At 45.3% G+C, this 71,224-nt stretch overlaps 2 protein-coding genes and 1 long non-coding RNA gene across 3 annotated transcripts in view; 2 read left to right on the top strand and 1 right to left on the bottom strand.

Annotated features, from left to right (window-relative positions):
• Window positions 1-17,324: 17,324 nt before the first annotated feature.
• LOC106558210 lies at window positions 17,325-24,830 on the bottom strand. Its single transcript, XR_005383875.1, has 2 exons — window positions 24,535-24,830; window positions 17,325-18,550 (listed from the first exon to the last, which is right to left on the bottom strand). It is a non-coding gene; the product is annotated as an uncharacterized LOC106558210 (long non-coding RNA).
• Window positions 24,831-35,891: 11,061 nt separating this feature from the next.
• On the top strand, window positions 35,892-47,256 carry BCL6 (BCL6 transcription repressor). Its single transcript, NM_001195404.1, has 9 exons — window positions 35,892-35,907; window positions 36,740-36,911; window positions 38,426-38,647; window positions 40,463-41,434; window positions 41,970-42,154; window positions 43,635-43,802; window positions 44,892-45,022; window positions 45,146-45,283; window positions 47,060-47,256. The coding sequence occupies exons 2-9, from the start codon at window positions 36,751-36,753 to the stop codon at window positions 47,201-47,203; spliced, it is 2,121 nt and encodes a 706-aa protein (NP_001182333.1). The 5' UTR covers window positions 35,892-35,907; window positions 36,740-36,750; the 3' UTR covers window positions 47,204-47,256.
• A 22,124-nt stretch (window positions 47,257-69,380) lies between these two features.
• The window catches only part of RTP2 (receptor transporter protein 2), a 3,797-nt gene continuing 1,953 nt past the window's right edge, over window positions 69,381-71,224 (top strand). The window contains exon 1 of the mRNA XM_038583283.1: window positions 69,381-69,593. Within this exon, the coding sequence (XP_038439211.1) occupies window positions 69,430-69,593 (164 nt within the window). The 5' untranslated portion in view covers window positions 69,381-69,429. The remainder of the gene's footprint in view (window positions 69,594-71,224) is intronic.

Below are 71,224 nucleotides of genomic sequence, written 5' to 3'. Positions count from 1 at the left end.
TAGGTGGAAGGCATACTCAGCTGGGAATGCCAAGTCTCTGCTTCTCTCCAGGCTCTGTGTGGTCTCAGAAGTATGAACGATTTGACTTTATGGGTTTTAGTATCTCCATTTATCCAATGGAGAGTTGAACTGCATAGTCTTTGATACTTCCAGGCCTGGCATTCTTTGATTTTTCCCTAGAATCTCAGATTCTGGTCTAAACCTGCTTGACCAAGAATGCCAAAAGATGCCCAAGCTTCTTGTCTTTGATTTGCCTCTCTCTTACCAAGATTACCAGGATGAAATGAGCAGGGGAGTGGCCTCTCTTCCTCCATTGTAGTTAGAGGTCTCACTGTGATCACTCAGCATCCCTGCCCAATCCCACCCCACCCCACCCTAGGCCTTCCCTCTGCCAATGACCTTAAGCTATGGCGAATGAAACACCCAGACATAACAGGAAACCCCTGATAGGGACAGCTTTTATTTTAGAGAGGAGAAATGGGAGATGGGGAGTGTAAGACCCAGTTAGTCACAGATGGGCCTGGACTCCAGCCCAGATGCCCCAACATCCCAGTTGAGTGCCTGTTCCACCATAGTGCTGCCATGCTGGATATATGTATGTGTGTGTGTGTGTGTGTGTGTGTGTGTGTGTGTGTATACACACATACATTTTTTTTAAGCTCTCATTTGGATAATATCTTCTGTTCAGGACTCTCAGAGTCCAGAGGAGCAAGTTTACTAACTTAAACCCGGTGATTATCTACTCTCAGTTCCTAGTCTATGTCCATTCTCTTTCTTCCACCTTGTCTCTTTCTCATAATTAGCTTTATGATTGTAAAGGGTTTTTTTAGAGAAAAAAGCTGTTAGGTATAGTAAGAAATAAATTAGCATATTAACAAATAATTTCTGATTTGAATATCAGTGTAATGTACAAGATTAGAAAGCAAATAAATGAAAGTAAAAATAAAGCTTCTTGTGATCCCATCACTTAGAAATATCCACTGGGAACATTTTGGTGAGTTTCCTTCCAGTCCTTTTTTTAATATATATATACATATGCATATATATTTACTTTCAATATTTTGTCATTGGTATTTTAAATGGGTTTTAGGACTTGTCGTCACTACATACCTTTGGTCTTTTATCAGTTGTGTAAGTTCTAATTCGTATAATTCCATATCATTGTGGTGGCTCTCCTTCCTTAATTGAATGCTGATCGATACAGAATATATTGCTAAAACTCCTAAAACCCGTCAGATGTGGATTTTGGTACTTACTTCCCTACCTGGACATACTCCAACAAAGAACTTTGAGGCATTGGGCAGTATGTTTCCAAACAGCTCCAGGGTTTTTTTTTAAAGTCACCCATTGTCTATTACATTTAACATTTATTGAACATCTGCTATACATGTCCAACATTGTGGTAAGTGATTTACATGTATTACGTTACTTAATCCTAACTCCCTGGGGGTAAGTATATCCTGGTTTCCATTTTATAGATGAGGAAACTGGGGCTTAGGGGAGCTACAAAACCCAAAGTTGCAGAGCTAACAAGTGGTAGAGTCGTGCTTCAAACCTAGGCAGTTTGGTTCTAGAGTCCATGCTCTGGGCTCAAAGTTAAGTTACTCACTAACATACCAAGCTGGAGATGCCTCACCTGTTGGTAGGAGGGCAGGGTCTTGGGGGGCAGTCATTTGAACTGTGGGTATACATGACCTTGTGAAATGATCCCTCCTGATGAAGGCAGAAGATGTGCTGGAGTGAGTGCAAAACTAGGAGTCAAACAGACATGGGCTCTAAGCCTACTCTTCCAACATATCAGCCATGTGACCCTGGATATGTCATGGTCCTGTCTGAGCATCAGTGTTCTCTATAAAAGGGAGATAAGAGTAACAGTCTTAAAGGTTGTGGTGAGAATGAAGAATGACAACATGTAAAACCACCTGGCATGTTTCCAGGCATATAGCAAATGCTAATAGAATTTACTTGAATCTGAATCTGAGCAGAAGGTTTCAAGTTGAGACCTGGTTTTTAGTCTTGGATCAAATACCCTTGGTGTGTGTTTTTTAGCAATGATCCTGGGGCCTTTCTAGGTCCAAGTTCCTCATCTTTCTAAGAGGTGGTTGGACTAGAGATCTCCATGACCCTATCTAGAAGCTGGGCCTCTAGAAGTTGGTTTTTAGCAAAAGGAGTGTGGCAGATGGTATCTTCCTTTCTCCTATCAGTCTGAAACAAGGCCAAGGTTCCTTGAGTCCAATATGTTTCTCCTTGGCCCCTCTGCCCTGTGGTTGTTCTTGACTAGAGCCATGCACTTGGAGCTTTCTGAAATGACTGAGGTCTGATGAAATTCACAAATATTTCTAAGAAAGAAGGGGTGAGGTTGTGACTGTGGGACACATTAGCCCTTCTAGGGATGGAGGGTCACAGCTTTATAGTTCTTTCAACGATGAAGGAAAATAGCTCCTTGACTTGCTCCTAAGAATGCTGTTGGGAAATCACAAAGCCAGATGATTCATTGGGTCTCTTGTACTAGATCATTTTATGATTCAGTTGGAAGACAACCCCTTGAATTTTAACTGAAGGGCTCCAAGAAGCTAAGCCCTGTGAGGAGTGGAGATACAGGGGTCTCACTCTAAAGATATCTCTCATATGCTTCCATCAAGGAAACATCAACCAAGACCTGAAGAGCATAGACATGTCTTGTTAGGATCCCACAGAAAGGATAATTAAGGTTTTTTTCCTATTTCCCTGACCATGTCTTATTCGCCTTGGCCAGCACCTCCTCCTCTCCCAAACCACTGAGGAGTGTCTCAAGGCTCAGCTATCGGACTTCTTGTTCTGTGTTCACTTCCCTGGGGACTTTATTCAGTTTCACAGTTTTAATAAAATCTCAACACTGACAACTCCTGGATTTCTATCTCTAGCTTAGATTTCTCTCTGGGACACCAGACTCAGAAATCTAGCTCCCACTCAGGCACCACTTTCTGACTGTCTATTTGGCTGCTCTAACTGAGCCATCCAAATTAGAGTTCCTGATGTGCCCCAAACTCCTTCAAATCTGCTCCACCTGCAGTCTTTCCTTTTTGGGTAAATAACAATTCCATCTGTTATAGTTGCTCAGACCAAAGAAAATGAAGCCGGGCTTGATTCCTGTTTCTCCACAACCCACATCCAGACTACCAGCAACATTATTGGCTCTGCCTTAAAAATTATATACAGAATACTCCTCACCATTTCCTAGTCCAAGCCACCATCATCTCCCTCCAGGATTATTATAACAAATCCTTAAATAGTCGCTATGCTCCTACCTTGCCTATCTGAGCAGAGTGGCTAGAGGGATTCTGTGAAAATAAACTTTGGATCTTGTCCAGGCTGTCAATGGTTTTCCATCTCATCCAGAGGAATAGAAAATGCTTTCAGCGCCCAATGGAGTTTATATAACATACTCTCCTTTCCTCGCTCTCTTACTGCTCTGCCCTCCTTCACTCTGCTCTAGTGCCATTTGCAGGAGTGCCAGCCTCCAGGTGTACAGCCCCCTTGCTAGTCCTCAAACAATGGGCATGCTCTAGCTCGAGGCCTTGATGCTTACAGTACCCTCGTCTGCTACCAAGAGGTAGCAGACATCCAAATGGTTCCCTTCTTCATTTCTTCTCAGTCTTCTGTGTCACCTGCCTAATGGTGCCTTCCCTAACACCCTATCTCATACTGCACCCTGCCCCAACACATGTCCTGCTGCTCTTCCTTGCTTTTTCCCTTTTTAGCATTTATTATCATCAGAACGATTATATATTTGCTCTCGAGTGTATTGTCTGTTTCTCCCTGCTAAAAGGAAACTCCAAAGGGTGGGAGCACTGCACAGTGCCTGGCATTCAGTAAATAATAGTTAAAGAAATGGGTGGGGTGGTTGGCCAAAGGCTTTATGGAGGAACCTGAGTTTGAATGACCCTCTGAATCACAGGAAGATCGGAGGACCAGAGGCTTACAACAAGGTGCTCAGGAGAAAGAGACATTTGGTCAGAGGCCAAGTGGTGTCCCACAGGATAAATAGGGCCAGACTAACTGCCTTATTCTTTATCAGCCTATATCTACCTGGTTTTATTTCTTCCAGAGCACCTAGTGTCTGTCTTTAGGTATGTAGAAAAATCCCATGGCTGCCTGGTATAATAGAAAGTTCATGGATGGAATTCAGAGTTGTAGACCTAAATCTAGAAGTGTGACCTTAGACTAGCCACTTGACCTTTCTCAATCTCTGTTTGCTCATCTGTCAAAGAAGGAAAACAACACTGGCTTGTGTTCTTGTGGCAGGGAGGGGGTCTGTTGTAAAGATCAAATGAGATAACGGATGGAAAATGATTCACACTTTGAAAGCTGGACCATGTAGTAGGGATTAGTGAAATACATGAGCATGTCACTGAAATAGTCACTCAGACTCACATATAGATATCTACCTCAGTGACAAGGAAAGAAGTAAAGGGAGTTCCAAATTGGTGACTAATTCAAGAAATACTTCGTTTGGGTTTTTGAATACGGAAGAGACATGGGAGAAGGGATTGGAAAATGTACCTTCCTGAGGACATGGCTTGTGTCCAAATAAGATGCTATTTGTTCCCTATGCACCAGGCCCTGGAGATTATATCTCTTTTCATCCTTACATACATGTGTGAGTTGGGTATTATTGCCACCTTCTTTAGAGATAAGAAAGCTGAGGTTCAGAGAAGTTAAGTAACTTGCCCAGGGTCACACAGGTATTTGGTATCAGAGTCCAAATAAATCAGCTTTGTTTTAAGAGATTCTGTGTTCTTTTGATAAACTGCCTTTGCAGGGACTTAGATGCTATGAACTGAACAGCTGACAGTGTTGCCTCAGTGGCCTCAATTTGGGCAAGTAAATAACACACAAGTTTAAAACATCAGGGGCCCCCACAGAAAGCAGACTCTAAGCTATTAAACATAATTCAAAAAGTGAAAAGGAAAGTCCATGTGCCAAGTGTGAATCTAAACTCTTTTCTAGGCCACTGTCTTGTGCTGTGAATGGTTTCTCATGGCAGTGCATGGCAACCATTCAGAAGAAACCAAGATTTGGAGGTAGCTTTCAGTAAAAGCATAAGAATGATACAGGGGAAACAATGCCCACTGGTCTTCCTAAGCATCAGAAATTTTTTTTTCCTACAAAAAGCAGCAGCATAAGAAATGACATGACTAGCATCCCAGTCCAGATTTTATTTATTTGTTTGCTTGTTTATTGGAGTATAGTTAACACACCATGTGACATTCCAAACATACAACGTTTCAGGTGTAAGACACAGTGATTGGACAAGTCTACTTATTATTATGCTCACCAAGAGTGTAGCTACCGCTTGCCACCATACAAGACTATCACAGTACCTTTGACTGAATTCCCTATGCTGTACTCTTTCATCCCTGTGATTTATTCATTTTATAGTGGAAGCTTGTACCTCCCATTCCCCTGCACCCACTTTGCCCATCTCCCCTTCCTCCTCCCTTCCAGCAACCATCAGTTTGTTCTCCATATTAATAGGTCTATTTCTGCTTTTTGTTTGTTTGCTTATTCATTTGTTTTGATTTTAGATTTCACATATAAGTGAAATCATATGGTATTTAATTTTCTCTGTCTGACTTATTTCACTTAACATAATACCCTATAGGTCCTTTCATGTTGTCACAATAGCAAGATCTCATTCATTTTCATGGCTGAGTAATATTCATATATATATATATATATGAAAAAAATATATATCTTCTTTATCCATTCATCTCTCAGTGAATACTTGAGTTCTTTCCATATCTTGACTATTGTACATAAAGCTGCAATAAATATAAAAGGGCTTATATCTTTTTGAATTAGTGTTTTTATTTTCTTTGGGCAAATACCCAGTAGTGGAATTACTGTATCATTTGGTAGTTCTATTTTTTTTTTTAATTTTTATAAGTTCAATATAATCAACATACAGTGTTATATTAGTTTCAAGTGTGCAATAGAATGATTCAACAGTTCTCTACATTACTCAGTAATCATCACAATAAGTGTACTCTTAATTCCCTTCCCCTATTTCCCCCATCCTCCCACCCAACTCCCCTCTGGTAACCATCAGTTTTTTCTCTGTATTTAAGTGTCTGTTTTTCTGTTTGTCTCTTTGTTGTTTATTTGTTTTGCTTCTTAAACTCCACATATGCATGAGATCATATGGTATTTGTCTTTCTCTGATTGACTTATTTCTCCTAGCATGATATCCTCTGGATCCATCCATGTTGTTGCAAATGGCAAGATTTCATTCTTTTTATGGCTGAGTAATCTATCTCTCTATCTATCTGTATAGATTACTAATTTGGGGGGGGATCTCCATACCATTTTCCACAGTGGCTGCACCAGTTTGCATTCTCACCGACAGGGCAAGAAGATTCCTTTATCTCCACATCCTTGCCAATACCTGTTATTTTTTTATCTTGTTGAATCTAGCCATTCTGACAGGTGTGATTTCACTGTAGTTTTAATTTGCATTTCCCTGATGATGTAGAGCATCTTTTCATGTGTCTGTGGCCATCTGTATGTCTTCTTTGGAAAGATGTCTATTCAGATCCTCTACCCATTATTTAATTGGATTGTTTGGTTTTTTGGTGTTGAGTTGTGTAAGTTCTTTACATATTTTGAATATTAATCCTGTATCAGATATATCATTTGCAAACATCTTCTCCCCTTCAGTAGGTTGGCTTTTTATTTTGTTGATGGTTTCCTTCACTATTCTAAAGCTTTTTATTTTGCTGTAGTCCCTGCAGTTTATTTTGCTTTTGTTCTCCCTGCCTGAGGAGACATCCAGAAAAATGAAGCTAAGGCTGATGTCAAAGAAATTGCTGCCAGTGTTTTTTTTTTTTTTTTTTTTTTTTTTTTCTAGGAGTTTTAGGGTTTCCTTTTCACACTTAAGTCTTCAATCCATTTTGAGTTTATTTTTGGTTATGGTGTGAGAAAGTGGTCTGGTTTCATTCTTTTGCATGGAGCTGTCCAGTTTTCCAAGCACCATTTGTTAAAGAGACTCTTCCCCACTGTGTATTCTTGCCTCCTGTATTGTAGATTAACTGACTGTATAAGCATGGGTTTATTTCTCCCAGTCTAGATTTTAACTGGTGACACTTGTGCAGCAACACATCTGTCATCTGCCACATAATGGGACTTAACCAATGTTCAGTGAATATACACAGGTATCTCTGTATGTATGCATAATACACATGGTAACAGGTATGGTTTTGGTAACTATGTATGTAAATTTGTTTGGATCAGTGGTGGCTATACAGATGGATGGATACTGGTTCCACAAGTTGGAGAAATGCCAAAAAATAATAAAAATAAAACAGAAAAACCTATAACATGCTGACAGAATATTTGCTTTAAACATTTATGTACCTGGGACGCCTGGGTAGCTCAGTGGTTGAGCATCTGCCTTTGGCTCAGGGCATGATCCTGGATTCCCAGGATCGAGTCCCATATCGGGCTTCTTGCATGGAGCCTGCTTCTCCTTCCCTCTGCCTCTTTTTCTGTGTCTCTCATGAATAAATAAATAAAATCTTTAAAAAATATAAAAAATAAAATAATAAAATAAACATTTATGTACCAGAAAATGTATTGATCACCTACTGGATGCTAGTGGGAGCAAATGAGAGGCATATCTCTCCACTGGCCTCAGACAGTCATAAGAAAAGTAAACAGATGATTTTAAATATGTGATTTTTGTAAGAACTACTTGGATTTGGAGGCAAAGGAGAGCCATTTTCCCCTTGGTGTAACACACCAATATATTGTTAGGGGTGAAAGAGGCCTAGGTCATCCTGCGCACTTAGCCATTTTAGATTGCAAGACAGCTTCCTAAAGGAGGTTACACAGTGATTCTTAAACATATTTTTTTTTAAAATAAAAATATAAACAAACCCTTTCTCTAGCCACACTGTTCTCGGTAGGTGCTACACAGAAAAATGGGTCTTTGCAAGGAAGCAGAGAGTTTGATGGGATGGTGTAAGGCCAACAGCATGGGCTTTAGATTTGACTTAATCAGGATCTCTCATCTACGAATTAACTCTTTGATCTCAGAAGGCTATTTCCATTTGGAACCTAGGGCTCTTGTCTTAGGAGATGAAGACACCTGTCTGTGTCTCCCATCAGTATGAAATAAGGTTACCTTGTAGGGGGCTCAGCAGAGTAGCTGGTTCACAGAAGATCTCAGTATCTCCTTTCTCCCCACACTGGCAAACACTCCATCAGCCTCGAACTCCCTCAACACCCTTGAGCAAGGCACTTACTGCCTTCTTCCTTTCCCTCATCTACCATATTCGGTGTTGGGCCAGATGATCTCTAAGGTTTTGTTCAATGATACAGTCTAGTTCTCTTTTTTACCATAGGGCTGGGCTAGCTGGACAGTACATCAAACAGCCTACTTTCTACACATTTTATATTAATGAGCCATTGACTATGCTTCATGGCATTTAATCCTCAAAAGGATACCTTGCGGTAGCTTTTTACAAATGAGCAAACCAGGGCAAGAGGCATTGAGAGAAATCATACTAGGCCTCCGGTTTGGCATCCAGCTCGCAGCAAGACTCTTTTGAAAGGGTTGACAACAGTGTTAAAAAACAAAGCCCTTTATTATAACCCCATCCTTGAAAATCAAGTGGAAACTTCCCAATTTTCACTCCATCCATTCCTCCTCTTGCACAGAAAGCTTTAGTCATCTTATCTTTCCTTTTCACTGTCCCTTTTAAATTGTTCCTGTTGCCATTCTAGGCTAAGATCGTGACCCTCCAAGAGACTTAAACAAATCCAGAAGGCAACAGGACTGAACACAGAGTCTTCCATATCTGGTTCTCGGACTGAACATGCACAAACAAAGCAGATGCCCTAGAATTCAGCCTTTGTGCCTGAGGCTGTGGCAAAGGCTGTGATTTTTAACCATCACTTGCTTGATTGTCTTTCTCTGGCATTTGACATACTTGTCACTAGATCCCTGGTAAAGCTGATCTCCTTCTCTAGCCACTGATTTATCCTCCCCCCAGAGGGGCTAGAATTATGCCCTACACAGCAAGTGTGCACTGAGCTGGTGATGCAGCCAGTGCAGTCCCGATTACATCGAGCCTTGCAGCAATTGCACCGAATTGCTGGCCAGTCTGGAGTGTCTGGTCAGCCTTATTCCCCACCTTTCCCTCATAGATTCACAAAGTCCAGTTTCAACCAATTCCTAATAATGCAATTAAATTTTTGGAAACCATGCAGAGTTTCATATTTAAATGTTGACTTTCAGCATACAGGAGAGGTTGGCCAAAAACAGGAGTGACTGAAGATTTTGGCAAAGAGATTAATTGGGATTTTCCATTCTCAGTAAAGCTGCATGTGTTAATGCACAGGTAATACTCTGTCCTCAGGGGTTCCCAGGGACCAAAGACTAGGCAAAGCATGAAACTGAAAACCAACATGCCTCATAGGAAATCAGTAGTGTTCTCAAAAAAAAAAAAAAAAAAAAAAAAAAAAAAAAAAAGTCAAGTAGAGGCAGACTTGAACTATTTCCTCTTTTGAAATGTAACAACACCTTCCTCTCAGGGCTGTTGTGGGGCCAGAATTAGAACATACATGAACACGCTAACACAGGACCTCGCTCAGAGTAGGAGCAATGAATGTACTTACTTGCTAATACTTCAATCTGGGAAAAGACACTTGTCTGTAGTTAAATGACCAGGTTTTGAACCTCAAGCTATAGCTACCAGCCCAGCTGGTGCCTTCTCATTCTGGGTCCCAATTTACTCATCTTTCTAATTAGAATAATAATCATGGCTTCACAGGGTCATGAGGAGAAGCACATTAAGGAATGGCTGAAAAAGTTCCTTGCAAACTAGACAGCTTTCTAGATAAAATAAAGTACTGTTAAGTGTATACCTAATCTCTGTGCCATTCTTTCAACTCTTCTCTGTCTGGAATATGCTCCTTCCCCACACACCCTCTAATACTAATTTGCTCCTCTCTTCCTTATTGAAAAAGAAGATGCAGTCATCCCAAATGGATGCTCTAAGGCTTAGATTTCCTCAATATAAAATTGCACAGGTAGGTCCATTTGGGATGGCTGCACCTTCTTTTTCAGTAAGTAGGGAACCAGGAGAAAAGGTTCTATGTTGACTAAAGGAAGAGAGGAGTAAATTAGTAATGAGAGTGAGGTGGATTATATGCAGCAGGTGAGACTATAACACCATGAGAGACATCTAGAGAGCTCTATAGATTTCTTAGTCTCCACCATTTTGATGTCAAATGCTGACAAAACATTGTAAAAGAAACAAATGAAAGTGCTGGTCCAGAAAGAAGACCTAATCTCTCACCAACTCTGCTTCCACCAATAGATTCACTACACTGGCTCCTGGTTTGCTCTCAGTTGAGAAATTAGTTTGGACTAGAGTATCTCTCAGGATAATTTCACAATTACTGTTTTTTTTATTCTATTTTTTGAATGCCTGGCCTGATATGAAAACCAATTCTTTCTCCTAGCTTCAAATACTTTGTCTATTTTGATGATTCCCAAATTTATATCTCCAAGCCAGACCTATCTTTTGGGTTCAGGTCTTGCATATCCAACTCCCTACTTTGACATCAGAGACATCTCAGACATACCATGTTCAAAACCAAGTTCTTGATTCCCGGAAACTGCTCCCCACAAACTTCTACTTTGCAGTGTTTCTAACTCAGTAAGTGGAAACACCTCCACTCAATTGCCTAAATCAGAAGCTTGAGATTCATTCTTAATACTCCTCTCTCCTTTACCCCCTACTCCTGATCAATCCAATCTTTCTTTCGATCTTGTCAATTCTACCTTGAAAGGATGCCTCAAATCTTTGCACACCACCCTACTTACACTGCCATATCCTTTCTTCCCTTATCAGCCTCTTAAAGAATCTACTCTTGCCCCTTTCTAATTCACCTTCCATATGATAGCTGGGGTGCTTTTCTTAAAATATATGAGATTATGTCATCACTCTGCCTAAAAATCTGAATGATTTCTTAATATATTTAGAATAAACTCTAAATTCCTGTCCATGGTATACAAAGGCCTCCATGATCTAGCTCCTGATTCTCCCTCCAAATTCATCTTATTCTTTTTTTAGAGATTATATTTACTTATTTGACAGAGAGAGAGAAAGAGAGAGCGCAAGCAAGCACAAACAGGGAGAGTGGCAGAGGGAGAGGGAGAGGCAGACTCCTCTCTGAGCAGGAAGCCCAATGCAGGGCTCAATCCCAATACCCTGGGATCATGACCTGAGCTGAAGGCAGAAGCTTAACCAACTGAGCCATCCAGGTGCCCCCCTCCAAATTCATCTTCTACCAGTCTCTCTGCTTGTGCCATGCTGGCCTCTTTCAGGTCTCTGATCACACCATGGGTTCACAGAGTTGTTTGACCTCAGTTCCCTCTGCCCAATACACTTTACCCCTCCCTCTTGGCCTGTCTAGCCCATCCTCCTTTTTTGTATTTCAGCTTAAAGCTTACTTTAATAGAGAGGCTTATACACTAAGTAAATGATGTCCTTCCCCCACCTTACAGTACCTTACTTATTTTCTGCATCTCAGTTCTCATAATTTATAATAAATGCTCCTGTGTGGATTTATTTGTGTAGTACTTGTCTCCTCAACTGGACTATGGGCTCCTCCAAAGACAAGTCTGAAATTGTTCTTTGTATATGCAAAGTCTACCCCAGTGCTTACCACACAGTAGGTGCTGAATTTATAATTTTTGTGGTTGCATATTGATCAGACCTGAAAATATCAACAATGCTTATCCCATTCCAAAAAAAATCTAACCAAATAAGTGATAAAATAATGAAAAACAGTCAACTATGTCCTATTTGTCCAAACTTTTTAGTTCCTAACCCCTAGAATCTTCCAGCACTCCTCCATTGTCTTACTAAAACTTCCCAGTTTTTAGAGTTGAGAAGGGAAGTATCTTGCTGTTTATCCCTTTGCTTAATCTCCCTCCCGCCACCCCAGACACATTTAGCTTTGTTCAGGAATGTGGCTTCCACAGGTATGGTTGGGTGAGAGGTGTTAAGAACAGGAGGGGTGGAAAGGGAAAAAAAAGGAACCATATGGGGGAGGTGGCTGCCCTTGCACAGCTTGGACATCGTCCCAGCTCACCCACGTTGGAGTTTTTTTTTAATGCCATATACATCCAGTATTCTCTTCTTCCCACCTCTAGGAATCCAAAAATAAATGAGCTGTTGATCAAGGGCTTGGTGCTGGCAAAACTGGCAAGTATGGGCAGACAGACTCCCAATTCTGAAAGTTTTCTCTTGCCACTACCACCTGCTGCCCTCAGCCCCTATTGAGGTTGTTGAGCACCTATTTCTACTAAGTCCACTGGGAATTTTGTACCATATAGGTCCCTATTGTTATAGATTGCAGGAAGCAGGATCTGGGCTTTTGAGTAGTTTTTGACTTTAACAAAGGTATGCTGCTTCATCTGGTGAATTCCTGCTTCATTCTGTTATTAGAGCGAAGGCCTTACTTCTCTCCAGCACCCATGCTCATATTTTCTCTCCTCCTCCCTATCAAGAACAACTTGCTCTATATCCCTTTCTATTCACCTCAACACCCATAGATCCACTCCGCATTTGTTGCAGGGACAGGAGGGATAGATGTATGGATTCTCTTAGGAATCCAGGGCTGGTGTTGGGCCAGGGCTCTTCCTGTCACTCACATCGGACCTTAGGTAGAAAGTTACCCAACCTTCTTGTTGTAGTAACCTGTCCATAGACTCAATTGCTCGAAAAATTTATAGAAATCCACCCTGTTGATCCTAGAAAACAGCCCTGATAAATTTGGACTTTGTTTATACCTTTTGCTAAGACTGAAGTTAAAACAAATGATTTTTTTCCATTTGGGTGCAGGGGAGGGGCAGGGAGGGGCTAAGGTAGAAGGAGGAGGAAGAAAGAGGAAGAAGGTACCAAAAAGGAGGATCTAATACTGGATTTCAGTTCCCACTACTGGGAAAAGGTTCATTTCCAATTCTGCATTTCAAGAACAAAAAGACTTTCTGATTATCTTTTTTATTCTCTTTGGATCAGTATGAATCCTTAGCAGTTAATTTATGTCTTCCTGTACTTAAAAGGTTAAAATATTTTGGGAAGTGAAATTAATATATTTAAGGATGGTTACCAAGTCAAGACAGGGCACTTTAAATCACTGTTCCCCAGATATAATCTGAGTCACAGCATCTGTTAGGGAATAACCTGAAGGCTTTGCTTAACTCTGATAGTTCACTCATCAGTCTGTGTCTGTTCATTCAACATTCAACAACTACTTTGAACTGTGCCTTATAATATCCAAAGTACTTCCCCTCTCTGCCATTGTCCTGGATTCTCATGAGAACCCTGTGAGGTAGTCCTTTAACAGAAATTACCATTTTAGAGAACAAGAAACCGAGACCCACAGAAGTTACTCAGTTATGGAACTTTAACTGGAACCCAAATCATCAGATTTCACATTAAATTCTCTTTCAGTTCTACCTAACTTTAATTTAACCAATATTCCCTACATGAGCAACGTGTTGGACACAAGTCTCACAAAACAAAAATGAAATACTCTTAGCCTTGAGGAGCTTCTAGCCTACTGAAGAAAGATGGAGATCAAGGCAGGGGTGTGGGGTGGAGGTAGGTGCTTGGGTCCTTGGAGTCTGCTGTAGAAAACTGTTGTAGGAGACAAGACTAGAAAAGGTTTGAGGGACTTAAGCACTTGATTTCTTGATTTGCCATCACCATCAAGTCTTCTTAATACACCTTCCCAAAATATGGCTTTTATTAATGTCAGAATTAATCTTTTTTGGTCTCACTTTCTTTTGAACATTTTGCTGGCATTGTGGTGCCAGCATCTCCAAAGAGTAAGGTTGTTCTTGGCAACCTAATGTTTATACAGTGAAAGCTACTGGACTAATTGTAAGATTGCCATAATCTTGTCTGGTGGTGTCATGGTATTACTGCATGGTATCCAGTCCATCCTTGCCTGGCCACAGAGAGGAAATGGTTACAACTGTTGGCAGATAGGCCTAATCCTAGGTGTGCTGGATGTTGATGACTACAGTGCTATGGAAAACTGTTCTGGATGTGGGACTGGTACCTGGAGATGTCATCTGCCTGTTTATCACCCAAAGGTCTGGAGTGCCCAGAGTGTTGAGGTGAACTTGGGCTTATAGTTAAGTAGGCATCAATGCCTATTAAGTGTGCAATTCCTACTAGAAATGATGTTGAGTTCCAACATCCGGGCTGCAGATGTTACTTAAGACTGTGTGTTCTAGAAGAGCATGATGCTGGGTGATCTGATTGTTCATGGTGGAGCCTGTCTGGTACAAGAAGATACAAAAATCAGGTCCAGGCCAAGCTCTCGCCTGCAGACTGAGTTAAGTTGCTGTTTAGAGCAGTGAAGATAGCTGAGGCTCTGTGTGTGCCCAAGCTCATGTGGATCTTCCTGCATTGGGTATTGGGTATTACTCGATGGCACATTGAAATGGCTGGGTTATAACTTGTTCTAATCAATAGTGGGTGAAAAATTCAGAGACTGAACCTGTCCCAGGTCCCAGGGGGATGTCAATACCTCACACTGATGTCAGAGTGGGGAGGTTAGGACATGGCATTTGAGAAGAAGCCACAGAGTTTTGTTTGGCTCAGAATCAGGAAACTTGGGGCTCAGTCCTGGCTCCCAGACTATCTTTTGCATGACCTAAAGCAAGTTATAGCACTTTTCTGAGTCTCTGTTTCCTCAGTAGATTGTGTGCCCTTCTGGGGTCAGGGTCCCACACTGTATTTATATCTGTTTCCCCATCATCTAGCACAGTGTCTCCTTCACAAAGGACTGTCAGTGAACGTTCATGTTGTTTGAATGAACAAATGAGTGTGTGAAAAGGGTGAGCTGAGTGTGAGGAATGGCATTAGTGATTTCAGGGAAGAGGGGCTTATCAGAAGGATGGACCTTACCCTCACCCCCTAGATTCTGATGCCTACCCCCAGGCCCTTTCCAAAAACCAGTGATTCAAATAATAGTATACTCTCCCAAAGTCCCTGATAGCCTGTGATTCCCTGAGGGGGAAAAAAATGAATAGTTCATTTAAAAAGGTTTTTTTTTTGCCTTATCATTCGCTAGCCAAACATGTTATCAGAATAAAAAATAAATGTCCGATAGCCCCCAAAGTATCCCAAAGGCAGTCTATCTACCAGAAAAGTTCTTGGGTGGCCTCACAGAGACAGCAAAGTAACAAGAAACCCTTTGACATTTGCAAATGCTGTGAAACACCAACAAACAAGATAAGCACACTAAGACCCAGGGGGCGGGAGATAGATCAAAGATTTACAGATCTACCTAATCTCATTTGGGTCAATGTGTTCAACAAGGGTGATGTTTGTTGTTGTGGAGACAAGCGTCTCCCAGAGTAAAAGGTCTTCTCTAGAGTGAGTGGGCTGCTCTCACTTTTGCTATAGGTCCTAAAGATGTGGGCAGCATTAACTTGAGACCAAACATTCAGAACTGTGAACTAGTCAACTAACTGTATTTTAAAAGACTTCATTTAGGACTTTTCAGTGTCTTAGGTGTGTACTTGTGAGATAGGTAGGTAGGTAGGTAGATAGACAGGTATCAAACTAATATATAAGCATTATATAATTTGGAATATAAGGGGGGAAAAAGGGAGGAAAAAAGTATCCATAATCCTATCACCCTAAGACAGCCACAAAAGTTTTCATTTATTGTGTACTCTTGTTTATATCCAGTCTATTTTCTATGAAGAATATTTTTAAACATGGTTATGTATAAGCCATACACACACACACACACACACACCCTACTTCTTTTCACTTTATCTGTTACCATAAGTATTTTCTAATTCCAATTTTTAAAAATTAGCCAGATTATACTTCATCATTCTCCATCCAGCCCCATTTCCCTCAAATCAGTTAGGACATGGAGGTTGTGCAATTTTTTTTGTTGTTAGATATAACACTTAGATACCTATATTCATTCAGAGATTTTCCTCCTGTATATTTGAACGTATGCACCTCAAAGATGGGTTCCTAGAAATAGAATTACTGACTCAAAGGGCTGACTATTTGTGATTTTTGAGATATGTGACCAAATGGATCGCTGAAAGAGTCATGCTAACAAAAATGTAACAAGACAGGATTTAATCTCACTGCATTTCACTAAGAATTATTTCAATGTCGGCCTCCATGGTGAACATAAGTATTGGTCCAAAGATTTTATAACCACTTGGCAGAGAGGTTGATCGATGTGGGAAAAGACAGAGAAAAAAAAGGAAGAGACACTTAAAACTCAAGTACAGCATAGAAACTAGACACCATTGGTAACTGAAAAACTGGTTAGAAATCAATGAGGCATTCCTGAAGTAATGTACGTCAATGTAGTAGCAGCCTTCAGCTTACTAAAGTGGGTACAGCAGCTAAATAAGTGATTCAGTGATTCAAGTGATTCATCCTGGACTAGTTGGCAGGAATCAACTCTACCACTAATTTTTGGGGTGGTCTTTGCAAAACATTTCCCTCTCTGGACTTAACTGTAGAACTAATAGATTGAAGGCTGAGGAGAGTTTATAGTGTCAGATCCAGATGATGGAAGGCAAATTCACAGAGGCATGGGGTCCAGTCAGCTGCTTTTATCTAGACACACAGAGTTAGAACTCTGATGATATCCCTAGTTCTATCAGAGCTGTATAACGAAATAGCAGACATTCAGGGAAGCTCTTGGGGCTCCCCCAACCTCAGTTATGAATCCTCAAGTTCTGCATGTCCCATATGGACTGATGGCAAAGATCTTTCAGGGCCTTGTATCCATAAAGAATCTCTGCAGAAAAATGTTGAATAAGTGGACCAATGAGGTGGCTTGAGTCATCTGCCACTATAATGCCATTTGGCCTTTGATGACTCTCTAGCGGTCTCCAGACAGTTCTCTAGCCAGATGAGGACTTACAGAAATTAGCTAAATTGCTTCCAATTTAGTAAACTAAAAGAATAAAGGTAGGTTCCCTCATTTTCCAGACTCTGTTTTGGGGGCAGGACCTCTCAGATATCAAGAGAAGCCTGGGTCACTTTTTGGAGGCTTCTAGTATGGAGGAAAGAAATGGAGAAGAGAGAAAGAGATTATGTGTGTGTGTGTGTGTGTGTGTGTGTGTGTGTGTGTGTGTGTAGGTCTTTAACCTTAAAAAATGAGAAGATAGTACAGAGAACAATCCTGTACGCAGTTTCCCCCATTAGTAACATTTCACCTTAGTATGGGACATTTGTAACAACTGATGAAACAACACTGACACAACATTATTAACTAAAGTCCATCATATATTCATATTTGTTTAGATTTACTTTCTTTTTTGGCTAAATACTACTTTACATTAAGTTATCATGTCTTCTTGAGTTATTCTTGGCTGTGGCAGCTCATCAGACTTTCCTTGTTTTTGATAACCTTGACGGTTTTGAGTAATTCTGGTCAAGCATTTTGTAGGATGCCCCTCTACTAGGGTGTGTCTAATGTTTTTCTCAGAAACAGACTGAGGTATGGGAGGAAGACTACAGAGGTAAAGAATGATTTCACCACCTTATATCAAAGGTACATACAATCAACATGGTTTATCATCATTTGTTTGTTTGTTTCTTTGTTTTTGGTTTATCATTGTTGATGTTGACCTTGATATTGTGGCTGATGTAGTGTTAGTCTGGTTTCTCCATGTAAAATTACCTCCCCCACTCCCCTTCCCATACCATACTCTTTAGAAAGAAGTGACTATGCCCAGCTCACATTTAAGGAGAAGAGAATTATACTCTCCCTCCTTCAGGGGAGAGTGGCTACATAGATTATTTGGAATTCTTCTGCATGAGAAATTTGTCTCTTCCATTTATTAATTTTTCCCATAATTTATTTTTATCTGTGTAAAATTGTTGCCGTTTATTTTATACTTTTGGTTATAATCTAATATTAGTCTATATTGTTGCTCAAATTTGTAGCTTTGACCATTGGGAGCTCTTCAGGTAGCCCTAGTATCTCTGAAATATCCCCCCCGGTCGATGTAGGGATCTTTTGTGTATTTGTTTGGTTTCTTTTCTTCTTCTTCTCCTCCTCCTCCTTCTTCTTTTTAGCAAATCCTTCTTTTACGGTATAATCTGGGCACTAGGTGTGTTCATTGCTACTATGGTATCGTTGCTTCTAGGCCAAATATATTTAAAACTTCACATTTTAAATACCAACATACACACAATTACAATAAAATTGCATGATTCATAAGATAATTCTAGATTCAGAAACTATGAAATCATAGCACTGTGGGAGAGTGTGAGGGCTTCTACATTAGGTCCTACGGTGGGTACTGCACACAAAGCTTGTGTGTGAAGGTCTTGTTTCCATCCTGTCCGTGTACCATTAAGACTGAAGCAGAACCTCAGTGGAGAGCAAATCAAAAGTCCAAATTTGAAGTCTTCTCTGAATATAAGGCCACAGCAAAGGGCTCTTTTGCAGGGCTGCCCATCCTATCTCCTCTTTCCATGATAAGCTATGGAAAAAACAAACAGTGGATTTAGAACCAGGGTATCAGAATTCTAGATCTGACTCTGTTAGGGATTCAGAGGATGTGGAAAATGCCTTGTCTGGGCCTCAGTTCTCAATGCTATAACATCCGTAGCGTTGGATTGGATTGTTGCTAAGGACCCCTCGGTTCTAGCACATTATAGTCCAGTAGTTTTACACTGAGAGTGTAATTGACTCCACGTCTGCTGGTACGTGGGCAGCAATATCCCAGAGGGTCTAAGCCAAAGGAGAAATGGTGGTGGTAGGGAGGTCTCTGCTAATAAATAGGAGCTGTTTTATTACTTCCTGAGGATGCTGAGGTCTGTTAAAGACCTTATTTCATCTAGATAATCAGGTCTGAGAAACTTTAGACCTTTTGCTTTAAAAGAATGAAGATCAAAAAAAGTATAGGAAATACTGATTGAAAGTATCTCTTTTATTGCCTTTAAGTTTGTTCTGGAAGATCTAGGCTTTTCTTCTTTTGTTTTTAAGGGCAAACTCCTCATCTGTTATTTCCTCTAACTTCAAATAATTACCTTTAAGGCAGTGATGGCTGAACTACCTCTGAGTTTCTTACTAGGAATCTCTCTCTAGGTTTTTTTTTTTTTTTTTTCCTTCCTTCGTGTGTGTGTGTATGTGTGTGTGTGTGAATGTTATGACATATTTTTCACATCCACATGGGGCCCAGTGGCTTAAAGACTGCCTGCCCAGTTTACAAGTGTCATCTCCTTCCTATCATTGACTGGGACAGTTTCCAAAAACAAACAGAAGGAAGAAAAAAAAAAAAAAAAGAAGAACAATAGTGCTGAAAAGACACTTGGGAACTGTCACAACTGATTATGAATGCTAGAGATCCAAGGTACAAGGTCTTAGAACCTGTCTCCTCCAACTCAACGTTAAAAATCTTCAATTGGTTTTTGGACCTACTCAGCATAACCCCAGACTTTGGTCTACAATTGGTTAAAAATTGATAGAGGTGAGGATTCTGGGACTGCCTTCTTTATTTAGTTTAAATTTTAACCCCTTCCCCCATCCCAGGTACACATACAGATTCAGCTCCTGTCCATCCCTCCCATCTTAAAGTTATGTAAAATATGTATTTGGATATAAAAGTATAGAATTTAGGACAGATAAACATCATGTAAATCATCGGGGTTATTTCTTCACACGGCGGAGGAAACTGAGTCCTGACAAGTGGTTTTGCTCCAGGTTCCAAAAGGGAGTTCCAGGCAGAACTGTAATTAGAAGCCAAGGGTTTTTTGGCAACAAATCCAGGTTTGGGTTTTTTTTTTTTTTTCTTCCTACCTCACACCATGCCCCTGCAGAGTTACATGTTTGTGTGTGTGTTTGTGTGTGCGTGTGTACATGTTACATAGACACTGACATGTAGCAAACATGCGCGGAGCATCTGTAGTCTGACCTCAGGGAACAGTGTAATGACTCGAATTTCAGGCAGCTGAAAGGTTTCTGCGGGTGGAGGTTGAAATAAACAAGAAAAGCCACTGTGGAGATGTGAATGGAAAAGTACCAGGACCCAAGCACTCCCTCCCTCCGCACATTCTTCCGCTCTCCGGCTCTGCCTGCCATCCAGCCGGCTTCAGATAGGCTTCTGCATGGTCAGGTGTACAGAGGGCGGTGTGGAGAAGAAGAGAGAAAAAAAAAAAAAATGCAGGCACAACAAGCAAATCAAGTTTTTCCACTTCTAGCCTTAGGTAGTAAAGACAGCTAAGTACCGGGAGGCAGCCGCAGGGAGGGTGGGCCAGCTACCCAGAGTTTACAAACACTCCAGTGCTTTCCTCTCTTCATCCCTTCCTGGTCCAGCTGCTACTTTCCTTCATGCTAGAGTTTCATAGGAAGTGAAAACCCTGCTGTTCAAAACAGTGATCCAATGCAATAAACAAATGATTAGGTGCCCCCCTCATCACTTCTCTATTTTAAGCTCCTGATATTTGTTTCCATTTAAAAAAAAAAAAAAAGTGAGAAAAGTGTGGAAAATCAGTGTTTGGGGCGGGGAGGGGGTACTCTGAGCTAGGCTGAAAAGGTTTCTAAAGAAAAAAAAAAGTCTCAGAATAAAACAGGCTGAAAGCAGGCAGCATATGGATCAAAATTAAACGTTGACACTTCTTTTTCAGAAGGTAGTAGCTGGAAATCATCTTCTGTTTTTTCTTTTACGGTCTCAAAACTTTCTGCTCGATTCCTCTAAAATATACCAAGAAAACTCTTTTCTTTCTCCAAGGATGATACAGGGAGCTTGTTTACAAAAACTCTAAGTGAAGGATTTGAGAGAAAAGGAATAAGTAAAATTGTAGACAGCAGGTAGACAGCATCTCCCACACCCATCAGAAGCTGTGTCGAGGACCGCAGCACAGGTGACAAACCTAAGCAAACCCAAATGTCCATCAAAACTCAGTAGTGACATTATGACTTGGGAGTTCGTTCTGAGAACGAATTTACAGTTTCCGAGGAACCCAAAGCAGCCTTGCTTTCCCCAATTCTGCCGGGAAACAGGACACCCTCCTCCAAAGCCAGGTAGTCAGATGGCCTTCATTCTCTGAAATGACGCTGGACCATCAAATGCAGATCCATTTTGTTGTGTCCAGGGTCACACAGGCCTCTGGTGAGGGCCAGCCTGTCCTCTTGATGAGGGAAGCCTGGGGGTGTTGAGTGATTGATCTGCAAGGTTCCCTCCCAGTCTAAAATCCGTAATCCTGAGAAGTGATGACTTAAAAGATCTACCAACTTTCAAGGGTTCCTGACAGGTAAAACTGACTTCCCGTTTGGAGCCCCCTTAAAAAGAGGGCAAGACGGTATTTATTCCAAGGATAGCTTCCTTTTCAGCTATGATTGAATTTTGGGGAACTGGATGCAAAATCCGTTCCTTTCCTTAAATAGATGTAATATTAGGACCAGGCTATTTTATTCGTAACAAAGCTTATATTTACCCCACAGCTGCGATCAGGAACCTATTACTATGCCCAGTCCACTGGGCAAAGGGGCTGGCCTGGTCTTCCACTCTGAGTATTAATAGCCAGTGACAATTAAATCATAGGACTGGTTGACACACAGTCCCTCCAAGTCTACAGGAATCGCTCATAAGACCCCAGACATGGAATCTCTCTTTAGAGCTTCTTAAGGATGATTTAAAAGAATTTGAATATATTCAAGTCAATCCTTCCTTTAATCCTATAACATAGCACTGCTGGAGTGAGGGAGCCCACACAGTGATGCCAACTGGCTACTGATGGGGAGAGATCAAGAATGAGAGAAAGAAGGACAATCTGGAAGAAATGCAACTGGCATAAAATTTGACAGTTACGCTCCTAGGATTTGAAAAGAGATTGAGAGGTGGGTGCACAATTTTCCTCACTGTTCATTCAGTAGAGAGAAGGGGATCTACCTAAAGTAAGTCTCTAGCTTCACAATATTTTCAATATTGTTTTTCTTTTAACGGTGTCCTTCTGATTAATTTCTTTCAATGTAAACACTGATTTGGCAAAACAAAAACAAAAACAAAACCAACGGGTCGGTCGTAGAAATGTGGGACTCTGGCACTTGGGCCCAGAAATAATGTGCTGAGAAGGTCTGAGGTCCCCGGTGGTGGGGTTAATTACCTATAAAGCAGGCCTGGTGGGTTTTCCCTCCAAGGGCTCCCAGAAAAGAATTTAAAAGGGCTGAGGTACAAGAAGGGCGAATTCCTTCCCATCCCCCCTTCTGGCTAGTTCTACTGCCAGTGGGAGCAGATTTCCCTCTGCTCTGCAGCGCCCCCATGGGGCTAATATTGGAGTGGCAAAGAGAACGCAGGAGGGACAAACTGTTCAATCAAGGTTGGGGTAGGGGGCTGACCCAAGGGGACCAAAGAGGCAGGATGCCAACTCTGATTAGAAAAGTGGCCAAAGACCATAAAAGTAATTTCCATTGTAAGATCAATAACAGGGCAGAGCCATACATTTCACGTTCCAAACCATATAGAGATACACCTGAGAAACCTTCAAGTTCTCTTACTGCTCTCAAAGATAGAAAAAACATCGCACCTATAAATGCACAGAGAAAATCGCTTCAGCAAAATCGGGGTATCATTTTGAATCCAGTGGAATTCATTTAAAACTCTAAAAAGGAAGGGGAAGGAGACAATAAAAAAGCAGATAGTCCGCCTTCTGGCAGAATGAATCTGCACTTGACAATATCATGTGTCTTTGGGGGTAAAATGTTCATTTCAACAACAGTGACAGGATTAGGCCTATGTATATTTTTCAAAAAATCCTTTACAAGACAGGCTTTTCTGCAGAGGCTGCAGTAATCCATCTGTCAATAAGTATTAAAATATTCAGATTTCATAGGAACAGACACTTACGCATATTTCCTAAGCTCCAGACCTTGTGGAAAATAATCAACCCCTTTGGACCTCTCCCCGTTCTAAAATTCCCAACACAGACTTTTAAAGGGGGGCAGGGAGGGAGTGCACTGACAACAACACTTTCAGCCACAGATCTGAACTTCTTCCGGACTTTTCCCCGGGAAAGAGATCCCAAATATCCCAGGAAACGGCCCGCAGCAATCTCTTGACAGCTCTGCTCACTTCCCATTAATAAACCCAAATTCGAGATTGGGAAAGGTAGACTGTTTTGGGACGTTATCTTTTTTTTTTTTTTTTTTGGAAATTAACATGTGCAGAAATTTTGTGGAACCTTTAAGAACTCATCTGTAATTTAATGAGTCGCCTCAAGGACTCTCCTAGCCAAGGCTCAGAACAGCCTGACCTTTGAGAGCTGCTTCTGGTCCAAACATTTTGGGTTAATTCTTGAGGAATCTGAAATATTATTTTCCCCTCACACCCTTCTTTTAAGAGAGACACATAAAAGAAACAAGAGTCTCCCTCATTCGGGGATGAGTAGGAGGGGAAAAAACCCCAACCAACATTTAAATAGGGAAACTGGCAGTTCTGAATAAACAAACCGAGGCCCACAGTGAAATGATTCTGCACTGCATTTGCCTTTAAAAAGAAAGGGAAAAAAGAAAAGAAAGAAAGATCCCCCCCCCCTTCTCCTCCTCCTCCTCCTCCCAAGTGAGCTCCGAGGCTCAGAAGCCTGTGCTGCGTGCGGAGCGCGGTAGTTGTAGCACAGGCTGTTCTAAATACACGCAGTATCTGTGATACTGGCACGGCAGGCCTTTAGAATTCCCTCCGGCTCATCTCTTAAACACAGACAGAAGAGATTTTTTACCACGACCTTGAAGCCAGCCGGGGGGGGGGGGGGGGAGCGCGGAGGATCAAGCCCTTTCAGAAAAAAGCAAAACACAAACATGCATCTGGCTCAGATAATTTTGTAGCACACACGCGTCCACACACCCAAAGACACACACGTTTCTTTCAACAAGAAATTTCCTAACAGTCAACAATAACAGAAAGAGTAAAACCCACCACTTGCTGTCCTGGAAAGAAACAAACCAAACCAAAACAGATCCTTTGAACACGTCCCTCAAGTGCAGGAGAGCCTCCTCTCAGTTCAAAGTCCAAGGGGAAGAAGACCATCGCACACTGTCCTGCCCCCCCACCTCCACCCCCACCCCAAAAAAGTGGGGGATGGGATTGTTCCATGCGATCAAAAACCGAAGCTGTTTTCAATCGTATCCATATGAAAATAACACCTCTTCTTTCAAAACGCTGGAGACATTAGAGAGGGATAGAACAAAACAACAAAAACAAAAACCCCCAAAAAACAAGAGAAAAACCACACACACAACAAAATCCAACCGATGCGGGATCCTACTATTTACGTAACACCACAAACTTGCAAAAGGCAAAAATCAGAAGCAAAAAAAAAAAAAAAAAAAAAAAGAGAGAGAGAGAAATCCGAAAATCATCAAAATACAACCAGAAAAAAAAAAAAAAATCCCAAGCCACCACATCAACAAGGAAACAAAACAAAACAAAACCCCAAACCGTCCCAAATAAAATAAAGCAAATGAACGCACCGAAAACTGCTTGGCAAATATTTTTCTCGTGGTGCCTAATATTCTAGCTGGAAGGAGCTGTGGGGTTTATTGTTTTTTTTTTTTTTTCTTTTTTTTTTTTTCTCCCCCCTCTTACTCGCCTCTAAAGCTACTATATATAACAGACTTTTTCCAACGGGCCGAACCTCTTCGCTCCCTTTTGTGTGTTTAGCTCGAGGAGCGGAGTTTATGGGTAAGAGAGGAGGAAGGCGCCCCAGACCCCGGGAAAGCGCAGCGCACTCCCCCTCTTATGTCACCGAATAGCAAATTAGTTCTCAGAATTCCAGAGGCCGAGCTTTGCTACAGCGAAGACGCCGACGTCACAGAGGGGGCGCCCACGTGACGCTGGCGGAGCGGGCCGTACCACCGCGCGGGGCCCGGGGAGGGGGGGCAGCCGTCTGCGCCCTCGGGCCGCCGGCCGGAACCTCCAGACCCGGGGCGCCCCGCCGCCCGGGACCGCGACGTCTCCCGGGAACTGCGAAAACGGTGCGGCTCGGAGGGCTTTCCATGGGCCGGAGGGGCCGCAAGTCCCGGAGAGCTGACACCGAGTCCTCCCCTGCCACGTAGCAGTGGTAAAGTCCGCAGCTCAAATTCCGAGAATTGAGCTCTGTTGATTCTTAGAACTGGGGTTCTTAGAAGTGGTGATGCAAGAAGTTTCTAGGAAAGGCCGGACACCAGGTGATTATTGCTGTTGCTGCTGCCGCTGCTGCCGCTGCCGCCGCCGTCGCTGGTGCCGCTGGTGCCGCTGCCGCCGCCGCTGCTCATGATCATTATTTTACCTTTTAATTCTTTTTTTTTTTCCGCTCTTGCCAAATGCTTTGGCTCCAAGTTTCCTATGTGTATCTATTGATATAAATGTATATATTTATTTATTCTCGCTGTCAGGTGTTAAAATAAATGCCGAAGATTAGTCCCACGTCTCTCCCACTCTAGGATCTAGATTTTTATATATTTATTATTTTATTATTCTTGTTGTCTTTGAAGTGAATCGGCCGGTTTGGGGAGGCTTTTTGCCACCCTCCCTGGTGTTGTTTTGGTTTTGGAAGAGGAGGTGGAGGAGAGGAAGGAGGGGAGTTAGGGGGCGGCCGGAGCCGAGAGGACGAGACCGCGCTTGGGGTGCTGCGGGCCAGGCTGGGGGCCGTGTCTGGCCCCAGACGGCGGAGAGGACGCGCGCTCGCGCTCGCGCTCTTGCTGCTGCTGCTTGCGTACGGCTTGTGATCTCGCTGGATTCGGGCGGCTGTGTTTTTTTTTTTTTTTTCTTTTTCTTTTTTTCTCTCCCCTCTTTTCTCGCTTGCAAACTGCCTTCCTCGCTCCCTCGCTCCTGCCTCCCCTAGCCTCCCTCCCTCCCTCCCTCCCTCCCTCCCTCCTCTCTCCCTCGCCTCTCCTTCCTTCTCCTCTCCCGTCCTCCTGGCTGACTCCGGGAGGCCGGGGAGGGAGGCTGCCCCGCTCGCTCGCTCGCTCGCCCGCCCCGCTGGCTCCCTTCCACCGGCCTCGCTCCTCTCGATTCCCTGCCTCCGAGCCGAGATTTGGGAGGAAAAATGCAAGCGAACTCCTCGGGTTTTGTTTTCCTCCACAACCCCCCCCTCCCCTTCTCCTCCCCAGAAGCCCAGTTGAAGTATCGTTTCTACTATTTCCTTTTAGAGCCGCGATCTTCCTAACGAGATCCGAGTGTTTTGGTGTCCCCTTACCCTGCGTTTTGGGGGAGGTTTAGCTTGCCTGGGGGGGGGGGCGGGGATGTTGAATACTTTGAAAAATTATTCTTTCTTGGTTGCAGTCGAGGGAGTCGGGAACCCCCGCGCGCTGCCTCTCCCCATCCTGGGGAGAGAGACCGGTGGCGGGACAGGGATTTGGGGGTGGGGGTGGCCAAGGGGTGCGCGTTTGCACCTGCGGTGCCGTTGAGCGTGCGGGGACTCCGGGAACCTGCGCAGGACGGCCCAGCCGAGCGGGAAGGTGGCGGGATTTCTGGCGGCCGCGGTGTTTGTGTTTTGGGCGCTGCGTGACTCGGTGTTAGCTCCCAATGGCTGTTCCCCCGCCTCTCCTAAATTTTGCTTTATTTCTTCCCATGGTGCGAGCTTTGTAAAAAGGACGACCGCAAGCCGGGGGGAGAGTAGCCGACGTCAGGCTTCAGCTTCCCGAGGTCCTTGCACCGGGCGAGGGGAGAAACAAACAGCCCCAGCCCGCGTTCCTACGTGCAAGACCCGGGAGGAGAGGAGGGCACTCTGCGGCCCCGGGTGGGGGACCCGGCGCGGGCGGAGGGGGCGAGGGCGCGAGAGGGAGATCTTTGTGAGTGATTTTGCAAAAACGGATTGCGAGGTTGGTTGGATTTGCAACCTGTGGCTCTCCTCGAGGGAGTAAGGAAGGGGGAAGGCGGCGGCGGCGGCGGCCCGGGGCGGGAGCGGGTGGGGAGTTGGAGCCTCGGAAATGGGGCGCGCTCTTGGGCAGCGGGTGCTAGGGGCCACCCCGCTGCGGGATGTCGTGACCGTGGTCAGCGTCTTGGGAACTGTGGATTGCGTTGCCTTTATGATGCCGTGTTATTGGAACTCTGGCGGAAAAAAAAAATGGAGCTAGTGTTACAATGAGTTGTAAAGCTCCCCCATGGAAAACAAAAACACAACTCAGTCGATGAGAAAAAAAAAAGAATTGAAAAAGACCCCTTTTATGGGGCACCCCTTTTTTGCAATGGGTAAGAGTCGGTGGTGGGGGTCCAGCAGATGAACAGGGAGAAAGACCCCAAGTAGGGTAACTGGAAGTCAGGCTCTGGTACTGGGTCCCTGACCCCCACAGGGAGCTGGTCATCTCTCCCCCACCTCACCAGCACCACCAGCCACAGGAAACTGATTTTTTAATGGATTTTTTTTTCTTCCATTCAGTATATAGTTTCCAAGAGGAAAATCTTGTAACTCTACTTTTTTTTTTTTTTTGAGTAAAGTGAGTATCAATAGACGCTTTTTTTTCCCCTATCAAAAAAAAAAAAAAAAAAAAAACTGGGGCAGGAGAGAGGGAACCAGGGAAAGGGCTGTTTAGAAATACAGTTTGTGGCTCTGAGCGATGCCACCGGCTTCCTCTACAGAGACAGCCAGTTTCCCTTTTTCTTTGCAAGGTGTGTGTGGTTTTAATAAATAACTTTAAAAAAAATAAGAAGGGGGCCGACAAGATCTGTCAGGAGACAGGTATCTATTTTGCTCACTATTTACTACCAAGAGCCTTTGGCACTGGAACAGAACCTCGTAAATCTGCAGCCCAAGTTGAAGTTCATCTGGCCCTAGTCCACACGCTATTCCTGGAGGTAGCAAACATGAGCTCAAAGGAATGAGGTGAAATCACATTCTTGCTTTAAAATATATACTTTTTTTTTTTTTTGGTTAAGGAGAAAAGAATATTGTCTCTGGGGGAGGAGGAAATGGAAAGAGAGCACCAGGAGATGGGGCATTCCCTCGCTAAAATGATTGCAGTTGGGTTGTCAGGCTGAAATAGAAACCTGTAGATGGGAAATATCCCCCCCCCCCACTTATAAATAGAAGTTTCCAAATATCCTAGTTGGAAGACTTTCCAATACTGCAGGCCCAAGCATTGGCTGATTTTAAGGGTCTGTTGATAATGACAGTAAGGGCCCAAGCTGTTGGTAAACCGGGCAGCTAGAAGGAGAAGGAAGCCAGAAGAGGGGAATTCTCCTATTGGCCTTTTCTTCTGTGCTCCATTAAGAAGGGTTTTGCCCCATGCTTTCTTGAAAAGACTTTTCAATTTATTCTGAGTGTGCTGGACAGGGATGGGACTCGGAACTCTTAAGCTGTCGTTTGCTGAGCCTTGAAGAGTTCCAGTTATTGGTTGAGTAAATGGTAGCCAGGACTAGATGTCAAAATCCTTCCTTCCCTCTCTCCCCTGCCGGGTAGCCACACTCACAACCCACTTTATTGTGAAAAACTTGAGGAGACGCAGAGGCGGTAGTGCGGCAGCGCCACCCCTTGGTGGGTGAAACTCTCCTTTTGCAAAAGTCAAATATTTGAAAAACATTGTGAAATGACCTGATGAGGATTTTTTTTTTTTTCTTTAGAAAGAGGAGATAAAACTAACTTCTAAAAAAGGCCTCTGTAGGTGATTTCTCAAGTGGGAGGGAAAGGGTTGCTTTCCTGCTAGGATAGTGTCATAAGAGACAAGTCCGAGCGTGTGTGTGCGCGCGCGCGCGTCCGCGCGTGGGGAGGGTTGCCTAGTTGGCCTTAAGTAGGTGACTTCTCCAGCCGGAGATGGCCACCTTCCCCCCTGGACGTGACTTCTCGGAGCACCCGAATTCTGTTGCCAGTCTGACACTGAGATGAGGAAGGAATGTGTTGGTGTAAACCAGTGATCGCCGGTCCTGGAGTTTTGCTGGCGGTGATGGTGGTGTGGATGGGGGCTGGGTTGGGGGCGGGGGGACGGAGGTTTGCGGATGGCGCGGGGCAACCGTAGGCTGGTGCGTAGCTGGGTCTGGAGCCTCCTGGGAGTCGCAGCGGTGTGCGCGCGCCGGTTGCCTGCACTGCGCAACAAGTGGGAATGCCGCCGCCGCGATCTGAGCGAGGCTGCTGCGTGGTGGCGAAGGCGGCCCCTTTCTCTTCGCCCCCCTGGAAGCCCGCAGTGGCTCTTCCCAGCCCCCCCCCCAGCCTTCCAGTCTGTAACCCGCAGCCCCACCGCAAGACCGCACTCGCCCCCCCCCCCCGTCCACCCCCCACCCCTCCGCCTCGGCGAGCGCTGGAAGCCTGGGTGGGACCCTGCCTTGGCCTCCAGGCCCTCTCTCCGCGGGCATCAGAGTTTATTTCCGACTTTCTTTGCTGGTCGACCAGTGCTTGGCAAGAAGCTCTGCTAATACCTTCGAGTGCCATTCTGCTTTTTGAAGACGAGCGCACCCTTTCCTTTCCCTTCTGATACCCTCAGCCTTTCGGGCTGGGAGGGGAAAAAAAAAAATATCAACGTATAATACAGGAACGCAGCTCCAGAGACCGCGTTGTGGTTGCTAGAGGAGTGAGCATCGGGAAGAACGGAATTGCATCCAGTAAATTAAATGTTTTGCAGCGTTGCCTATAGAGGCGACCTCCTCCCGCTAACAGATCAAAAAAAAAAAAAAAAAAAAAAAAAAAAGCGGAGGGCAGTCGGTAGTGGAAAGCTGTGGCTGCGCGGTGCTTTTCGAACGGACTGAGTCTGCCACCTAGTGGTAAATCGTAGCCGAGTCCCCCCCCCCCTTGCCTGGGGCGGTGGACCGACCCTGTCACCTTCCAGGTCTCCAAGTATCCTGAATGCACGGGTGCTAGGGCTGACAAGAGAGGGCAGCATCCAGTGAGGATGACACGCGGCTTCCAAAACTTTGGTAAGATGGATGAAAATTTAGGAAGCCTCCAGGTGCTCGCCCTGTCCACCGAGGCTCAGAGAGGGCCATCCGCCTCCTTACGAGAACCTTTAATGAGATAACCCTTTTGAACACACCCAATCTGCCGTTTGGGCGTCTCCCAGGGTGAAGTGGGTAGTGGAGAGACACATGGGGGTGGGGGGGAACTATAGGACATAAACTCGTTACAGTTGAGGAAACAGGCGGCCTCATGAGAGGGGAGGGCCTGTTGCCCGTGCCTTAGTACCCTAACCTGGACCAGATTTTTGCCTTTCTGAGTTCCAGGTCAGTGACTTAGAGTCAAAGGCTAGTGTATCTCCGCTCCGTTGAAGTATCTAGGAGAAGGGAGCAGCAGTAGGAGAGGGCCAGGGTTTTAATGTCTCAGGTCAGCGTAGCTGGAAACAGTTCCCCAGATGCCCTGGAGAACTTTTAGAAAGTATGCCATAAGATTTTCAGTGACAGGCATGGGTGGACAGCCTGCTGTAGTGCTGAGCGGTGGGGTCCCAGGCCTTTGAGGGGTGTGTGTGGGTGTTAGTGGGTAACTAAGTCCCAGTCCCTAGACTTGCAGAGATGTACCTCGCTTCACAGGAGGAGGCTCACATTTGGCCTTCTGAAATCACCTTCTTTCCCTTCCTTCCAAACTGCTTAGTGGCTTGGCCAGAACCCAGGGCTGTGTGCATGTGCGTGTGTGTGTGTATGGGGGGGGGAGGTGTCATATGGACAGGCAGAGTGTAATCCTCGTAGAATTTGGGCCACAGCAGCTTCTTATTAAGCGAAGTTTTATCTTCTCTGAGCTCAAAACTTAGGGTGGCAAAGGCACACAGGGGTGCCGGCGACCCCTAGCGACGGCCCCGGCGCGCGCCCGCGGGAGATGCTGCGGTCCGAGGGAATCCAGTTCAGCCTCTCCCACTGCGGGAGCTGTCGGAGGCCGCGTCGGAGAAACGCGCCTCTGTTCGGGTTGGAAACGAATCTGGGGATGTGTTTGAAGAGCGGTCAAGTTTGACTCATCGCTTTCCAAGGACAGTTAGTGCCTTCCATCTTCATTAACGTGAATAAAGACCTTGGCTGACTTTCGTCCAGATCGGATTTTTAAAGGCATTGTTTGCTTGGGGACATCATGCCGCTCCCCTCCCCTGGCAGCCTTTTTGCAAGGGCGGAGCCCAGTCCAGCCTGGATGGCCGAGATAGCTTTGCCCGGGGACGTGGTTTGCGGGCATTGTCTGCCGGCTTTTTCTGGAAGGCTGTCGCGAGCCGGGGGCATGGGGAGCGTCCCTTCTGCAGCTCCTCTTCAGATCGTGATGATAAAACACATCCCTCTATTTTATTGCATTTCCTAGAAGCTTGCAGGCTTGAAAGAGCGCTGTTGGCAGGAAACGTGATAGAAATAAAGTCAGGACATAATGTCCCTGAACACCTCGGTCACCCAGAGCGACTGCCGAGGCTACCGCGTTATCAAATTCGCTTTCATGTGTTGCCGTCTCCTCTGCCCTCCCGCCCCTCGGTCAAGAGAGCGAAGAGTGTTTCACCCTTAAACCCAAAACAGCCGCGCGCTTTGACCCCCCCCCGCCCCCCCCGCCCGGCTGGACCACCGCGGCGGAACTGGAGCAGCTCGTTGGCTGAGCTGCGGCGCAGAAAGGGAGCGCGCCGGCGGGAGCCCTGATGCTGGCTGGTTTCACCACGGCAGCTCCAGCCCCATAAAATTTCTCGTTCCTGCCCCTCAGCAGTGCTTTGCACTTCCAGGTTCTCCTCTGCATTTCTCGGCGAGTTATCGGAGTTATTAGATTACCACTATAATCCAACGGCCGGCCGGGATAGAGAAGGGGCGGGGGGAAGGTGGGGCGGGGGGGGGGGGGGTTGCAAAAGGCGTTCTCCAGATCTGGAGACTGTGTCTAAAGTAGGTCAATGGGAAGGAGAGGCGGGGCTACACGGGGCTTGTCGGCTTGGAGCCTTGGTGGAGGGCTCTCCCTAGTGTTTAGCCGCGGTAAGACATGAGTAGGTTTGAGCTCCCGGAACCACGGGAGCCCTAATTTCCAATAAGTGCATGTACTTAATTTTAACTTCCCTTCCTAGATGCTCACCCCACTCCGCATTAAATCTCAACCTTCGCTTTCACCTTTATTACACCGGGCGAAGGGATGAGAAAGTCTCAAAGTGCGACTCTCTGAGGCCGCCGAGGCCCAGTCCTCACCGACCGGCCCGACCCGCCTCCGCGGCTGCCGGGATGCGCCGCGCGCTCTGACGCCCCGCGCCGGCTCGAGGACTGGACTGCGGCCTCCGGCGCTGCGTCCTTCCCGCCCCTCGCCCCGGGAGATTCCTCCCGGAGCCCACGGCCGGCGCCTGCAAGGAGAGGGTGTCCGGGGCTTAGAGCCCCAAGGCAGGCCCCGAGAGAGCGAGGCATCCTTGGAGCGCGCCCGCGCGCTGGGGTCAGCGCCCCGGCCGGCCCGCGGGAGCCTAACGGCGCCTCTACGGTTGCGGGGAAATCGGGTTCCGAAATCCCGAAACCTGGTCGGGTTCGGCCTCGCAGCTCCTTTTCTAAAGACTTGGGGGCGGAAACTGAGCCTAGCAGGGCTCCCCTACTTGCCAGCGTAGGCGGAAGGGGCTTTCGGTTTGGTTTTCCTGCGCGTCGGCCGGGCGCGCGGACGGAGACCCTCAGCGCGGGGACTCGCTGCTGCCTGACCTTGACGCCCGGCTTCACCGCCCTCTTAAAGGGGGCGGAGGCAAGCAAAAGGCAAAAATAAATACATGACTCACGAGGCGAGCAAAGGCCAGAATTGGGCAATTTTTGAAGTCATGAAATGAGCCTCAGGTTGGCCCCGAATTCCTGGGTTCTAGATGGGCTCGGCTGCTAACTTGCGCGAGTTTCCCCATTTATAAGACTGTTGCGGGGGGTGGGGGGTGGGGGGAGGGTCGGGTGAATGCAGAGAGCTGGACCCGCGCGGGCGAGGGATTTAGGGGAAAGTGCGCCTCCCCGCCCCCCCGTCCCCTCCCCTCCCCGGGTGAATCCCCGGCGGCCCTCGCGGCGCAGGCGGCGATCCTGGCGGCCGTCGGGGGCCGGCAGCTTCCTGGAAAGTTACTTCTCGTTGGAGCCGGCGATAGGCAGAGAGTGTTCTGTGAAATCCGCTGAGCGGAGATCGACTACGTTCCGGGAATGAGAGGGCTGTGCCATTCCCCTCACTAGCCCCTGCCTTGACAGCGTAACAGGAAAAAAAAAAAAAAAAAAAAAAAAAGGCACACACAATGTTAGCTACCGAAGTGCACGAAACGTTGTATTTGAATGTCACCAAATTAAGGGCTGCCACGGTCTCTCCTCGGGGCCTCCGCGGGGGCTGCGCCCGGGGGTGGGCGGTCCCTGGCGGGCAGGTACGGTAAGGTCGGGCTGCGCGAGGCCGCGGGCAGGGCTGGGGCCGTGCAGGTGTGCGGGAGGGGATGGATGGGGCCTTCGGACCGGCTCGCCCTCGCTCGTCCCCCTCTCACTTCCTCTCTTGTCTCCACCTTCTCCTGCTGCTGTCTTCTCTTCCCTCTCTGCCTTTTTCTTTTTCTTTTTTTTTTTTTTAAGAGGGAACGGTCCCTCTTTTTTTTTTTTTTTTTTCTTCTCCAACTCCTTTGGAAGACCTGCCTTCTCCTCGAGGTGCCTAATTGAAAATCCAGAGCTCCTGAAAAGGCAGCGGGGAGAAAGTGTGTGGGCGGAAAGACGACGTTTAGGTGTCGCTTGGTGGTTCCTGCGGCTGGGGGCGGGGTTGGGGTCGGGCCAGTCCAGGTCTGGGCCCTTGCACTTGTCAATTCTCTTTTGACAGCTCCGTTATCTTGGCAGTTTGTTTCTGTGTTAGGAGTGTTGTGTGCGGCGTCGGTGGAGTGGCTGAAGCTAGGTAAAGGAGTTTGTCCAGGACTTTGCTGGAGACTAGCTTTTAGACTCGGGCAAGGCTTATCCAGTGGAGTCTCAGTGGCCTTCCCAGTAAATCAGGGCAGCTATAAGGATCCCATACAATAACGGATGGGAAAGGGCTGAGTGGTCTGTGAGAAACAAGGCAGCTGTTAGGTGCTTCCACACTTGCAGCATCTAGAGGGAGGCATGGCTTCCCACATCTACCATAACACACACTCGCTAGCTGTGGGGTTTCCTAAGATAGAGCTAGCTGAAGGAGGAGTGGACTTAATAGGGATGTGGGCCTCGGTGTATGTGCCTTTGCTTTTGACCAAGCCGGACAGACACTGAGAATGAAAATCGCCCAGCCCCAGGGCCTGGCTGACAAGTAGACCCCTGGGAATAGGGAATGTTTTGTTTGTTTCAATCTGCAATATGGAGTGACTCGTTGCCACTTGCCAAGGTGAAATGGCAAATCTGGGCTTCCTATGGTTCCGAAAGTCTGTGACTGGGAATTCGCAAGCAAGCTGGTGGTTGAAGCTGGCTAAAGGACAGCTTTAGGTATTCCAGAAGTATTCAGGGGTATCTTTCATGAGGGAAGAGGAGACAGTTTATAAATGAAACTTTCATGTGTCTTCAGCATTCTTTCTCAACAAAGATAATCATTGAACTTTGGTTAGGACCCATCTGGTGTGTCTTTCTTTGCCCATCTTGAGTTAGGATGGGAGAGGAGGAAGTAGGTTCTTTCAGTCTCTTTCTGTCCTCTCCCTTCCCCCCATTCCCTTCCCTCATCCTCACTCACTCACATGCACACACTAACCTTGAAGCCGATGGGATTGAGTGACTGGCACTTGGGACCACAGAGAAATGTCAGAGTGTTTGGTTACAGACTCAAGGAAACCTCTCATTTTAGAGTGCTCATTTGGTAAGATTCAGCAGCCTGGAATGGGGGCAAAGTGTTTGTGTGGGGGAAGAAACTTAAAAATGAGATTCACCCACATTAGGGTGCTGTCTTGCATGTTCTACAGCACGTAGGCTGATTTGGAAAAGGCACAGGAATTTGAGCCAGAAGACCTAGGGCCGGGCCACTAACCATCTACGTGGCCCAACATGACCTCCCTGGCCTCGGGCCCCTTTACCCGGAAAATAGCTCTAAAGGGCTACGCTTTTAAAAAAAAAAAAAAAAGGAAAGGGTTGGTGGTGGAAGAGGATTCAGATATTGTTTTGCTTTGCAGCCCACATGTGATCATAAATGAGAGTCTTACACCTGTGCTTTAAAATTATTTTGTTTTAGAGAAACCAATTTGGAGCGGGTACATATTTCAGGAGTGCTCCCTGGCCAGTTCTTAGCTAAAGCACGCAGTTAAATATTTCACCAGCAGGGGGAGCACAAGCTTGGAAGTTTGTAGCACTGTATCTGGTCTTAGACCCAGGAGGGAAAGAGGAAACTTTGAAAAAAGACAAAAATACCCAAGGAAAGCAAAGACTCGCCATCTCTGGGTTTGTTCTGCAGATCCTGTATTTACTCTTAAATATTCAGACAGTCAGGAATTACTGCCTGGCTTTTTGTCCTAAGCAAGCCACTTGAACCCGTGAGCCTCAGTTTCGTCACCAGAGAAATAGGGATTAGGATATTGACCCAGTAGACCTCGAGAAATCATTCTAAGCCTTAAAAGATAATATTTTAGTAGATTTTGGAGATTGTTCAGAGTTTTAGGCCCCCGAAGGATCATTCTCATTAATATTGAAGGAATCACTTTTCTTATATTTTTCTTTCCTACAAACACAAGTGGCCTTCGGATGATATGCTTTTTTTCTACTTTGAGAAAGGAACTATATGTATATATGTACCTGTAATTAATCTATGCAGTTGTGTTCCCAGTACTCAGGGCAAAAACATGATTATTGCATAGCTCGGGTGCCTGTTGTTTCCGTAAGAGCAGAGCTGGAAAAATGTTTGCTAGCTTGTGGCAAAACCGCTCCAGCTGGCAGACTGCAGCTATCAAAGTAAAACTAAATACGTGTGTCCTAAAATAAGACTATAGTGGACAATCTAACATTCATGGAATCAATTTCTGTTTGCTTTTTTCTCTTCCTTGCAGATTTTAAGCAAAATTTTGGACTGTGAATCAAGGCATTGGGTAAGTGAATCTAATTATATGCTTTAAAATTTTGTGGACAAACTGTTTCTTTTGAATTTGCCGATGCATGTGTTACTGTGAACTTGGCCGCTTTTCATTAGCCGAGATAAAGGATAGCCGATTCCCTCTCCCTCACCCCTTTACCCCTGTGTTAGACTATCTTAACTCTTGTGTGATCTTTCATTCCTTCACTCGTTTCTCGGTTCGGATCCAAGGTAGCCACCTACTGTGCACCAGCAGTGTGCTAGGTGCCCGAAGTACATTCAGACCATTCTAAAACCTAAAAGAGGAAAGAACAGATGGTGGCTGGGATAATGAAATGAGATCCTGCCGAGAATAGCTGCGATTTTTGAGAACCTACTATGGACCAGGCACAGATCTCTAAATTTTACAACCACATAGGTATTACTCCTCCCATTTGGAGAAACCGAAGCCCAGAAAGAGTAAACAATCTGCCCCGAGTCACACAGCTAGCAAAAGATAAAATAAAGCTGGCGTGCTAACCTTCAAAACGTGGTTTCTCTCCCTGTAACACACTCACTGCCTCTCGACGCTTGGCAGAGTATTCGATATGTGGGAAAAGGCACGCTACAGCTATTCATTCACTTCTGCTTTCCCCGAAAGGGCCTTCTATTCCAACTCGTTAGAGAAAGATTATTTCCCCGTCTTACAGATGTGAACAGTAATGCCCAGAGATGGGCCGAAGACCAAACACAAGGGACCTCGGTTTGCATACCATAGGTTAGCAGGCTGTGCCACCTGGTTTCACACCCCGGCTAAGCAGGAACCGGGTTCTGGATGACTTACAAGGCTCCGACCCTTTTCTTTCCAGGTGAAGACAAAATGGCCTCCCCGGCTGACAGCTGTATCCAGTTCACCCGCCATGCCAGTGACGTGCTTCTCAACCTTAATCGCCTCCGCAGCCGTGACATCTTGACTGATGTTGTCATCGTGGTGAGCCGTGAGCAGTTCAGAGCCCATAAGACAGTCCTCATGGCCTGCAGGTGAGGGGTCTGGAGGGGAAAGGTGGTTGTGTAAAGGGGAGCGCTGCTGTGGGCAGGCCGGAAGGCAGGCCGCCTGGGCCTTTTGCTCTGTTGGGAATCACGTCTCGTTTGTCTCCAGACGGCCAGCACATGGGCGGCAGGGCAGAGTAGGTTCCCAGGAAGCGAATGGATGAGCACACTTTTGGAGAAAGAGTTTCTGTTCTGTGGGAAGGGAGGGAGTAGAAATCATATACCGTCTCGAGAAAGGATGTGTTTGGGACAAGCAGAATAACTTTGGTTAACCAGTGAAAAAAGGAGAAGGGAAAGAGGGTTTTACAAAATTGTAAGCCAGTGAATGTGAAACCTTTTGTCCTTTTAGCCTGTAACTGCATGTATTTGATCCCGTGACTGCCTTTCCAGGGGTGTTTCAGGCTATGTGTGTGTAAGTAAGGGAGAGGGAGCCAGCTGATTCTTCATATTTGTCAAGTATTTCGAGTTCTCGGAGCTGGTTCATATTACATCATCTCCCTGGATCTGGGCAGAGGCCTTCCGTGTTATGCAGGCATAATTACTTCCATTTTATAGACAATAAAATGAAGGCACACATCCGTGAACTGATATAAGGCAGGGGAGCTCTACTGCTAGCGGAGACCTTACTTGACATCTACATCTACGGCGAGCACCTGTGTTTTAAGAGTGGCGCGAACAGAGGTTTACAGAGATATAAAAGGAGTAGAAAATGCTAACCGGGTGCTTCCTCTGTGGTAGGCATGCACCACCCTCTCAGGGAGACACTATTGCTCAGGAAACCAGGGTGCAGAGAAGTTAAGTATCTTGCCCCAAGTTGCACAGCTACTTGCTGGTTAGAGCTGGCTCACAGCTGGCAACCTGTTCAGAAAGAGCAGAATTGAGATGCCAGCCCCAAATCCTGACTTGTAATTGAGTACTTGTTCCTCGACCGGACAACACGGCCCCTGGAGGCAAGGCTTGAGGTTTGACTTGTGTCTCCCAGGAATAATGACCTTAGGAGAGTCTTCAGACTTTTAGAAAATCAGTAGACTGTAGACATAGGCACTATTTTATTTATTTATCATCAATACCCAACTTGTTTCCAAAAACAGACAATGGCATTTTAAAAATAAGGATCATGTGTTGGACTAGGAAGAGAAATGCTTATCTCAAAGTTATAGACTAAAAATGGTTCCTGCAAATGAGTGCTAAATTTCACTCTGGTAATCCAGGCAGTTAAAACTATAAGGAAAATAGCTTCTGTGACTTTGAGAAAATCATTTAACTTCTGATCTGTGTTCCCCCATTTGTAAAGGGGAGAATGATAATGTCTACCTTGCAAGGTTGTGAGGAACACAGGATAATGTATGTAAAGTGCTTAATGACTCTCCGGCATTTAGTAAGCTCTCCATAAATGGCAGTTATTATTAATGGCCATGGAAATTCTGGACCGAGGCCCAGGGGAGAGGAGCTGAGCCTTGACACTGACTGTAATTGATCACAAATCCTGTGTGTTTGTTTTACAGTGGCCTGTTCTACAGCATCTTCACAGACCAGTTGAAATGTAACCTTAGTGTGATCAACCTGGATCCTGAGATCAACCCTGAGGGGTTCTGCATCCTCCTGGACTTCATGTACACGTCTCGGCTCAATCTCCGGGAGGGCAACATCATGGCCGTGATGGCTACGGCGATGTACCTGCAGATGGAGCATGTGGTGGACACCTGCCGGAAGTTTATCAAGGCCAGGTGAGCTGCCACGGAGGTAGAAGCTCCTGGAAGTGGAAGGGATCCCAAATCCTTGATAACGCATGCATATCCACTGTCGTGCACCACCACCTACATTTCCGCTGGTTTTTGCACGCTTCTGCCTCAATTCTTGCACACCAGACAGACGCTGCTATCCAGATATGCCCCGTGCATTCCGCTCTTGCTTTCTTCCATTCGCCTGATAATGCCCTTTCCTCCCACCCATCCTGCCAGGCCAAGCTTGGAAGCCGACTCCTCTGTGGATGTTTCTATGATTGCCACTCTTCCTCCCTCAGCTCTTATTCTGTATTCCTAAGACTTTTGCCAGTCCTTCAGACCTTCTTTCTCTTTTAGGCATTTGCATGTGTGTTTTAGTTCCCCTTTAGACTTTTATATAATGATTTACGTACGCGCCTTAGTTCCCTTCCCAGGCCTTGGGCTGCTTTACTCAGCATCCATGACATTCCAGGACGTTTGTTGAATCAAGTTGAGTTCACTGGGTCTAATCTCTTCCTCGAGGGCCAGTCAGACTTGACCATCGTTGAAAGGGGAAGAACCTGAGAGAGCTCATCGAGTGAAGGGCTGTGCTAAGTGGAGCAGAAACTCGGGGCTTGACTTTTTTAGAACCATTTGATTTAGCTCCCATAGGGTGATTGCCTCCCTTACCAAACAGAAGGGTTTCCAGCCTGTGTTTGAACCCCTCCAAGCCAGGAACCCAGTGTTCCCAGAGCCACACTGTCTACCTTGGACAGTTAGAAAGCTCCTCTTTATGGCAAGTTGAAATCTGGCTCCCTTAACCTTTCCCTGATTGGTTCTAGCTCTCTTAACTGTGATCATGTTGAGCTGGCCTATTTTTCGCCCACATAATGTCCCTTCAAATATGTGCAGCTAGAGCTCGTTGTCTCCTGTGGGTGATAACAGTAGCAAGATCACCATCGCTGTCATTTACGAGTACTTTCTCTGGGTCAGGCCTTGTGCTTGGAGCGGTTAAGTAACTTGCTCCAGGTCACATAGCTGCTAAGTGGCACAGCTGGGATTGGAAACCAGGTCTGGCTGCTTCAGAGCCCGGCCTTCCTGGACTGACAGACCTTGCCTGTCCTCCAAAGGAAACTCCCCCAAGACTCCAGTCAGCTTACGGGGCGAGTCCTTTCTTCAAGAGGCTACCAGCTTGCCTCTGACCCTCCGAGTCTGTTTTGTATAAATTCTTCCTTCTCGGAGTCTCAATTTCTATGTGTGTCAAACAGATACAGTAATGCCTTTCTTCCTTTGCAGGATTTTGCATGGATGAAATAAGGGCTCTGAAAGCTTTGCATTCTGTGATATCTGAAGAATTACAGATCCACGCACATACATACATATGTGGCTTAAACATGTGATGTCATATATGAGCAGGCACAGATTGTGTGGCTGACTTGCGGCCTTTCTCTGGGTCTAGTCTTCCACACTGATCTAGGTTGCTCTATTTCTAGCATAAAAGCCTTATAAACTGAGCAGCCTGGGTGGCTCAGTGGTTGAGCACCTGCCTTCAGCCCAGGGCATGATCCCGGGAATCCAGGATTGAGTCCCATGTCGGGCTCCCTGCATGGAGCCTGCTTCTCCCTCTGCCTGTGTCTCTGCCTCTCTCTGTCTCTCATGAATAAATAAAATAAAACAAAATAAGCCTTATAAACTGTATTTCCCTACCTCAGAGCCACATCCCTCATGTCTAGCTGAGCCAGCCTAGGTGTGGCTACGTACACCAGTGTCACTTGGAAAGTCCTCTCTGTTCAACAGTTCTGATTTGGAGGCCTGTGTCTCCTCTGTTTTCTCCTGCAGTGAAGCAGAGATGGTTCCTGCCATCAAGCCTCCCCGTGAAGAGTTTCTGAATAGCCGGATGCTGATGCCCCAAGACATCATGGCCTATCGGGGTCGCGAGGTGGTGGAGAATAACCTGCCGCTGAGGAACGCCCCTGGGTGCGAGAGCAGAGCCTTTGCCCCCAGCCTGTACAGCGGCCTGTCCACCCCGCCGGCCTCTTATCCCGTGTACGGCCACCTCCCAGTCAGCAGCTTCCTCTTCTCCGACGAGGAGCTGCGGGATGCCCGGATGCCTGTGGCCAACCCCTTCCCTAAGGAGCGGGCCCTCCCCTGCGATAGTGCCAGGCCCATCCCTGGTGACTACAGCCGGCCGGCCATGGAGATATCCCCCAATGTGTGCCACAGCAGCATCTACTCACCCAAGGAGGCAGCCCCAGAGGAGACACACAGTGACATGCACTACGGTGTGGCCGAGGGCCCCAAGCCTGCCGTCCCCTCCGCCCGGAATGCCCCGTACTTCCCCTGTGACAAGGCCAGCAAGGAGGAAGAGAGGCCCTCCTCGGAGGATGAGATCGCCCTGCATTTCGAGCCCCCCAGTGCACCCCTGAACCGCAAGGGTCTGGTTAGTCCACAGAGCCCCCAGAAGTCTGACTGCCAGCCCAACTCGCCCACGGAATCCTGCAGCAGCAAGAATGCCTGCATCCTCCAGACCTCTGGGTCACCTCCAGCTAAGAGCCCCACCGACCCCAAAGCCTGCAACTGGAAGAAATATAAGTTCATTGTGCTGAACAGCCTCAACCAGAATGCCAAACCGGAGGGGCCCGAGCAGGCCGAGCTGGGCCGCCTTTCCCCTAGAGCCTACACTGCCCCGCCGGCCTGCCAGCCACCCATGGAGCCTGAGAGCCTCGACCTCCAGTCCCCAACCAAGCTCAGCGCCAGTGGGGAGGACTCCACCATCCCACAGGCCAGCCGGCTCAATAACATCGTCAACAGGTGCTTTCAGAGGCAGTCAGGGCCTGGGGTTCTGGGGTTCCCACAGGGTCACTGCTTCTGATGGATGTGTTCTTTTCTTGCCTGAATATTGGGTATATTAGAGGTGTGGAGTAAGTACCCATTGACTCGATTAGCCTCAGTAAGGAAGCATATTAGGCTTCTGTGTATTTTGTCATAGCAAAAAAAACTCTTATCTATGGTAAAAGAGCATCCCGGGAATCCCAAGGGCAGCTCCTTTGGTCTTGGTGTGGCACAGTGATCTCGTACTTGCTTTGGCCTGAGTGGGCCAAGAGACTGTAGTACTGAGGGGAAGAAATTGGCCTGGGCTGGGGTTTTGGTCCAGTTTGACTCCTTCAGTGATCTCAGGGCATATGCCATTTGGAGGTGGGCTGAAGGAGAACTCTGTGGCCCCAGATGCAAAGTGAGGCAGCCCAGCTGCAGCCTCTGGGCTCACCAGAGCACAGGACAACATCCAGGCTGGGTAGAGTGCTTTACCCTCTCCAGCTGCTGAAGCTCTCTTTCCTCCTGCCCACAGGTCCCTGACAGGCTCCCCCCGCAGCAGCAGCGAGAGCCACTCACCGCTCTACTTACACCCCCCCAAGTGCACATCCTGCGGCTCGCAGTCCCCACAGCACGCGGAGATGTGCCTCCACACCGCTGGGCCCACATTCCCCGAGGAGATGGGGGAGACCCAGTCTGAGTACTCGGATTCCAGCTGTGGTGAGTCCCTCTGTCTCCTTCCTTTCCCTTGCCAGGGAGAAGGAAGGCCCCTGCCTCTGCTCCGTGGGGTTTGCATTCCTGTTTCACTTATGCTATTGCCACTGACTGGGAGAAGTCCCCGATTGGAAGGTCATCGGCACTTAAAATCACCAGCCCGTTACTCCACTCTTGGCCTCTTGAACCAGGCTGACCTGAGCAAGGGATGAGATATTGGAGTTAATCTGGGGTAATAGCAAATGACCAAACAGCCTTTACAGTGGCATTCCAGCAAAGATAGCCTGTGGGACCGGCTCTAACTCCCAGAGCTTCCTCGGTCCCTCGGGACCCAGCTGCCAGTACTGACCCGTGTAGGTTCAGTACTGCTAGGCCATGTGTTCTCTAAGGACAAGCGGCTGACCTTACTTATTTCTGTGTCTCCCATACATCCTAAGGACTTTCTAACATGCAGTAGGTACTCAGTTAATGTTATCTGAATTTGATTAGTTGAACTGAATGATTAAATTGAAGTTTTGGATGCTCTGTGATTGGCATCCCCAGTTTTGTTTTTTGTTTTTTGTTTTGTTTTGTTTTGTTTTTTTTTTTGTTTTTTTTTTTTTTTTTTGATAGAAAGGTCTATCTTTTCCCTGAATCTCTGGCTGCAGTAGGATAGCCCAGTCATTCCTAATCAGGGGTGAGCCACCATGACATGTCTTTTTCCAAATGTTATAACAAAAGGGAAAAATCAGTTGCTTATCCTGTGAGATTTGGCACACAGTTGTGGACATATAGTTCGGAGAGCAGGGACTGTCCCCATCTGTCCCCCTGGCCATTTGCCTTGTCTCTGCCTCCAGTCCCTTCTTGTTGGGCTGCCGTTTCTACTTCTATCCTTGTTGGCTCTCCCAATCTCATAGAAGTGTTTGGGGGGGGGGACACGAAACCCAGAGAGATATGAGGTGACCCTGTTCACCATCACTTCCTCCTTTAATGATCTCCTAGTATCATTGAATTTTATATCTTACATTCCTACAATACCTTGTGATACACAGTATGCTCCTGTGAGGTAGGCAGCACTGGGGTTGACTCTCCTGATCTTGGAGATGGAGACACAGATAGGCTCAGAGAGGTGAAGGGTCTTGCTTGAGGGCTTCTGTGAATGAATGTAAATAAAACAATGAACTGATAAGAAAAGTCAGTTTTCAGAGGTCTCTAGAGAAGGAAGAGCCCTGTTGAGTGTTCCTGAAGCTGGTGCAGGCCATACGGGTACCTGTTGGTTTGGGTTTCCCTTCTGTACCTTAGTATTCAACTCTGTCTCCTTCCTCCTCCATGACCCAGATTCTAAATGCTCAGAAACCTTTGCCCCCGGCTCTTAGGAATGTCAGGTGGGGTGGAGATTGGGGCGTTCAATCTTGCACTGAGGGCAGCGGCAGAGGGGAGTGGCCTTGGAGCCCTACCTCCCTTCCCTGTTCTGACTGTGGTACCCCACTCCCCCCACCCCCAACAGAGAACGGGGCCTTCTTTTGCAATGAGTGTGACTGCCGCTTCTCTGAGGAGGCCTCACTCAAGAGACACACGCTGCAGACCCACAGTGACAAACCCTACAAGTGTGACCGCTGCCAGGCCTCCTTCCGCTACAAGGGCAACCTCGCCAGCCACAAGACCGTCCATACGGGTATGGCCCTGCCCCCTGCCCCCCAGCTGGCCAGGGTTACTGGGGGTGGGATGGAGGGGAGGACCCTAGAGAAAGCAGTGTGGGGCCCTGGTCCCCATTGGGCTGAGGCAGCGAGCAGGCCCTGCTTTGAACCGGATGTGGACCTAACCCTGTCCTGTCTTTGCTTAGCGACTTATCCACTCCCTGTGTGCTTGGTCTTTTCTCTGAGACGCTCTGTCCTGCTTCTCTTCTGGGGTCAGGAGTGTTCAGCCCAACACATGAGTGAAAGAAACTAAGGCTGAGAGAGGCAGAGTAGATCTTTTTTATAAAGCCAGAAAAGAAAAAAAAAAGAAAAAAAAAGAAAAGCCTCTTGATTTCCTCTAAGGGCTTGCACCTTATCAACTCACATTCCTTTCCTAGGTAGCTTCTAATAACCTGATTGTTGTCCAAAGTTGACTCTCTCTTGGTATTTTAAGTGTGTCCATTATCCCAGAAACTTTCCACGAAGGAAGGCTCGGCCCTTCTATTGGCTTCCCCAGCCCGAGCATCTCCTCTGACTCAGCCCTCAGCCCTCTTGCAAATGGAATCCAGCTGTAGTTGCCACAAGCGGAAAAGTATGTTTTTTCTAAGAGAGAAACTAGAGCAGCCTGATCGTATCTTCCTGGTGAAGGGCTTGATTACTGAAGCAGTCTTATCCACGGGAAGAGCTGGAACAGCCTTACTATGTCATCTAAATTCACCCCTCAACTTCCAGAGAGAGAAGGCGAGATCCAGAGAGGGGGGTGACTTGTCCAGGTCTGCAGTTAGGTGGTCCTAATGTCATAGCTGGTTCCAAGGCCTCTGGGAACCTCCCTCCCTCCCCGCCCCACCCCCACGTTGTGCTTCCCTCTTCTCTAGCCTGCTTCTTGACCCTGACCGCCCGCAGCCTGTGCTGGTGTGTGTGTTGGTGGGGGATGGTGGCCGGCCCCGGGATCCTCTCTCGGACGCCTTCCAGCGGAGAGAAAGCTGAGGTGGTCCAGGAAAGACAGTCTGCTTTGAGATCCCGGGGCCTGGAACTGTGCAGACCTCTATCAAATATGGCTTTCTTTGTTCCCTTTCTTTTGGTAATAGGTGAGAAACCCTATCGCTGTAATATCTGTGGAGCCCAGTTCAACCGGCCAGCCAACCTGAAAACTCATACTCGAATTCACTCTGGAGAGAAGCCCTACAAATGCGAAACCTGTGGTGCCCGATTTGTGCAAGTGAGCAGGGCTGTGGGGAATAGACCCATCAGCCTCCGTAGGCTGACAGGGGCTCCTGGGGTGAGGTGGGGGGGGGCACACGTCACCCCAACAGAGCCTCTCATGCTTTGCTCTTCCACTCAGGTGGCCCACCTCCGTGCCCACGTGCTCATCCACACTGGAGAGAAGCCCTATCCCTGTGAAATCTGTGGCACCCGTTTCCGGCACCTTCAGACTCTGAAGAGCCACCTGCGAATCCACACAGGAGAGAAACCTTACCATGTATGTGAGCCTCTTGTGGCCATCGGCTGGCCTGGGAGGGGTTGGTGGCAGGGAAGTGGCAGGTAGCAGAACTCTTTGCTCCAGTCTCAAGCACACAGTGGGATGACCACTGAACCCCACTTGACATTAGCTGTGTCTCAGTTTGTCCATCTGTAAAGTAGGGGTATTAGGTGGTCTGGACCATAGATATATCAATTTTGGAGTCATTCATTTATTCCATGCTAACTGGCTTCTTATAATATGCCTCTGTGCTGGGCCAGAATGTCTACTGAAGAGGACCAAAGGTGTTTGAGAAGGGGCAGCCATTGGAGTGGGAGAAAAATCAGAAAAATGTGGTGATATAAGAAAAAAAAGAAAGACAGAGAAAAGACCATTTGAAGAAGAAGCAGGTGGCCAGCTACACAACACGATACCATGAATAGGCCATTGGAATCATTGTGTTCTGGAGAAGGGTTTCAGCCAGCTATGGCTTGTGGGCTAATATATGAACATTTCATGAGCTAAGAATGGTTTTAATATTTTTTAATGGCTAAAAAAATTGAGAAATAATATTTTGTGACATGTGCAAATTACATAAAATTTAATTTTCAATGTCCATAGACAAAGTTTTTTTGGGATACAGCCATGCTCATTTGTTTACATTTTGTCTGTGGGTACTTTCCTACTACAGGGACGCAATTGTCATTGTGATATATTCACTCTCTGGCTCTTTCCCGGTAAAAAACATTTTGCCCATCTCTGCTACAGAGGGGAAAGATACTGGCTGGGCAGGTGGGATATCTGGTTCTTATTCTCATTCCAACACCAACCCTTTCTAGGGCCACAGGCTAGCCCTGACCCTCTCTCAGTGGACCACAATTTTCTTTTTTTGTAAAAGGATAAGAATGCTGTAGATGAGTAATTTTCAAACTGTGCCCTTTCAATCATTGAGGTTCTGCAACCCCGCAGCCTCTTTAACCTTTTGAGTTTCTGTTGAATTTGCAAAAAGGGACCCATGGCTTACAGGTGTGGGAACCACCACTGTGTTTGATGACACTGACTTTGGTGAGTTTGTGGCATCACCATAGGTAGTGATGACCATAAGAACGAACCAATGACTGGTTAACCCGTATCACAAATACGAACCTGCAAAATGTAGTTATTTTCATCCACTTGTTTATTAGTCCCTGAGTGAATATCTTCTTACTTGCTTTTTGTTCTTGGGCAAATTAGTTCTCCTCTCTGATACCCTTATTTCCTCATGTGTAAAACGAGCCTGATAATAGTACCTACCCCGTGGAGTTGTTGCATCCAGTTAACGAATTCACTCAAGTGTCAGAATAGTCCTTGACACACAGAAAGAATACAATTAATATTTGCTAGAAGTTTAGATGCACCACTGTCAAGTTAAGAGTGACCTTCAGAGCGTATTGACTCAGTTCTTTACAGAAGGGAAAGCCAAGGCCCATGGAGAGAAATGATATGCTTGGGTGGAGAAATGCAAGAGCAACACTTCACTGCTTTAGAAAACAGGAGAGGAACATTTGCCCCACGCTTACTTACCACTTAGCTGGAGCCAGAACTCTTTTTTTTTTTTTTTTTTTATAAATTTATTTTTTATTGGTGTTCAATTTGCCAACATACAGAATAACACCCAGTGCTCCAGTCTTAACCTGGACTTCAGGTTAAGTCCCAGGACTTCCCTGGGAGGGAAGAGCTGCCTGCTCTGGGTCTTTGAGCAGTGACAGTTTCCTGGCGTTGATGACAGCTAACAGTTTGCCTCTGGTTTTCCTTCAGTGCGAGAAGTGCAACCTGCATTTCCGTCACAAAAGCCAGCTGCGTCTTCACTTGCGCCAGAAGCACGGCGCCATCACCAACACCAAGGTACAATACCGTGTGTCCGCCACTGACCTGCCCCCGGAGCTCCCCAAAGCCTGCTGAAGCATGGAGTGTTGATGCTTTCCATTCGAGTCCCTTCTCAGAATCTACCCAAAGGATACTGTAACACTTTACAATGTTCATCCCATGATGTAGTGCCTCTTTCATCCACTAGTGCAAATCATAGCGGGGGTGGGGGTGGGGGGCGGGGCGTGGGGACTGGGGGCCAGAGCAGCTCCCCGTCCCCCACTGCCATAAAACATTAAGAAAATAATATTGCTTCTTCTCCTATGTGTAAGGCAAACCATGTCAGCAAAAAGCAAAATCATTTTATATATCAAAGTGGGGGAGTATGCAAAAGTTCTGACTTGACTTGGTCTGCAAAATGAGGAATGTATATGTTTGGTGGGGACAGATGTTTCTTTTGTATGTAAATGTGCATTCTTTTAAAAGAAGAGACTTCCGGTATGTTATCAAAGAGAGGGCTTTAATTTTTTTAACCAAAGGTGAAGGAATATATGGCAGAGTTGTAAATATATAAATATATATATATATAAAATAAATATATATAAACCTAAAAAAGATATATTAAAAATATAAAACTGCGTTAAAGGCTCGATTTTGTATCTGCAGGCAGACACGGATCTGAGAATCTTTATTGAGAAAGAGCACTTAAGAGAATATTTTAAGTATTGCATCTGTATAAGTAAGAAAATATTTTGTCTAAAATGCCTCAGTGTATTTGTATTTTTTTGCAAGTGAAGGTTTACAATTTACAAAGTGTGTATTAAAAAAAAACACAAAAAGAACAAAAAAAGCTGCCGAAGGAAAATGTGTAGTTTTGTTCTAGTTTTCGGTTTGTATATACCTGTACAACGTGTCCTACGGTGCCTTTTTTCATGGAAGTTTTCAGTGATGGACGAGCGCGCCATCCCTTCTGAAGTGTAGGCAGACACAGGGACTTGAAGTTGTCGCTAACTAAGCTCTCTTTGGGAATGTTTGTCTCATCACATTCTGCGTCATGCTTGTGTTAGAACTACTCCGGAGACAGGGTTTGGCTGTGTCTAAACTGCATTACCGCGTTGTAAAATATAGCTGTACAAATACAAGAATAAAATGTTGAAAAGTCAAGTCAACTCGTTCCAGGGGTCTTTCCTTGTGTTGGGATCAGGACTTGAATGGGTCTGGTTTCCTCTGCTCATGGAGAGGAGTGGCTGCTGGCTGCGGGCCGCCGGGGTCTCGGGCAGGCCAAGGCTGGGACTGCCTCCAGGGAGCTGGGCAGGGTCCTGCTGGGGGCCCCCAGACCAGGAGGGGCTGCAGCCTCCAGACCCTGGTGCGTGAAGAGCTCCAGTGCGGGGATGTGGGATGGACCACCTCTAACCTCTCTCTCCGGCTGGTTCCCACGTCTTTCTGTTTTTGCTCAGCGTTCTAGGCTGAGCTTTCGTGACTTCGGTTCTCGCCCTTCAGGCACAAAGGTATAGGTGTCCTTTCCTTCTCTGGGTCTTAGAGAACTTGCCCATTCTGTGAAGGCTTATCTTGCCTCTTGGCTTCATAAACAATTTCCCTCTGCTGGGGTTCAAGGGACAGTATGAAGGCAGGTCTGGCCTCATAACACATTTTTCAGCCTTGGTGCCTTTGGAGTCTTTCTGGTACCTGCGGCGTGATTGACGGTTATCTATAGCCTCCAAAGCTTTACAAATGGTGACCAGTCACACAAACGTTTCTTCATCCTTGGAGAAATGTTCTTTGTCCAAAGAACCCTGCTGGAAGACAGCCATTTCTGCCTGTGTGACCTGGGACAAACATTTCCCCTTTGAGTCTCTTTCCCAACCTGTCCATGAGAGGATTAGATTAACTAGATCATTTATGAGTCCATGATTCAGACGTAAGTTTACCCTAGCTTGCTCTGGCACCCAGTTTTGTTTCACCTCAAAAAACCCCAAGGATCAAGTTTGATTGATGAGACCTAAGAACAGTGAGGACACATGCAGTCCTGGCCCCTGGCCAGAGGAGAAAGTCCACATTTGCACTCTTCTGGTTCCTGGGTGGCCGTGGAGTGGGGTTGGGGGGTGTAGCCCCTCCCTGGGCCCTCGGGCCAGTGGTTGGACAGAGGTGGCCTTGGCAGGGCCTTTGCAGCAGGCTCTGGGCACGTGCTGAGAGGCTGGTGGGGGCTGAGCACCCAAAGCCCCAGAGAGAGCCTCACAAAGTCACACCACCCTCTGCCAGCCACATGGCCTTTTGGTTCAGGTTTCCTTTGAAAATGACTTTAGAGGACTTGCCAGCTCGAGGCCTTAGCTCACCCTGCTCTTTGAAAAGGGAGAAGATGATCCCTCTGCTCCCATAGAAACTTGGCAAAAGAACTTACAAAACAGACAGCTTCAGAAATGACAATTCACAGGCCCGAGGGAGGCTGGCCCGCGGCCCCTCTGCTCCCAGAGAGCGTCCGAGTTCCTTTATGTGTCATTCCTGTTTAATAGAGACGAGGAGCCCAGGGCAGACAGTGTGGGTGGCGTTCAAGTTCAAACAAAATGGAAGATCAAAGAGTAACTGGAGCCAATTGACAATCAATAGTAAGTAAAAAAGCAAACATCTCTAAACAGATACACTAGGGCAAGGGAAGACAGAATTTTTATTACAAAAGCAAGCATGACACGAATGCCACGTTTTACAAACACGCTAACATATAGAAAAGGGGCTCATGATGTTCTTCTCTATTATTGTTGGAATTTAGGAGGAAAAGCTTCTGCAGACCAGGTTGGTGGTTGGAGGCTGAATTCGGAGAGACAGGGAACTTAGAATCAAGCAGAACTACTAAAGGAGCTGGGAGGGATGAGATGCTAAGGATCATGCAGTTCAAATCTGTCATCGACCCACAAAGGGACGGAGGCGGAAGAGCTGAGGAAAGTTGCCTCCTGTCCCTTCTCTTTGTGTGGACAATTTTCAAAGTATCTTTGTATCAATGATCTCCTTCAATTCTCACAACCACCCCTCAGAACAAAGGTGACAGGGGAATGGAAAACCACACGCCCACCTCAGAAACTCCCAGACAGTGCCCCCCCAGAGCTACACCTAGAGGTCTGTAGTAACACCTCAAGCTGTACCTGCCCACAGAGTTTTCCCAAAGACTCTCCTTTGTCCTCAGTCCCTGCAGAAAAGCCAGCACTTGGGCAGCCACAACCCTCATCATGCAACCCTACCTCCCTGACCACTGATTTGTCTAAGGGTGGACACTGGATCCAAGGGCAGCCAACACCCCCACCACCCTGAGGACTGACAGCCCTATTCCAGCACTTGAAGTGTGATGTAAATAGGAAGTGCTAATCGGTTGGGCCACCGCTAAGACTGTGTGTTCTGGGAATTTGCAGAGAAATGTGGAGATAGGTAGCCAGTCCAGTGTTTCTCAGACTTCATTTTTGACTCAGACTTATCATCTCTATGATTTTGCTATAAAATCACACCCTGATTATTTATGTATTATTTTCCTTTAAATCAATACACTTCTTAGATATGCATTTTTCCCAAATACAAACTAAAATAAATGAGGTGCTAAGTGCATTTAAAATAAAAATATTCACTCATGTGTCTTCACTTCTACTGCCTCGTGTTCTACTAGAAGCGTGCTTCAGAGAATGCTAAGATCATGGGAACAGGGAAGAGAAGCAGAGAAATGCTGATAGAAGTGGATCCCTGGATAGTAGTCGGGTTGTCTTAATGGCAGAGCACTGGAGTAAAGTCCCAAGAGAAAGCTTGGAAGTAGAATGACCTCCTAGTACCTGGTTCTATGAAGCTTGTCATTGAGTGGGAGTTTCTGGTCTTAGATTTCTAAAAGATTCCATCCCTCCTTATAACCATTTTTCAATCAGGTCCCTGCCTCTACTGCTATACCACCCACCGTTACTTGGACTGGTCTGCATGGGTCCTTGTTTCCTGGAAACAAAAGAGCACAATTTACCCAGGTGCTCAGGCCTTCTGGTGTATCTGCCATTAGGAAGATCCTTAAAGACTCTTAGATTGTGTCCAGACTTCTCCCTAGTGGAGGCTGAGGCATGTTGTGATCCCTCAGAGGCAAAACAAGTGAGCTACTCAAAATACTATAATGACTTGGAAAGACAGTTTTGTTCCTCCAGGTCCCCCAAGCAGCCACAGGCAACTTCTAACAGGTACCGGGAGCCCAGCCCTGCCATGAGCATGGGATCCAGCACATCTAGTATTGCGTCACTGAAGGAGAAGGAAGCATCAGCAATCACTAAGGGAGAGGCCTTATAGACAGGTGGGGGGTGAAGAGAGAAGTCCTAGAGCCTAGGAAGGGGACCTAGTGGGGCTGGGAGCCCCTGCAGTACTATATTGGCCCTTGAGCCCTTGGGGTCTAGTCCTCTCATTAAATGGGTCTGACACATTTAATTCTAAATGGCTGGCTGGTTGGCATATCTCAAGGGAGTTTCCTCCCTATCTTTTGCATCCCAAGCAAGCAGGTTGGTTAAATAATGAGAATGCTAAGAGTCAGAATCACAGAATATTGTGACTAGATGGGGCCTTAGAGATTAAGTTCCTATCTGACAGGTGAAGGAGCAGAGGGGAGAAGGGACATCCCTAAAGTCACACTAGGAATTTTTTTTTTTAAAGATTTTATTTATGAGAGAGAGAGAGAGAGAGAGAGAGAGAACACAAGCAGCAGAGCAGCCGAGTGAGAAGCAGGCTCCCCAGTGAGTGGGGAGCCCTACTTGGGGCTCAATCCCAGGACCCCAGGATCACTAAAATGAAGGCAGATCCTTAACCAACTAAGCCACCCGGGTGCCCCACACCAAGAATTTTTATCAGTGAGGGCTCCTGAATCCCATTTTGGTTTATAACATCATCCCAGCCTTTAAGGAGTGTGTGAATAAGTGGGGAAAACAAAACATGGACACACATGGAGGTAACATTACAAGGAAACATAAAGAGATGCAGCATTATGGCTAATGAGTGACAGTCCTGAGGACGCAGGGGCTTGAGCAGGGTTGTCAGAATGTCAAGTTTCTCCTTCAGGGCAGTAAGAGGCAGATACCTGATGAGCTGGAGGCCAAGCAGCACCATTCTCAGGGCTTTCCCACATCTCCCTTCTTCCTGTGGGACTGCAGTGCCTCCTGTCTAGAAAGAGCTGTCCTCCTTGAAGTCACCAATCGGAGCCACCTCTGGAGGTGGCTTAGTTTCTTACAGCTGCTGTCACACAAACTAGTGGCCCAGACGACAGAAGGGTATTGTCTCACAGATATGGAGGACGGAAGTCTCAGATCAAGGTGTTGAGGTTAAGCCCTTCTGAGGGCTTATTCCAGTCTTTTCCCCTAGAGCCTGGCAGTTTGCTGGCAATCCTTGGCACGCTGGGAGAAGCATCACCTTGGTCTCTGTCTTCACCTTCACATGGCATTCTCCCTGATGTCCCACGGACATCAATCAGATTGGTGTAGGGCCCACCCTAAGGACTTCATCTGAACTAATTACCCCATTTCCAAATCAGGTCACATTCTGAGGTTCTGGGGGTTAGAATTGCAACATGTGAATTTTGAGGGGACACAGTTCAACCCATGACAGGGATTGTTGGTAGGAGAGGGGATGGTGAGATGCTCTTGGAAGTGACACCACCCCCATCTTCCCTTTGCACTTTCTCCCTGCTCCCAAAGGCAACAGGAATTGAGATTTGGAGGAGATTCTGAATGCCAGGCACGGGGCTTTGCACTCATGGCTTCAGTCACCTACATTACAGCCCACTGAGAGGGGCTCGAGTGATGTCTTAGGTGAGGAGGATGAGATGCAGAGAGACTGGGTCACTTGGCTGAGGCTGGGCAATGCTTCTTCTCTTTCTCCTCCACTCAACCATGTCCTGCATATCATTGGTGGGGCTCACCTCAGAAGAGCACTAGGGGACAAAGTAACTGTGCTCAGTAACCACTCTTTGGTTAAGCAGAAAGGAGAAAAATCTAGATCCACATAGATACTTTTGGAATAGGAATTACTGAGAATGTGTATACCAGACTGCTACAGGTTTGAAAAGGCTCCTTAACAGGGACTGGAGACTAATAGTCTAACGCAGCAGCTCTTGCCATAGGGAGCATTTAAGTGTACTGCCAACTGCTCCCCGAGTGACACTCATGCACAGCCAGCGGTGAGAATCTCCGATCTAATCCAATCCTTGTATCATATATAAAAGAAATCCAAGTGACATTAAGCAAAGACATTATATGAGGAGTAGGATCCAGCTCCCCAAATACCTAAGCAAGTGTTCTTAGTGCACTAAAATCAATGCCTTAGGTTGCCATGATTTTCTATTTCCAGAAACTTTAATGAAGCCCATATATGATTGCCTTCCTCAAATATCTTCATAGTTCTAATCATTTCCTTGATATGACCCTAAGGGAGCAAAACTTTGACACATGGGTAGGAATTATAAAAAGGCAGAACTCAACTGGGGAAAAGAAAGGATTTCTGAACATATGTGTAGGGATGGAATGGGCTTGGGGTGGGCTCCTGAGCTCACTGCTAAGATGAGTAAGCAGAAGATGCAGGACAAGGGGACAGTGATGTTGACCTAGGGAAAGGGTTGGGCTCTAAGGTCCCCTTTCAAGCTCGAGGTTCTCTCAGGCTCCATTCCATTGAGAAACTGGTTTTGATCATGGGAAGACATCAGGAATATGGGTCTGCTGTGATTCTCAGGAAAGAAAGGCATGATCACACAGGTCTGGGGCCATTTTGTGTAGGGTTGGACAGCTCCCGTACCTCTGAACTGACCTGCATTCCAAGGGTGGCTTGTGTCTATGTCTTTTTTTTTCCCAGCACACCCTGGATTGGGGTTTCACACACTTCATCTCCTGATGGTGGAACCATGCATCATCTGCTACTACTTCTACCTGGTTCCTCTTTTTCAGTCACGTGGAGAAATGTATCACTTCCCAGACACACCGGGCTTCAGTTTTTGTTTTTTTGTTTGTTTGTTTTTTCACATTAATAAATATTATCTATTATAGTATAAAGATTATAATTCCATCTTATGCAATTTGTAAGTTTATATTGTTATTCACGTATCATAATTACCTCTATTATATTCTATACATAATAAAGTATCTGAAGGAAAAATATTGATTTTTTTTTCAGAGTTCAGGATTGATTTATTTATTTTTTAAATTTTTTTAAATTGAAGTTCAATTTGCCGACATATAGCATAACACCCAGCTCATCCCGCCAAGTACCCCCCTCAGTGCCCATCACCCAGTCACCCCAACCCCCCACCTACTTCCCCTTCTACTACCCCTTGTTCATTTCCCAGAGTTAGGGGTCTCTCATGTGCTGTCACCCTCACTGATATTTTCACTCATTTTCTCTCCTTTCCCTTTATTCCCTTTCAGTAATTTTTGTATTCCCCAAATGAATGAGACCATATAATGTTTGTCCTTCTCCGATTGACTCATTTCACTCAGCATAATGCCCTCCAGTTCCATCCACGTCGAAGCAAATGGTGGGTATTTGTCATTTCTAATGGCTGAGGAATATTCCATTGTATACATAGACCACAGCTTCTTTATCCATTCATCTGTCGGTGGACACCGAGGCTCCTTCCACAGTTTGGCTATTGTGGACATATCTGGGCTTCCGTTTTTGTATACCCCACGCCCTCTATTTAGCATGTCTTTTTATCTCCTTCTACTCTCCCCTAGCACTCCACCCTGGGAACTCCTTCAGGACCAGCCATCCACGAATTTCCTCAGTCTAAACAGCCGTGTGCATCTGTACAGGTTTGTTGAATGATGGAGCCAGAGAGGTGTGGTGAAGGTTCCAGTTGGTTTTAGAGCTCTTCCGGGGCCTACATTTTTGAGGCAGTCTAGCAAACAGCCGCAAGGTGGCAGGGTACACCAAGCGCTGAACGCTCAGATGCCACTTTCCGGTGGAAAAGGCAGTAGGAAGGTGTAAATGGGATTAGCGCTATTTCTTCTAGTTGGCTTTCTGTGCCTTTGTGCCTGCTCCCTTCCTATAACCCTCTTCTTCATCTCAGCGAAGCCATCCCATGGAATCGGCTGGTGGTCTACAGGATGTGATTTGAGGTCCTCTGGCCCCCAGATCTCTCTCTCTGAGACCTGCTTGGGTGTGTGAATTTCCACTCTGAAAGCCATTCCTTTGTTTCAGGTTTGCAACTCTCCTGGGGAGAAAGGAGGTTAGAGGTCCTATCTCAATTCTCAGGCAAAAGCAGGACCTAATAGAGCTCTGGAGGGAGGCTGGGTCTCATGAGATGATGCCAACAATAAATAGAACCGAATGCACAGATCACCACTGGCCTCCCTTGCCAAGAGCTCTCTTAATCGTCACCACAATCTTGCCAGTGAAGGAAGAAAAGATCCCACTTGGCAGATGAAGGAACTGGGATTCGGAGCAGCCAGCCTGAGAACACACGGCTAGTAAGAGGCGAGGCCAGGGATGGGACATTTACCTTCTGACTTGCAGGCAGGGCCTCAGCTAGCACAGCCAATACCTGTGTGTTGGCTGTTGAATTAACAAAAAGTGGCCCCTTTCTTCATGCACCCAGGACACAGCTTTCCAACTGCACAGCATAATCTAAGGAGAAAGTTTAGAATTTCAGAACTGGAGGGATGCTTGGGTGGCTCGTTAGTTAAGTGTCTGCCTCTTTTTTTTTTTTTTAAAGATTTATTTTTATTTTAAGATAGACAGAGAGAGAGAGACAGACAGGCAGAGGGAGAAGCAGGCTCCATGCCAGGAGCCCAACGCGGAACTCGATCCCGGGACTTCAGGACCGCACCCTGGGCCGAAGACAGGCGCGAAACCGCTGAGCCACCCAGAGATCCCCTAAGTGTCTGCCTTTAGCTTGGGTCATGATCTCGGGGTCCTTCCTCTGCTAGGAAGCAAGTTCTCTCTCTCAAATAAATAAATAAGTCTTTAAAAAAATAAAAAGAAAGAATTTCAGAACTGGAGTTCTCATTGGGTCAAAATCCCAAATTCTGAATATTGGAGAGGAAGCCACCAGGGCATGTCACGCAGCTCAACATCTGCAACGGAGTGCTGCCCGGAGCTCTGGATGGTGGTACCACGTGTGGACTGGCTGCGCTCTGAGCATCTTGCCACCCCTGTTTAATGCTGAGGGTCTGGTGTTGTCCCTTCGACTCTTCTCTCCCAATCATATTCAGTGACCCTAGGTATATGAGGGTGGAGGGGCATCATCTAAGCCCTGCTGGCCTGGGCCCCATGCAGTGAGTCCCTGGTCAAGCAGCTCTGGCCTTGATTCAAGATCATTTAGTTTGGTCAGGAAGCTTCTTCTCCCGGTCTTAGGTTTCTGACTACACATGAAAAAACTGCACAGGATAATCTCCAGAATCTTCTAGAAGGGGCCTTTTCCATCCTAAGTAACTGGGAGAAGGAGATTGCTCTTGCTGGTGGTGTCCCAGGCATAGAAATCACTCACGGGGATCATGGAGTTCTAATTGCAGGAGGCCAGCCCTTTCTTATCTACTATTTCTAGTGTTTTCTGCATCCACCAGACCAACAGTCAGAGACCCAGGATTTGGGGCTTCCCTATACATGCCTCTCGACATTTTCACAGGTCAGAAGGGGCTTACAGTGTGGCACCAGTTATTACAAACTTCAACCTACTTAACAGTTCACAAGGGGCTCTGAGTTCCTATATATTTAACAATTTGTAACCTTGCTCAGGCAAATGTTTTTGTTTTTTGTTTTTTTTTAAGATTTTATTCATTTATTCATGAGACAGAGAGAGAAAGAGGCAGAGACACAGGCAGAGGGAGAGAGGGAGAAGTAGGCTCCCTGTGAGGAGCCCTATGCGGGACTAGATCCCAGGACCCTGGGATCACGACCTGAGCCAAAGGCAGATGCTTAACCACTGAGCCACCCAGGAGCCCCAGCAAAATTAAAAAAAAAAAAATCACTATTTTATTTCAAAAGAAATGCATGTGAAGTGCATAAAAATTTGAAAAATTGCTATGACAAAATAATAATACTAAATAGCATTTCTTGAACATTCACAGTATTACAGGATTTTTAAAAATATTTTTATTTTTAAATAATTATAGATTCACAGGAAGTTATAAAAATAGCGCAGAGAAGTCCTGTGTATCCTTCTGCCGTCCTGGTACTCCAGTGGTAACCTCTTAGGTAACAATAGCGCAATATCAAAGCCAGGACTTGACACAGTTGGCAAAATCTACAAATCTTATTCACATTTTACCAGTTTTACATGTGTGCATGCATATAGGTGTGTGTGTGTGTATGTGCGTGTAGTTCTACGTGATTTTACTCATGTGTAGATTCACGGATTTGTGCTATCCCTTGAGTCATCTTCTTCCTCTCCCTTCATCCCCACCCCTTGGCAACCACTGTTCTTCATCTGTATAATTTTGTCTTTTAAGAATGTTATAAGCCGGTCGTAGAAAGACAAACACCATATGATCTCACTCATATGTGGAATTTAAGAAACAAAACAAATGAACATAGGGGAAGGGAAGGAAAAAAAATAAAATTTGAGAGGGAGGCAAACCAGAAGAGACACTAAACTCTGGGAAACAAACTGAGGGTGGCTGAAAGGGAGGGGGTGGGGAGATGGGGTAACTGGGTGATGGGCATTAAGGAGGGCACATAATGGGATGAGCACTGGGTGTCAAATAAAACTGATGAATCACTAAATTCTGCTTCTGAAACTGATAAAAAAAAGATAGATAGATGATAGATAGATAGATAGATAGATAGATAGATAGATAGATAGATAGATAGATCAAGACTAGAGAATATGCCTTGGCCAAAACAAAACAAAACAATGAATGTTATATACATGGAGGGATGCCTGGGTGGCTCAGTTGGTTAAGCACCTGAGTCATGGTTTCAGCTCTGGTTGTGATTGATCTCAGAGTCCTGAGATGGAGCCCCGTGTAGGACTCCCTGCTAAGTGAGGAGTCTGCTTCCTCTCTCTCTCTCTCTCTCACTCTGCCCCTCCCCTGGTTCATGCACTCTTTCTCTCTCTAAAGTAAATAAATAAATATTTAAAAAGATTGTTATATACATGGAATGTAATAATAGCAATAGGGCAGCCCGGGTGGCTCAACGGTTTAGCACAGCCTTCAGCCCAAGGCCTGATCCTGGAGACCCAGGATCGAGTCTCATGTCAGGCTCCCTGCATGGAGCCTGCTTCTCCCTCTGCCTGTGTCTCTGCCTCTCTCTCTCTGTCTCTCTCTCTCTCTGTGTCTCTCATGTATAAATAAATAAGATATTAAAAAAATAATATCAATATAATATAGTGGCATAATAATGTAAGTAACATATTGAACATTCACTGTGTGCTGGGAATTGTTTCTAGCTCTATACAGCTGTGAGCTCATTGATCCCCTCAAAGATTCATTGCAGTGATTTCTATTAATACCCGTACTTTCATATGTGGAGATGAGATATTCACCTAATTTTATTCAGACAGTAACTGGCAGAGCTGAGGTTAAAATCCATATCTTGCTCTAGAATTTAAACCTTTTCTTATAACATTATGCTACCTTTCTAAACAGATTAAATGCAAATTTTTAAAAACTAAACACAGAAAAGTATGATTCCACAGAGGCCTCAGAAAATGTCAAATGATTGCTACCATACAGAGGCACATTATCTCAAGACAATGCAATTAAGGGAAAAATCAATAATAAAAAGGGAGCAGGAAAAATTTCATTTGTCTATAAATTTTTTAAAAATCTACCTCTAAACAATTTGTGGGTCAGAGAAGAAGATTGGAGTTTATCCTCACAAGGGAGCAAGGGTTCATGGGCAGGATGCCATGAGGCAAAGGTGCAATTGTTTCTAGACTGTAAACAAAGGTGACACTGTGACACCCCGGACTGAGTTTAGGAGGGAAGACAGTGTGCTTTGGTCATCCCAATCGTCTCACCTGACACTCTGCATTCAAGGAACCCATAATGTTTAGTAATGGATGCCACTAAAAAAAAAAAAAAAAAAAAAAAAAAAAATTAAAAAAAGACCTCCTAGTGGATACTGCCTCGATTTTCCTGGATCCCAGGTCAAAAACTCATAAGTATTTGCAAAGGCTTTCTGGTTTTTACTGGAGTCACATTTAGAGAGCATCGTGGGTTCCCAAAACATGGCCTCACATCACAAATTAACTGCTTTTTCAACTTTTAACAGTTTCCTCCTTCTTTTTTTTTTTTCCTCCTTTTTTTGATGAAGAATCACTTTCATACAGAGACAGTATTGTGGTGGCATCACAAGGCGTTGCCTTGCAGTCCCGTAGGTGAGCTCCATTAGGAAGCAGCTGCTGAGATGTGCTGCTGGCCTCATCTGGGAGCCCTGTACTGATGCAGACTCACAACAAGGCTCTGTGTCTCATAAATCATCAGGTACTGCCATGAAAAGATATCGATGCTGCATAGCATTGCAAATTATAGACACCAAAACATTATGATCCTTTTTAAATCAAATTTATTCTATAATCAAGTAAATTCTAAATTTTAAATCCATAATAACTTGACACAAAAACTGAAGGACAGGGTGAGGTGGGGCAAAGAGGATGTGGAACTTTTGTTTTTTTGTTACTGTATTTTTGTAAAGCTTGATATTTTGCAATGAGTTTATTGCTTTTAAAACTGTATCTGGGGAAAAACTTAATGGATAGATGTAGTCAGTGAGCCACATTGTTTGGGTTCAAATCCTGGAACTGTCACCTAGTAACTATGTGACCACCAGTAAATTACTTAGCCTTTCTGTGTTCAGTGTCCTCCCCCGTAAGATGGGAATAGTAATTACAGTGTCGACCCCATTGGCTCTTGTGCCAAAATGCATGAATACACATAAAGTACTCAGAAATACTCGTGATGCAAAATCAGCATTCTATCACTATTCACTTTTACTACAATAAAGTTTTATTAGGATTTTCTTCCCAGTGAATTTTTAAGATGAGGAAATAATGCTCTGTTTCCTTGCCCAGTTCCTGGGGCCTCCAGAAGTGGGTTGCAGTTTCTGCTGTTTCTTGCATCATATAGTCTCTTGGAAGGATGACCTGAACTCCCAGGTGGAAACCGCTGCTACCGTGAGCTTAGAGTTGTACTCTGACCAGTTTCCAGCAGTAGGTCCCCTTGGACCCTGAAACCATCTGGACTGAATCTTAGAGTTTCTTCCCCCTCTTGGATTTTGCTTAATTGCCTTTGTAAGGAGTGATACAGAGTAAGTAACCATTATGCCTCTTGCAACTGTGGTTTCTACGTTATCACAGAATATATTCTCCCATATATATTTTTTAAGATATTTATTTATTTATTTATTTATTTATGTATGTATGTATTTATTTATTTATTTAACACACAGAGAGAGGCAGAGACATAGGCAGAGGGAGAAGGACGCCCCTTGCGGGGAGCCTGATGCAGGACTCAATCCTAGAACCCCGGGATCACGACTTGAGCCGAAGGCAGATGCTCAACCACGGAGCCACTCAGGTGTCCCTCCTGTATATTATTTATTGAGTCCTTTTTAAATTCCCTCTTTCCCTGATCTACCAGCATGAATCCACCCTAAGATTTTCCTGTCCCTTTTGTATCATGTTTTTAAAAACTAGGTGGGAGATTTAAGGCAATTTGATGGCTATCTCCCAAGGATGTCTGTATCCATTTGACAAATGCAGACTTAGAAGCAAGAGTGCACTCATTTCTTGTTCATATGAACTTCATCAGGGAAAATGGTCCATAGAATTTTTATTGACAAAATGAACTCATTAAATACCTTTAATATTCAAATTCTGAGTATTAATTGCTTTCCAATATAAGTACTACAAACTACTTATTTCTTTATTTTCTCAATACTTAATCCAGTAGGTCTCAATTGGCTGTGCACCACAGAACTCTCTATGGAGTCGTTTGGTATGCTAGAGTGAAGGTACTTTGCACCTTCCTGCAGAGGGGTCTGGATTTGCAAGAAACTGAGTAGATCAGAACTCAGAGCTAGAGTGTTATCAGAATAGCATTGGGAACACCAGCCAATTTGTGAGGAAAAGGGAGACAGAGTGAGGTCTCAAAATGGCTCATTACCGATATGCAAATCTGATTACAACCTTCAGTCTTAAAACAAATCTGAGATTCCACATCTCCTTTAAGACAAAATCTTAACTCTTCACATGGTGTTTAAGGATCTTTCACAGACACTAACTGGAAGATACCTGCATCCCTGTGTTTAGAGCAGCACTATTTACAATAGCTAAGACATGGAAAAAGCCTGTGTCCATCAATGGATGAAGGGATGAAGAAGTGTCATGGCATATAAATATGTTATTCAGTCATTAAAAAATGAGGAAATCCTGCCATTTGCAACAACATCGTGGAACCTGAGGGCTCATGCTAAGTGAGATAAGTCAGACAAATATCGTATGATTTCACTTACATGTGGATCCCTTAAAAAGAAAATTTTAAAAATACCCAACAGATACAGAAGAACAAACTCATAGAAAAAGGGATCAAATTTGTGGTTACTAGAGGCGGTGGGGCGGGGGGGGGGGAACTAGGAGAAAAATGGTCAAAAGATACAAACTTGCAATCAGAAGAGTAATAAATACAAGGGATGGAACTGAGAGCATATGACTACAGCTAACCCTGCAATATAAGGTATAGGAAAGTTGTGAAGAGAGTAAATCCTAGGAGTTCTCATTACAAGGAAAAGACATTTTCTTTCCTTTTTTTGCCTTCTCTTTTTATTGTATCTGTATGAGATGATGGATGCTGACTAAACTTACAGTGGTCATCGTTTCACATTATTTGTAAGCCAGACTGTCATGCTGTACACCTAAATTTATACAGTGACGTAGATACCTGGAAAAAATTGTTTTAATTAAAATTTTTAAAAAGTCCTTCATAATCCTGCTCCCATGGCCTCAGGCCTCAACCTTTCTCATTTCTCTCTGTGATGCAGATGTACTAACTTATACAGAGTTTCTAGAACGATTCTAGATGATTTTATCCTTCAATTCTTTGCTGATAGTTCCCTGGCTTAGAATGCATTTATTCCCCTTCTTTGTTTAGTTGCAATAGCTGATTCTTCAAGGCTTTATTCATGCAGCACTCCTTCTGGAAGCCTCTTTTAAACGTGTGTGGTACACATATTTATCCAAATACATTCTGTGCTCAGAGGAAACACTCGGTAGGGCTGCAAAGGAGGAACGATAATGTAAAACCTTTCATAGTAAGGCAAGATTAGAAAGGATTTTGTAAAGTTGAGGCCGAATTGGGCATATCTGAAAAGGGGTGCTTCGAGAACATGTCTTGCATTTTCTTTGGCCTATAACATTGTTGGTGGCTTGCCCCAAGTTTGAAACCAAGAGACCTGGGTGCCACATCTGCCAAGATTCTCAATAGCAGGGCTAGAAGGTCTTTGTCCATCGTAGACAGTGAACCAGGTGGGGTTTATGCAGCAAGGATTCCCATAGCTAAACCTTGAACGTCTCAGTCTACTGAGTCATTACAGACAAGTGGGAAGGGCTCTTGGACATCACTATGGGGAGACACTGCATTTTCTGAGCATCTTTCCTTACCTCCTTCTAAATGAATGCTGCGACCAACTAAAAATCAATAACTGGAAGCAATTGCCGTATAAGGAGTACAAGTTAAAATTCTGAAATTTTACAGAACTTCAGTATTCTGTATAGTACGATCAATCAAACAAACTACATGTGAATATCAACTTGACGTATCAGCTTGGATTTCTCAGATTTTAACATCTTCCAAACCATGCTCTTGATCTCCCTACAAACCTGCTCCTCCTCCTTCCTCCCTCCGTAATGGCCCCTCAGGTCTCATGTCAAACACTTAGGGGTCGTCCCGGACTCTTTCCTCTCTCTCATATACTCCACATTCAGTCTTTTGTACCATCCCATTAAAATGTGTGTAGAATCTGGCCATCATCAGTGTCTGACCGCACCACTCTGTCACTCTGGCTGTGACTCAGTCTTCTCTTATACTGAAAAATCTTCCTAATTTCTTCCCCTGTGTCCTTGCTTGTCTCCCACAATCTATTCCTAAATTGGCACATCGGTGATTCTATAAAAATTTAAGTTACACCACCTTGCTCTGCTGCTCCAAACCTTCTTTCCAACTCTCATGAAGGGCCTAGAAAGCCAGATGTGGTCTGGCTCTTGCCTTGTGTGCAGTGGTCCATCTCTCCTACTCCTACACTGGCTTGTGAGCAAACCAGTGTGCCACACTGGCCTTCTCACTGTTCCCTGGACACACAGGTGCTCTCCCACTGAGGAGCTGTACTATGCTGAAATGTAGACCCTAAAGGTAGTCACACCCTATCCCTGGAACCTGTGGATGTTATGTTACGTAGCAAAAAGTTCTTTGCAAATGTGATTAAGAACCTTGATACTGGGAGATTTTCCTGGATGACCTGGGTGGGCCCAAAATAAAATCACATAATGTAAGAAGCAGGAAGAGAGAAATTCTACAACACACAGGGAAGACAATGTGAAGACAGACCAGAGAGAGATTCCAGGATGCTGGCCTGGAACATTGGAGTGATGAGACTACAAGCCACAGAGCCATTTTTCTCTAGGACTTCTGGAGAGAGTGTAGCCCTGTACCTTGGCTATAGCCCAATGATATTGATTTTATATTTTTGGCCTCCAGAGCTGTGAGGCAATACATTTTTGTTATTTTAAGCCATGAAGACTGTGGTAATTTGTTCCAGGGGCCTCATGAAACAAGTACATGAACTTTGCACTTGCTGTTGGCCCTGCCTGGAATGCCTTTGCTCCTATTGTCAGGATTCCCCTTCTCATCTCTTTCATGCTTTTCTCAAACGTGGCTTCCATTTGATATTTTTTCTTCTCACACTGTCTAAACTGTAATCCTCCTCCATCCACACATTCTGGTTTTCCTTCTTCTGTTGATTTCTAAACAAAACAAAACAAACCTCTGTCTTATAAGCATCCACCATAGTATTATTTTATTGTTTATCTCTCTCAGTAGAATGTAGCACCATAAAGGAAGGGATTTCTACCTTTTTTGCACCATGTTATCCCCACACCTAGAAAAGGATGGAAGCATAGCATGTACTCAATAAATAGTTATAAATAAAACTAAAGCATACAATATATCAGACAAGTGATTAAATCACCAAGGCATAAATAATTTATTATTTTTCACTTGAAATAAAGTGATTTGAGTGTACATAATCAGTGGGACATACAAAAAATTAATGATCTAATCTAATTATTAATTATCTAATGCTTTTACAGTCAGTGCTAATAGTAGTATCTAGTGCTAATGAAATTTTGGTTGAGAGACAAAACAATTATTTAAATTACGTTAAGTAATTTACAGCATCATTTTATAAGAAAAGGCTGAAATTATAGTTGGGATAAAAATACTTTTGCAATACTGTTAAAACTCCATTGGAAACCAGTTTGAACTTATGACTTATTGAATTATATCTTTTCAAGCTCATCTCCTTAAGTGGTTTATGAATAAATAACATCACCCCAGCACATGACTGGTCTGCAGCCCTAGCATACAGATTATGGTCTCTGATATTTCTTAAAATGGTGCCTGATGTGTCTGATATGTCTGAATGAAGTAAGAAGTCTATTTAATAATTAGATATCCTCCTTGAGGGTAAGTTTGGGTAGATGTAGGGTTTTCCCTTCTTCTTGATAATGGGCTTTATGTTGAGATTAGAGTGCCAGAAAACATAATATTCTAGGCTAGATATATGACTGTAAACCTAATTCCAAGAAGCTAGGAGTGTTGGAATTTCCCTTAAGTCCCAGCATTTGAGGGGTATCTTATGGGCAGAGCATGTATTAATGTGTCCTTGCTGCACTAGTGTTCATCCTAGCAGATCATGGATATTAAATAAATCTTTGTTGCTATGAACTGCATGAAATTCACAACACCAATCCATATGCTATGGGGTCTGTGGAGACTTATTATATGGTTCTTGTGTTTTTAGAATTCACAGTCAGCCTTCATTGTAAAAGATATACACAGTAAATCTTGCCTCTATTCATTCATTAAACAAGGCTTTACTGAGCACCTACTATGAATTTGAGGTTTCGGTATTCACCAGAGAAAACATAAAAGATGAGTAAGACGGTCTTGTGGAGGGAATGTAATGATATTTGTGGTGGGTGTTATAAAAGAAATGCATTCAAAATCCTGGGACACTTACTGAGAGCTTACTATTGCTAGATACTGTCCTAATTTCTTTCTTTGACCTTCTTTTGTTCATCTACCTTTATCAGGGTAGGGACATGATGGTTTCTCTAGGCCTTTTCCAGTTTTATGATCTATGACCATCTAAATGAAAATGTTCAGATGCCATCAAGTCATTGCTAGATGCTGATACCTTGGGACAATCTGATCAAAGGGGAGATGCAGGGGTGGTATCTATTTTCTTTTAAATAGTATAATAGATCACATATACAGAAGAGCACAGAAAACATATACATACAATTGAAAGGATAATTATGCACTGAAAACTTGCATAACACACACTCATGTCAGAGAAATCTTTGCCAGCCTCCTGGAAATCCTTCCATCCACAATATATAATAATTCCCTATTACAATCACCTCTCCCCTTCTGCACAGAGCTAACTACTATCTTGACATAGTGACAATCACGTTCTTGGTTTTTAAAAAATATATATCATATATATAACAGCCCTGCACCCTAGAACCTGTTCAGCTCCGTTGTTTCAGGTGGGTGCTGTGATGGATTTTATTGTTGTTCATAATATTCAGGGCCACTCCCTAAACCTCCCAACACCACTCCACCTTTGGCAAGATATATTTCCCTGAACCATTGCAGGCTTGGCTGTGTCACTTGCTTTGGCCAATGGAATGTGAGGCAAAGTGATGGATGTCATTCTAGGTTGGAAGCTTTAAGAACTAACATAAGCTTCTCCACTTCCTTATCACTCTGTCATGATGCCTGGGAAAGTCCCAGAGAGGAGCTATGGTTATTTATGTGTGCATGTATTGAGCCTCAGCTCATCAGAGACTAGCAGGTGCTCTGAGTATAGCTAAGGAACTCTGATGGAGGCCTTCAACATCTTGGACAGAATTCAGCATAGCCTTTATCTGCTGAAAGTATCTCCAGACCCTCTAAATTTGACTGTCTCTTTTCAGCAGAGAATTCTGTGTTCTTTCTTCCTGAGCCACTGACTCACTTAATCAACCCCTATCTTCTTCTTCTTCTTCTTCTTTTTTTTTTTTCCTAGCAGGGAGCACTCTTTTTACTTACATACTTACCTTACATAGTGTGACAATTCTTCACAAAATTTTTGCCTAGGATAAGATCTTGAAAAAAGTGACAGTAGATATGGCTACTTGTAATACAAACTTTGGAGTGTCTGAAACATGGCCTATAGAACTTGGACCCTTGAATTCCAATAGGAAAAGGATCCAACCTGACAGCAGTTGTCCTGGTTGCTACCAACTGATAAAGAGAAACATGAAATATTTCCTGAAAGTAGTTTCACTATATTCACAGAGAGCTGTTCTGATTGTGTGAATGTTCCGAGATTCAGAGTCAATACCCGCTCAGAGTAGAGTTTGGGCCATGCTGCCCTCCATGTGCTAACATCCTGAGGATGGAGAGACCTTCCTAACCACCGTTGATAAAGATCCTCTGGGAATCTTGGATTTGTCTTGTAGCACCTTCCATGGATCTTTGAATTGATAGGAGAATACCAGACATAGCTTGAATTTTCTCTGGATTTGTGTCTTAGTTAAGAAATTTTTCAAACCACTAAGTCAGTTTTACTTAACTGTTTTTTTTTCTTCTTTGGCCCTCAAATACCTCTGGAACAACATATTCCCATCAGTAATAATGGATGACAATGACAGGGGTTCTTTCTGGGCCTGGAGTGGGTAGAGGGGGTATATCCCCCTGCAAGACTGTGTATTGAAATCTGTGGGGTAAGGGCTACATGCAATTTCCAAAAGCCTTCAATTGATACCTACTTCCCTTCCCAGCTCTTTATTACCTTCATATTCTATACTTCACATTGTCATCTCCTGTATTATTCAAATAAGTAACATTTCAGTAATGAACACGTTGCAAAAGTATTTACTAATATTTATTAACCCATATTCCAAATTGGAGAAGAGACTCGTTCTTTTATCCCTCTCCCCTTTGCTGACTTTATAGAATACAGGTGCATAGTAATTTATTTTATAAAAGAATAAAATTTCCTTTATTAAAAAAATTATCTAGATTAAAGACAGCAGCGATGTATAATGAAACTGTCAGTATGCGATATGGCCACAGCTGTACACATTTTTACATTAGTGAGCTCTTAATTTGTGGCTTCTAGAGCAACCCAGTGCCATTGCAGAAAATTGAGGTAGTAAGTTTGTTCATTCGTTGTATTGTAAGCACATGTTTTTTCTTGAGAAAACAAGGCTATTGCACAGAAAGATGAATTACATTGGTCTCTGCTTAGAGGGCTCCCACTCTAAATTAAACCTGATGTTAGGCCTAAGGGGATTGCATCATTTGGGTAGAAACAAACAGATAAACCCTGACAATTTGCACCCTCTATCTTTTTGGTTTTCCTCTCTCTGTCATTTGTTTTGGGAACAAAGATACAATATTTCTCTGATTCATTCCTGGCACGTGGCTCCAGCCTGGGCCATTATCTCCTCAATTCATTCAATTCCTGGGAACCCATGGGTCCCCCATCTCTCCTAGGCTGGTAGCTGACCCCAGGGAGATGTGAGCAGCCCAGTCCTGAGGCCTTGGCTGAGTAATTTCTCATTTCTGAGCTTCAGGTGTCTTAATTCAATGTTGAGAGATAAGGAAGTCAAAGAAGAAATCATGTTTCTAAGAAGAGTTACTTCTGGAACTCTAGAACAAGGGCTCTAGGAAGTAGTTTTGTCCTTTCTGAAGTCTTTGGCACAAAGCTAGTGGAGAGCATGTCCCCATTCTAAGAGATGATGCAGAGGTATCATCCTCGACCTTATCCCATGCAAAAACCACTTGGAGACAAGTGCCAAGACTGGACCTCAACACTGAAAAGTCTCTTCCAGTTCCCAGCAACCTTTTCCATGCTGCATGCTGTTCCTTCTGTGTGCCTCCACCTTTCCAGGGATCTGGTTTCTGGGTAATGGAATCATAAGCCTATCATGACTAGAAGAGGCCCTAGATATTATCTAGCCAGCCTCCCCTGTGCAGGTGGGAAGACAGAAGTCCACTGAGGGAAACCACTGGGTTCTGAGGCTGAACAGATATGCTGCAGAACCAGGACAAATTGCCAAACCACCGGGTCCTTTCCTTGCCAATATTGTCTCCCTCCCGCATCTATACCTTCATCAGAATTATGCAAATTTGGAGTCTCTAAAGTATTGGGCATCAGGGAGCCATGGGTACCCCATTCCCTGGCCTCTCTCAGCAGTAGCTGAGACAGTGGAAGCTTGCAGCACAGAACAAACTTGTTCCTCCTGCAGCTTCTTCGGTGTGGCCTGGGACCAGGAACCAAATGCCATCTCTAACAGTTCTATGACTCTAGGAATCTGAAACATCATCATAGTGCTTTTTACAGGGTATTAGATTGCATTTTATCTCACGACTGGCTTGAGATCTTTCTGAGCAAAGGGCATCTCACTTCTATCTCAATTTCTACTTGCTAGGAGCTCAGTAGTACTGCGATAAATGAACAAATGAGCTTGGTTTCGGAAGGGCTGGATCTGAGTCTTGGATGAGGCTCTAATTTCCACCTTGGCCAGCACACAAGTCAAACAGTTGGTGCTTGGCACATAGTGAATGATGGTCCCCACACATCAGGGGGTGTGCGAGCTGCAGGCTCTGCATTTCCTCAGACTTTGTTTCTCCTTGGCTCCTTAGGGTGTCATAGTAACCATAGCACACAAAGTGCAAAATGACTAGAAGAGCAGTAGGGTGAAGCAGTAGTTGAAGCAGGAGGGTGGAGACCCCTGAAGGCCTGGGCGGGTGTGATCTGGGCCTGAGCCTCCCTGCCTGCTCTTTCCACTCAGTGTCACTACCCAGCCCTGCCTCCCAAGCCTAGCTCTGGGCCCTAGAACTCTCTCTTGGGACTTCCCTCCTCCCAGGCCTGGCTCTTGGCTTCCTGCCCAGCTGCCATGGTAACAGGTTCCAGGGTGACAAAGGATATTACTGGGTCCTATTTCTTCCTGGTCCTGTTGATGAGGATTTTCAGACCACAGAGACTGAACTGCTCTGCATCCTGGGCTCTTTCTGTGTACTCATTCAGGGTGAATTCAAACTTCCATCCCTGACAGCAAGACCATGTGTACCAGCCTGACCACTTGCGAGTGGAAGAAAGTTTTCTATGAGAAGATGGAGGTGGCAAAGCCAGCTGACAGCTGGGAACTCATCATAGACCCCAACCTCAAGCCCAACGAGCTGGCCCCTGGCTGGAAGCAGTATCTGGAGCAACATGCCTCAGGCAGGTAAGCAGCCCAGGGGGGAGAGGACTACAGGCAGCCTTGGGGACATCTCCCAAGGGGAGTCAAAGATATACCAAGAGCCTGGTCCTGGGGTCAGCTCAAGTTAGGGGGCAGAGAAGGAACTTCCAAGTGGGTCAGAGATATGGGTTCTAATCCCAGCTGTACCACCAACTCCCTGGGTGATCTTTGCAAGTTGTGCTCTGTCTTTGGGTCTTGGTTTTCTACAATAAACAAAGAGCTATAATGTCCCTACAATCTCTGACATTTCAGATGTTTTCACATTTTCATAACCTCATAAGGAATGGTGGGGACTGAGGGGAGGAGGCCATGAGGTCCACTGAGAAAAAATTTAGCTTAGGGTTAGAGCCTGTGGTCTGGTCCTAGGTCTGTTTAGTCAACTCAGTCCCATTTGATCTGAATACAAAAACATTTATTGTCCATCTGCTGTGTTCTGGAAACTGCCTTGGCAGCTAACTAATTCTATGAACTTGTGCAAGTCCTTTCCCTTCCTGGGCCTCAGTTTTCACATCTTGCAAAACCAGGAAGCTGGCCTTAGAAGATCAGTTAAGACCCTTCCGGCTCTATTGTCTACGGTCTGTGACAAAAAGACTTAGCTTTGGGCATGATTTCCCCTTAGGTTCTTAAAGCCCAACATCTTGTACTTTAAAGGAACCTCATGACTTCCATGGTGCAAAGTGTCCTTGAGTGTAAGGGGTCATATCTATATGAAGCCACATGCCTCTCCTTCTAGACTGTGATTTGGGATCAGGACCACAGAATTCCCTGCCCAGCTGCCTCAAACTCATCTTCAGGGCCTGTGCAGGCCTCTTCCTAAGTCTACTGAGTCCCTAGGTCCCCAGGGAGGCCAACAGGTGGCTGTGCTCTAGGGGTGTGGACACGCAGGCCTTGGACACACAGACTGGGTGATTCATGCATATTTGTATGGTGGAGCCAGCTGCTGAGGGTGGCAATAGGAGGCAGGCTGGGGGTGGGGAGCTTATGTTTGTACTCTTGTTCTAGGACGTGTAAATATTAAAGTGAACTTGTATTTGGGACAAAAGACAGAGAGGTAGACCCTGGTTGGTTTATTTCAATTGGGATCAATTCAAGAGACATTGGGCATCTGTTAGGTGCTGGGTCCTGGCTCTGTCTCTGGCTAGCTTTGTATACATGGAGGACTCTCTTTCTCTCTGCTTCTGTTTCATCTCAATAAAATGAAAGGTTAATTAAAAGATCCTTAAGGTCCCCTTGCACTAGGTCTGCTCTTCTGAAATTTAAGATCTGAGGTCTAGCTTGAGGGTGAGGAAAGAACTCTGGATTGGCTTTATTAAAAAGCTGTAGAAGGAGGGGACAGAAAACACAAAGCTTCTGAGCTGGCTGTTGAGAGGAGTTCAAAGCGCTAGGAACTGGGCCCAGGGGTTTAGGGGCTGAGCTCCACAGGCTTGTGGCCGCTCCTTGCCTCAGGTCTCAGCTGGTCCTACTCCTGGCTGGTGACCTGTGACCCCCAGCTGGCTTCAGGCAGGCCTTCAGAATGGCTGCTCTTGTGCTTTTCCTGTGCACAGGGTCACTCTCCCTGTAAGTCATAGGATGCATCAATCCTAGTGCCCCACAACTCTAGTCTTACATGAGTGGGG

This window comes from Canis lupus, chromosome 34 (assembly GCF_011100685.1).
Source record: "Canis lupus familiaris isolate Mischka breed German Shepherd chromosome 34, alternate assembly UU_Cfam_GSD_1.0, whole genome shotgun sequence".
In the NCBI taxonomy this organism is placed as follows: domain Eukaryota; kingdom Metazoa; phylum Chordata; class Mammalia; order Carnivora; family Canidae; genus Canis; species Canis lupus.
Note: the sequence above shows the minus strand (reverse complement) of the source record. Positions and strands in the feature narration are given on the sequence as shown.

Coding starts and splice junctions, on each gene's coding strand:
- BCL6 (NM_001195404.1), top strand. CDS start 36,751: ATGGCCTCCCCGGCTGACAGCTGTATCCAGTTCACCCGCCATGCCAGT. Junction 36,912..38,425: donor ACAGTCCTCATGGCCTGCAG/GTGAGGGGTCTG, acceptor TTTGTTTTACAG/TGGCCTGTTCTACAGCATCT. Junction 41,435..41,969: donor CTCAATAACATCGTCAACAG/GTGCTTTCAGAG, acceptor TCCTGCCCACAG/GTCCCTGACAGGCTCCCCCC.